The 72,089-nt window shown below is 31.9% G+C and overlaps 3 protein-coding genes and 1 non-coding gene across 7 annotated transcripts; all 4 read right to left on the reverse strand.

The window, feature by feature from the left end:
• Positions 1 to 478: 478 nt before the first annotated feature.
• LOC129920768 (E3 ubiquitin-protein ligase RBBP6) lies at positions 479 to 40,032 on the reverse strand. 3 transcript variants are annotated; one of them, XM_056002347.1, is made up of 7 exons: positions 39,877 to 40,030; positions 39,488 to 39,598; positions 24,769 to 25,150; positions 17,532 to 17,769; positions 17,264 to 17,466; positions 9,918 to 10,062; positions 479 to 2,813 (listed from the first exon to the last, which is right to left on the reverse strand). In XM_056002347.1, exons 3-7 carry the CDS (start codon positions 24,969 to 24,971, stop codon positions 879 to 881), a joined length of 2,724 nt encoding a protein of 907 aa, XP_055858322.1. In that variant the 5' UTR covers positions 24,972 to 25,150; positions 39,488 to 39,598; positions 39,877 to 40,030; the 3' UTR covers positions 479 to 878. The 3 variants fall into 3 exon arrangements, with proteins under 3 accessions (XP_055858322.1, XP_055858323.1, XP_055858321.1); XM_056002348.1 differs by lacking the exon at positions 39,488 to 39,598 and having other exon boundaries at positions 17,348 to 17,466; positions 39,877 to 40,032; XM_056002346.1 differs by lacking the exon at positions 39,488 to 39,598 and having other exon boundaries at positions 39,877 to 40,032.
• A 228-nt stretch (positions 40,033 to 40,260) lies between these two features.
• On the reverse strand, positions 40,261 to 40,332 carry Trnae-cuc (transfer RNA glutamic acid (anticodon CUC)). Its single transcript has one exon. It is a non-coding gene; the product is annotated as a tRNA-Glu (tRNA).
• A 25,180-nt stretch (positions 40,333 to 65,512) lies between these two features.
• Positions 65,513 to 66,108, reverse strand: LOC129920846 (uncharacterized). The gene is made up of 2 exons (XM_056002353.1): positions 65,824 to 66,108; positions 65,513 to 65,721 (listed from the first exon to the last, which is right to left on the reverse strand). The coding sequence occupies exons 1-2, from the start codon at positions 66,068 to 66,070 to the stop codon at positions 65,606 to 65,608; spliced, it is 363 nt and encodes a 120-aa protein (XP_055858328.1). The 5' UTR covers positions 66,071 to 66,108; the 3' UTR covers positions 65,513 to 65,605.
• A 1,765-nt stretch (positions 66,109 to 67,873) lies between these two features.
• Positions 67,874 to 71,465, reverse strand: LOC129920820 (uncharacterized). Of its 2 annotated transcripts, XM_056002352.1 has the most exons (5): positions 70,883 to 71,465; positions 69,606 to 69,752; positions 69,283 to 69,541; positions 69,058 to 69,221; positions 67,874 to 69,000 (listed from the first exon to the last, which is right to left on the reverse strand). In XM_056002352.1, exons 1-5 carry the CDS (start codon positions 71,351 to 71,353, stop codon positions 68,725 to 68,727), a joined length of 1,317 nt encoding a protein of 438 aa, XP_055858327.1. In that variant the 5' UTR covers positions 71,354 to 71,465; the 3' UTR covers positions 67,874 to 68,724. The 2 variants fall into 2 exon arrangements, with proteins under 2 accessions (XP_055858327.1, XP_055858326.1); XM_056002351.1 differs by having other exon boundaries at positions 67,874 to 69,221.
• Between the last annotated feature and the right edge of the window lie 624 nt (positions 71,466 to 72,089).

Genomic DNA, 72,089 nt, shown 5'->3' on the forward strand with positions numbered 1-72,089 from the left:
TGTTAAATGGAAATTCAGAAATAAAAAAAAGATTCTACGGCAGTTACCATTAATAGCGATTCAAAAAATATTTTAATCATAAATTTACCGTCTTATTTGCTCATTACACACATTCATTTTAATCAAAATCATTAGAGACGTTTTTGAAAAATATAAACTTTTCTATTTTTGTTACGTTTTTTTAAACTAACGATGTCTTCTAAATTTATCGTATAGAAATACTAGGTATATGATCTAAAAGATTTGTAACTGCTTTTACAGTTTGAAAGCTTAGCTTAGTATGCTGCTGGAGCGAATCAAAAATTTTCATACAAAAATAGCACAACGAAATCGTAAACATTGCGTTATGCTTTTCGTTTCGCAGTACGCAGCTCTACAAATGGAATTCTTACCTGTTCTCGATTATTTGGAGACTTATTTGTTTGCTATTCCAGAATAAATGTCAACAAACCTGAGTTTGCACTTTAAAAAGATTAAATAAGATTAAAACTTTAGGCACATAGACTTTATTAAACTTCTTAATTATCCCATTGGTTAAATTAGCCCAAGTTTACATTATCCAGACTAGCAAACCAACATTTTATATCTTCTTATTTTTGTTTAAAATTATATAAATAAAAATTATTGTAACACGTAATTTAATAAAATTATAAATTATTACTTTTCATAAGAGGATATACGAGTAATTATGTTATATAAGTTTTTTTTTGTGGCTGCCGTGGGTCCTTATACTTTTTTTGCGTTTTAATTCGGATTTTCGATACAGATTAAGCTCCTTAGGAATGAGCCTTACGAATATTGCACAAGGAATTTTTGAGGTCACATTTCAATTCATCAACATTCAACACCTATAAAATCAGTCAACACTTAACTGTTTGTTAGTTGTTTTTATTATTATTATTATTCCTTTTCACTTGAAGCTCTGGTGATAAATTCTTATTAGTTCGTTTGGGCTTCGGCAAGGGATTCCAATCAAGATTTGAGCTTGTTGGCGATGATTCCCTTGAGGCATTATTGACTTCTTTTGTTATAGTGCATTTTTTGAATACGTCTCCATTGCCATTCCCATTGCCATTTTTATCGGTTTCTTTAGCTAGCGTAGATACAATAGTATCTAGAATGCCTTGAAAATTCTCATCAGTTTTGTTAGAGAGTTTCTGTTCGTGAGCGTTTTCAAGTCCTTCAAGTTCCAAGAGCATTCTCTTCATTTCGCGTTGTGACTCGGCTAAACTTTTTAAGTTTTGTTCCATTGCATTAGTATTTGTTTCGCTTTGATTTCGTTGTGGATTATTGGCATCAATTTCAGTTTCTTCTTCTTTTTTGGCCCCGCCTAGCAGTTGTTGACTTCGATTAATGGAATCAATGATCTGTTTAACAGATCGTCGTTTCTCTGGTGGAACTGGTTCGAGGGGAGCTAGAGTCGATTGTTTCCATTGGCTCGGCCTTGGTCGATAAATATTTTCGTTTATATCTTCAGTGAAATGCTTCGCCCTCGGAGGTTTTTGAATAGGAGCTGGATGAGCGATTTCATCATTAGGAGATGTTAAAGCTACAACAGGCTTAGGAAGGCTGTCTGGTTCTTGGGGATTTTCAGTAGCTGATTCTTCAATACGTTCAGCAACTTGTTCTATTTCAGAAATAATCAACTGAAGCTCTGAAATTGTAGTTGGAAGATCTTCTTCAAGATTTGAAGCATTTTCTTGAGTTTTAATTTCTTCCTTAGATGTTGGGGAAGACTTTGCTTGCGTTTTAATTTCTTCCTTAAATGTTGCGGAAGACTTTGCTTGATTTGATACATTAGGGTCTTTTTCAATTATAGTTACTTTTCTTACGGCTGGAAGGGGTGAATTTTGTTCAGTTGATTGTTGCTTTTGTCCTCTTACTGCTGGGATGGGCGTTGAATCTAAAACAGGCTCTTGTTTTGTATCTTCATTAATAGCCAGAACATGTTGCACTTTAATAGTTACTTCGTGACGTTGAGGTGCAGGTTCTTTAAGAGGACCAACGTCAATTCCTACCTCCCTATGTGGCATCTCTGGAGAAGAAGAAGAAGCAGAAGAAGAAACTTCTTCCACGGTTTTTATCTCTTTTCTTCTCATTGCAGGAGTGTCTGGAGTTTCAGCCAGTAAAATTTCCCGACGAGAAGTTGACAACCTTGGAGAAACCGGTGGTGGAGACTTTGGAATATTGGGCTTAGCTGCAATAGGAGGTCTTGACTTTTCTGTGGTTTCTTTGATTGTTACTTCATGCACCTTAACAACGGATTCATTTGTAGTATTTATAACCTTTTCAGAGGAGCTAGGCTTGGTTTCGGAACGGAAAGTTGATACTCCTGGTGATTCTTTCCTTTCGGGTGTCGAGCGAGGGCTCTCTGTTCGAATATGGATCGTTTCTACATGCCCAATTTCTTCTACTTTATTTCTCTCAAGCTTCACAGAAGAGTCTTCTTTCTTTGAAACTTCAATATCTTGATCTTCTCTAATGAACAATGATTCTTCATTTGGGGTAATAATAATATCGACATTGGAAGTAATCGATGTGTCTGATTCGCGGGTTGATGGTGAATTATAAGTTTTTGGTATTGTACCGTTTTGTTTAAGTGAGTTTGAGGTGACAACAACAGAGGAGGAACGAGCTTCATGATTTTCAGGACTGTCCGTATTGGACGATTTGACAAAGCTTTCAATTTCAGCAGTAAGATTGTGAATTTCAAGGCGTTCCTCTTCATTGGAGTTCTTAGGCTGAGTAGTGGATGGCTTGTGACTAGGAGTGGAACCAGCACTCGAGCTTTCTTCTTTGATTATTTGATGCACCTGTAAAAGAAAGAAACAAAAAACGTTTAATACTAATTAAAAGATTAAATAATTTATCATTAGTGCATTACGTTATTAAGTGGGAACGAGATTTTTTTAAACACTAAAAAGCTCATACATATTTGCGTATCGGTGTTGTGATTAGTTTGATATTTCTGAACAACTTAATTGTTTATGTGCATTTATGTAGGATACCAAGTTTATTAATCTGCCTGGTGCCCTTTCAATTCACATATAACTATTTTGCGTCTATAAAGTTCTACAGATGCTACCTTTGCTTCTTTAAAGCTTTACAGAAACAAAATGGTTATTTGGATTTTAAACCTTTTTAGTATGGAATATTTAATTTTGGAAAAACCCTGGTTACTAGGCCCATTACGACCTAAATGAAGTCAGTTTTATTGAATCGGTTTATATTTCATTATTTTGTATTATTTTCACTTAATCATTTCTGTTCTGATAGTAAACATGTTATTCCAAACTCTACTTTCAGAAATAACGGCCGTTGCCGTATGGCAAAGCTAGGCTTAAAGGTTCTCAAATGCTTTAAAAAAGGGAACCTCTACGGTATGTATAATGGATCACAACAAAAACATAACTGTTAAAAAAAGAGCCAAGTTATCCTATGTTAAAATTATGTTGACACAAAAAGTACTGAGACATAAAAGTGTACCAAGTTTTAAGTTTGGTTTTAAATTTGTATCAATTAAATTTTGATTTTGTTATTCTAGTGCCTTTCCTAAAAAGATCTCAAGCATTCATATTTCCTAATTCTTTTAAGGCAGTTGTGTTCGAATATCTAAGGATGGATTTTTTAAATGATTCTTTTGCATACGATCCTACCAAGCCATATAAGATTCTATCTATGAAAATGGGCGGTTACCACGCCCCTTGGCTAAAATTATCAAAATTTAAATTTTTCCCTTTGTATAAACTACCAGTTCTATCATTCTACCAAGTTTCAAGATTTTACGATAGTTAGAAGTGCTCTAAAATATTTGATTAACCTTCAGTGAAAATGGGATAAAATTCTCAAATTAAAAATTTGTACCTTTTGTATAAACTACCAACTCTATTTATCTACCGAGTTTCAAGTTTCTACGATAATCAGAAGTGCTCTAAACTATTTGATGTCAATTCAGCGAAATTGGGCGGATACCACGCCCCCTTAATTGAAAGTCTCAAATTTTCGATTTTTTCCTTTTTATGCACCTCAAGACCCATCAGGGTTGGGGTCAAAATTCTGCCGGGGTCAAAATTCTTTTGTCAAAATTCTGCTTTCAAAATTCTGCCTTACAAAATTCTGCTTTCAAAATTCTGCTTTTCAAAATTCTGTTTTTCAAAATTCTGTTTTTCAAAATTCTGCTTTTCAAAATTCTGTTTTTCAAAATTCTGCAAAAAATTTAAAAAGGGTTTGGAAAATGTTAAAAAGCGCGCGCTTTTTGACATTTTCCAAACCCTTTTTTAATTTTTTGCAAAATTCTGTAAAATCATCTTCTTGAAACATTTTCTGCTTATTTGATTACTTACCTACATAATTTGTCATTCTTTGAATGCATATTAATTTTTGTTTCATAAATGAATAAATTTGAGAATATTAAGAAAAGGTTTTAATACTAAACATTTCCGAAAATAATTCAAATTTCTTTAATTTATCAAATAAAGATGAATAGTCAAAAATTTGAATAAGAAAAGGAATATTTTGTTTCAAACAACATCGGTTCCAATAAGTGATAGGTTTTATTTGAAAGAAAGTCAGTCAATGCATTTAAGAAATATTTGCGACACTTAAACAAAAAAATTTAGGAAAGTACTAATGTTGAATTACATTAATGAGGTGTATTTTTCTTTAGTCAGCGCATATGCTATAAAAAAAAAACAGAATTGGCAGAATTTTTTTGATCAAGTATAATGCTGGCAGAATTTTGAAAAGCAGAATTTTAAAAAGCAGAATTTTGAAAAGCAGAATAGAAAAAAAGCAGAATTTTGAAAAGAAGAATTTTCATTAAAAAAGCAGAATTTTGAAAAGCAGAATTTTGAAGCCAGAATTTTGACCCGATCCCGACCCATCACTGTGCCAAATTAATTCTGCTTTTTTAATGAAAATTCTGTTTTTCAAAATTCTGCTTTTTTTCTATTCTGCTTTTCAAAATTCTGCTTTTTAAAATTCTGCTTTTCAAAATTCTGCCAGCATTATACTTGATCAAAAAAATTCTGCCAATTCTGTTTTTTTTTATAGCATATGCGCTGACTAAAGAAAAATACACCTCATTAATGTAATTCAACATTAGTACTTTCCTAAATTTTTTTGTTTAAGTGTCGCAAATATTTCTTAAATGCATTGACTGACTTTCTTTCAAATAAAACCTATCACTTATTGGAACCGATGTTGTTTGAAACAAAATATTCCTTTTCTTATTCAAATTTTTGACTATTCATCTTTATTTGATAAATTAAAGAAATTTGAATTATTTTCGGAAATGTTTAGTATTAAAACCTTTTCTTAATATTCTCAAATTTATTCATTTATGAAACAAAAATTAATATGCATTCAAAGAATGACAAATTATGTAGGTAAGTAATCAAATAAGCAGAAAATGTTTCAAGAAGATGATTTTACAGAATTTTGCAAAAAATTAAAAAAGGGTTTGGAAAATGTCAAAAAGCGCGCGCTTTTTAACATTTTCCAAACCCTTTTTAAATTTTTTGCAGAATTTTGAAAAACAGAATTTTGAAAAGCAGAATTTTGAAAAACAGAATTTTGAAAAACAGAATTTTGAAAAGCAGAATTTTGAAAGCAGAATTTTGTAAGGCAGAATTTTGAAAGCAGAATTTTGACAAAAGAATTTTGACCCCGGCAGAATTTTGACCCCAACCCAAATTACAAGTTTCTACGATAACGGGAAGTTCTCCATAATTTTAATGATCTGTCAGTGAATGAGTCAGTCAGTCAGTGAGTCAGTTACGGTTTTTCCGATTTTTGAAGCCCTATATCTCAGAAACTACTCATCCTAGCTAGCTAAAGTTTTGTAAGGATTTTTTTTTTTTTTGACTAGTTCAATAAATGTATCGAGTTTGAAATTTCTGGCATATTTGGTATAGAAGTTAGAGGGGGGTCAAAATGGCCTGATGAGTTGTTTAATGTAAATAAGGGTGTAGTGCCAAAGTTGCTAGAGAACTTGCTCAAATTGCTAATAAATTTTTAAAACTTCTTACAAAAAGAGCTGTTTTCGGTAATTTTTTTGTGGTTCGGGATCGGAGAGCTCTTCCGGATTACCAAACAAAACAAGATAACTAACCCAGCGATAACATCGATTTATAATTGTATGAATTACTAATATATTTTGAAAAGACATTTTCAAATGAGTACGAAACTTTTTTTTTTTGATAAAACTTAGTTCCTGTGAACGAGAATTATCTATAAATTAAATCGCTTTTCTTAAGCAGCGAATAGTTTTGTTTAATTTACTAAACTAGCGATGCATTCATAAATCAAATCATTTATGCAAGTACTAGTCTTTCAGTTTTTAGATTTCCAATATACTTTCTTATCTAAAACAACGGCACATCGCACACCTTATTGGTTTTTTTGTTGCTTATTTCACCTACTCTATTAAAATTGTAAGATTGTATGCCCGCAGACTTTTTTAATGAACAAACAACCCTATTATTATCGATATGTAAAAGTATAAGTTCCTTTGATTAGACTAGCCACTATTATTTTTACTTCATTAAAACATTCCAATACAAATTGGGTTGAAATATTTTGCAGTACATATAAGCGAGTGCCTGTGAAAAATTTAAATACTTTTTGCAATTTTACTTATAAATAAGACCCAAATAGAACTTATCTTATCACAAAATAATTGTGATATCATAGTACATATAAAAAAATTGTGTTTTCTTTATGATAAAATGATAAATGATAACTATATTAATGAAATTAAATTAGTGAACAAATAAATTTTGCTTTATTATCACTGAACACAAAATAGCTTGATTGCACAAAACAAATAATACTGTGTTTGACGTTTGAGTAAAATAAATGTAAAATATTCAAACAAAATTACCCAATGATTCGATTGATAAAACTGCCTTCACTAGGTGTCCAGACCTTATTCTGTGAAGTGGGCATGCATTTAAACATGATAAATGTTTAAGCTATTAATGTATTTAATTCTAAAATAATGACCTTATTTTAAAGATAGCTACAAATCTCAAGCTTCGTGTGTATTATATTTGCATATATAGATAAATCCTTTACTACATAATACCACTATGACTAGTTACTGTTGTCGTATACCTACATGGTATTTCTGAGCTGAATTTGATTAAGCTTGTATTATTCGAATGACTTAGACAAGGGCTTGGTCCCCAAAAAACGCGGAATTTTCGGACTTTCAGTTTTTAGCTGTTTAAAATAATGTCAATAATAATGCGAAAAACATTTTCTTTTTTTGGAAATCTGATTGAAAAGTAATCAAAATCCAAGAAACAAGCCTGTAAAACATTGGCCACTTTGCAAAAGTACAAAAGTGAAAATATTTATTTTCTCAGTAGCGCTATTTGTTTGTAAATAAAATGCACGACTGGGTCGCACGAACTTGCTCTTAGAGTTAAAGTTGTTTAAATTTTTAAGACTTTTTATATAGAAATTTGGAAAAAAAAATAAAATTCGTTTTTTAAAAAAATAAAATAAAATCTGAAATCAAATTGCCCCCAAAACAAGTATGCAGTTTTGATTGATATATTAAGATGCATTTTTGGAAAAAAAAATTCAAAATCGTTAGAGCCGTTTTTTAAAAAAACTAATTTTTTATAAATAACTTTTTGGAGCAAGATATTGTATCTTATTGTATAAATCTATACAAATAAATATATGAAATAAGTTTTAAAATAAAATTGGTATGCCATTTTGTAGAAATCACTAATCAGCATCTAAAAACAAAATTTCAAAAAAATTCAATGTCTCGTTTTCAAAAATTTGATTTTTCAAAAAAAAAATTCAAAATCTTTTTAAAAATCCAAAAATTATTTTTTTGAAAATTTAATTTCTGGTTTATATTTAAATTATATAAATGCTTCTTCACTAAAAGTTTCGTTGGAATCGAATCAGCATTTTCGGAGATAATCGGAATAATGATTTTCAAAAAAAAATTTTTCATTCATTTTAAGATTAATTTTACTAAAATCGGTATATAACAAGTACCGTTATTTTTGGTCCAAAAAAATTTATTCCAAAAACCCCTCTGGAGAGTCGCCAAATAACGCTACATACCAAGTTTGACATCAATCGGTATATCCGTTTAGGCTGTAGCTTCGTTTACAGACAGACAGACTGACAGACTGACAGACTGACAGATTGACAGACTGACAGACTGACAGACTGACAGACTGACAGACTGACAGACTGACAGACTGACAGACTGACAGACTGACAGACTGACAGACTGACAGACTGACAGACTGACAGACTGACAGACTGACAGACTGACAGACTGACAGACTGACAGACTGACAGACTGACAGACTGACAGACTGACAGACTGACAGACTGACAGACTGACAGACTGACAGACTGACAGACTGACAGACTGGCAGACTGACAGACTGACAGACTGACAGACTGACAGACTGACAGACTGACAGACTGACAGACTGACAGACTGACAGACTGACAGACTGACAGACTGACAGACTGACAGACTGACAGACTGACAGACTGACAGACTGACAGACTGACAGACTGACAGACTGACAGACTGACAGACTGACAGACTGACAGACTGACAGACTGACAGACTGACAGACTGACAGACTGACAGACTGACAGACTGACAGACTGACAGACTGACAGACTGACAGACTGACAGACTGACAGACTGACAGACTGACAGACTGACAGACTGACAGACTGACAGACTGACAGACTGACAGACTGACAGACTGACAGACTGACAGACTGACAGACTGACAGACTGACAGACTGACAGACTGACAGACTGACAGACTGACAGACTGACAGACTGACAGACTGACAGACTGACAGACTGACAGACTGACAGACTGACAGACTGACAGACTGACAGACTGACAGACTGACAGACTGACAGACTGACAGACTGACAGACTGACAGACTGACAGACTGACAGACTGACAGACTGACAGACTGACAGACTGACAGACTGACAGACTGACAGACTGACAGACTGACAGACTGACAGACTGACAGACTGACAGACTGACAGACTGACCGACTGACCGACTGACCGACTGACAGACTGACAGACGGACTTCCGGGACCCACATTTTTGGCATTCTCTACCATCGTAATGTCATGAAAAAATGCTATCTCAACTTTTTTTTTTGTACGAATGCATAACTTGATACATATATATGTAGTACCTATTTCGCAAGTAACAAATTTTTTTTTATGCTAAAAAATAAGTTATTTCCATTATTTGTCTTAATTCTCCAGCCCGAAAAAAAAAAACTTTACAAAAATGTCAACATACTTAAAGCTATAAAGCTATATAATAAAAGCTCCAAAAGCAAGTACATTAGTACTTTAACGGTTTCAGATTATTTTAAAATTCGAATTTCGGGGTTGGGTCATTCACAAAATGTCAAACCAAGCAAGGTTTGGTCGTATTTTTTGGTCATTGCCCGCTATAGTGAAATTGCTTTTTGAAAAATATATCCGATTAATGGGTAACATTCCATTGATTAATTCTACAGGACTGGACCATTCCTTTACATTTAACCAAATTTTAATCATGAACAATTTTAATTGCTAATTGAATGGGAATTCCTGGTTTTTGCGACTCACTCAAATCTAACAAATTGCATTAAAATCTCATTTTCAAAAAAATTGAAGTTGCACACTTTGCTCGCGTCACCGACGATATCTGTAACTTAAATTATGTAGGAATGTATAAGTTATAGATATGTACAGTCAAACCCGATTAAGTGAAACGGCAAAATGTCACAATTTCTCTTTCAGCTAAGCGGGTTTTTCTCTCAAACGAACCTTTTTTAAATGACATATGATATTTAAATGATATATATGATATATGTATATCATAGAAAAGTTTAAAACTTACTGGAATTGGTGGTGGTGGAGCACGTCGCTTTTTCCGAGCTGGATGTTTAGCGGGAGTAGAAGAGGCAGAAACTCCACCCATTACAACATCGTCATCATCTTCATCATCAAAAGGATTTGTGCTGGCCACACTAATTTGTGATGATCTGTTAAATGTGAAAAAAGTAAAATCTTTTTAATGTACATACACATTTTTGATAGAAGGAACTTAAGATAAAAAAGCCACATGTAAAAAAGACTTTTACCATTATATAAACTACATACTTGTCATATGTAGGTAAGTAGGCACTCATATGAAGAAGAAGAATTTTACTCATTATACCCAACCCTATACCAAGAATTTATATATTGTATGTGATATGTTTTTTGTACACATGTAGGAATGTATGGTATGGAAAAATATTTTCATTTTTATTGCATTTTTCTACCGCAAAAGATTTTATATAAATGCTGATTTTCGTTCAATACTGTCGAATATATTATTTTATTTTGTTGTTTATATTTTTTATCGTTTTCCCATCTTAAGATCAAAGGCTCATTAAAGAGTTTTTTTTTAAACATTTTTTTATTCAATAAAAACGTAAATATGTAAGCATTGAATAATTATAGACATATTATATTCTATATAAGTAAAACCAGAAAAAGATCCGCTATGAATCAACTGTAGCGCTACAGTCGATATACGGAATTGAATAAATAGCCAAAAAATCCCTGATTAGGACTTTTTGGTTACAAAGGAAACAAAACTATAATGAAAAATGGTATCACAACAAAAACATTACTGTTAAAAAAAGAGCCAAGTTCTCCTATGTTAAAATTATGCTGGCACAAAAAGTATTGAGATGTAAAAGTGTACCAAGTTCTAAAGTTTGGGTTCAAATTCGTATCAATAAAATTTTGATTGTTCTCTTGACAATTTTTCTTTTAATGACCGATTTTTAAAGTTATTTCAAAAATTGCCAAGTAAACAATCAAAATTTTATTGATACGAATTTGAACCCAAACTTTAGAACTTGGTACACTTTTACATCTCAATACTTTTTGTGCCAGCATAATTTTAACATAGGAGAACTTGGCTCTTTTTTTAACAGTAATGTTTTTGTTGTGATTTCACTACTTTTTGCAAAGTATGGCTGTAGAATTGAAAATCTCCATATTTGATGAAACTTCAGTGGAAATGGGCGGTTGCCACGCCCCCTGGCTGAAATTCTCAAACTTTAAATTTTTTCCTTTGTATAAACTACCATCTCTACCATTCTACCAAATTCCAAGATTCTACGATAATCAGAAGTGCTCTATAATATTTGATGAAAATTCAGCACAAATGGGCGATTGCCACGCCCCCTGGCTGAAATTCTCAAATATTAAATTTTTTCCTTTGTATAAACTACCAGCTCTACCATTGTACCAAATTTCAAGATTCTACGATAATCAGAAGTGCTCTATTATATTTGATGAAAATTCAGCGGAAATGGGAGGATGCCACGCCCCCTGAATTGAAAATCTCAAATTTTCGATTTTTTCCTTTGTATTCACCACAAGTCCTATCACCGTTTAAAATTTCAAGTTTCTACGATATCGGGAAGTTCTCCATAATTTTGATGATCTGTCAGTGAGTCAGTGAGTCAGTGAATCAGTGAATCAGTGAGTCAGTTACGGTTTTTGCAATTTTTGAAGCCCTATATCTCAGAAACTACTCATCGTAGGAGGCTGAAATTTTGTGAGGTGTTTGGTTTTGACCATCTCAACAAATGTAGTGAGTTTGAAATTTCTAGCATCTTTGGTGTGGAAGTTAGAGGGGGGTCGAAAATGGCCTGAGTTGTTTCCTGTAAATAAGGGTGTAGTGCCAAAGTTGCTAGAGAACTTGGCTGGGCACTACCGTGCCCCTTGATTTATATTTTGTTAACCTATACAAGGTTTTGTTTTGTGTTAGGTTTGTATTAATTTTTTTTTTTTGTTTTTGTAGTATTTTGAAAATAAGGATAATAAACGCGGCTGTGGAAGTATTTTTTAATTTTTGATTCATATTTAAAAGGTTTTTGTTTGTTTATTAAAACTGAGGACAAGAAGATTAACATTTTGTTCAATTATTGAATGCAAGTGTTTATTTAATTTTGATTTAAGTGTGTTAGCATCTGGGCCAAAGTTGTAATTCACATTATTTGCACGTTGTCCACATATACTGTGGCGTATACGTGATCTTTTTTTTAACCACATATGCAAGAGTGCCAAGTGAATGAGAAGACGCTTGACCAAACCATCTCTGGAGAGCAAGATGAGCAATATTTATTCCAATTTTTTCTGTGAAACCTTTTTTTTAGTGTTTGATATGAGGATAAAAATGTTCACAAGGATCCTTGTGTGACTCAATGGCTGAGCAAAAATGGCTGTTTACTTAAAAGAAACAGTGTACTATTTTTTAGAATTTAAGCTTATGTCATTCATTACCTTTTATATATGTTTTCTCTATTTTTATTGTATTACATATTTACAAAATATGAATTAATTTTTTCTCAAATAAATGAGGGGCTATCTTTACTTGTCGTCCTGGTTACAAAAAAACCCAGTCTACGTTAAAAGATGCCCCATATGCGGGGTTTTTGTTGTTGGAAACTATACACTTCGCGTCACTTGAATAGAAACAACAATTTTTCTTTAGAAAATACCGATTGGCACTTCGGTGAGGTAACTTAGTAGGATTTTGGTTTTGCATTTTCAAAGAGGAACTTTTAACAAACAATGTTGTAAAAACAAAAAACCCAAAACAGAAACCGTATGGCTACTAGTTGCGTTTTTTCGCATTACTTCACAAAAAACAGTGTTTTTTTTTGCGTCACTTGAATAGAAACAAGCTCTTAAATTAGATAAAAATGATGAAAAATCATGGACAACACTAATTTTTGTAAAGCAGTCTTAAACTTTGACATTATTTGTACATTATAACCAATTATGGGCTACGAGCTACCATTAGGCATCACAGAAAATGCATAAATAGCAGCTAACATTGGAAATGCACTTGCACTATGCAAAATCGCGAAAGATATTGGAAAATTTGTATGAGAATATTTTTGAAATATCGTAAACTAGTGATTGAATAAAAAAATAAGACAGGTGAGACCCAAATCAAGAGCAGAGAAAAAAATAATTTAAAAACTAGCAGCAATTTCCTTCACTTTGCCGCTAAAATCGGTCAAAAACGTGGTGTTAGTGCGATGGTAATGTGTTGGTTTGTTCCATCATGGAAGTTATAAAAGGTGCACAACATTTAAAAAGCCTCAAAATGCAAAATAACAACATTTTAACTTCTACTAAGATTACAAAAAAGTTAACTATTTTATAGTTGCATTTGAACTGAAAAGAAGTGAGGTAAAGAGTGGTTTTTTAAAGGAAAACATACCAACTCAGATGGACCACGTTAATATTAGTCCTATTTCATTGGTTTATGAAAGAATAACTTTTATCGCATCGCCAATAAAGGGCAATAAAATGTGTTATAGTAATACGCTTTGTTTTTATGATGTGCAATAGGAAAATTGAAGCTTCACGCTTCGAAAAAAGATGCAAACTTTTACAAAGAAATAATGGAAGAAGCTCTTGGGAAGTTTAGGAACGTGGAAAAACAACCCTCTTAGAGATTGCACAAGGAGAGTTCCAGAAAAAAACAACGCAATAGAAACAAAACAGATCCATTCCGGATGAAAACGAAAGTTTATTTCACTTATTCAAACCTTAAATTGTAGAAAATGTCATTTTCTTAATTTGTAAGAAGTTACCAAACACTATAGTCACTTTCTCCAATTAGGTCCACGATTGTGTACAGTACAAGTGCATTTTAAATGTTTAATTCTATTTATGCATTTTCTGTGATGCCTAATGGTAGCTCGTAGCCCATAATTGGTTATAATGTGCAAATAATGTCAAAGTTTAAGACTGCTTTACAAAAATTGGTGTTGTCCATGATTTTTCATCATTTTTATCTAATTTAAGAGCTTGTTTCTATTCAAGTGACGCAAAAAAAAACACTGTTTTTTGTGAAGTAATGCCAAAAAACGCAACTAGTAGCCATACGGTTTCTGTTTTGGGTTTTTTGTTTTTACAACATTGTTTATTAAAAATTCCTCTTTGAAAATGCAAAACCAAAAATCTACTAAGTTACCTCACCGAAGCGCCAATCGGTATTTTCTAAAGAAAAATTGTTGTTTCTATTCAAGTGACGCGAAGTGTATCATGTTGTTAATAAGTTTTACTTATTATTTTTAACGGAGTTTCGTAGTTGAAGTACGGCTTTTTAGTTTGGAGAGGGTTTAGCGGATTTATTTTCAAAATTGAAGGCTGAGCTTCGGTTTAAGCAAAAAGCGTTACTTTAAGCCCTCGCTCTCCTTCAATCTACGTTCAAGCTACGCCACCGCGGCTCGCCATCTTGTGAGCTTTGAACGTTTCCTGTGGTCTTGCTGGGCCGGGAAATCTACGAGTCTACGATACTGCCTTCATCTTCTATTGGATTTCGATGTTAGTAAATTATAAACAAACAAAAAACTACAACAAAAAATTCACAAAAATTGATACATATGTACAATTGTACATAAATAAAATAACTGAAATAAAAAATATAATATGAATAAAGATAGAATATTAATGATATCCGAATGCATATACTTTGAGTATGGTTCATGAGTGTTTGAAGTTTAAGGTTTTTTTTTATAATTTAAGGAATCATACTTTAGGTTTATTTAGCATTCAAATTTTAAAAAGTTCAAAAAAAAAAAATTAAAAAAATTATTGCAAAAGAAAGTAGGTACAATATTACATAAAAGTAAATGTACATTATAAACTGGAATTAATATGTATAACTTCAGTCAAAGGGGCTAAGACCTAAGAGTCAGAAATATAGTGGCTAGCCTTGGGCGCAAGGGCTAACCTTGGATCAATAAGGGCTAATCTAAAAAGCGAAATCGTAGCCTTATTTAGAAGAGATGTCCATTCTTCAAAGAAGGAATCGATTTTTAAACTAGAATGAGGAAACAAACCTTTATATTTAGATGCATATTGGGGTGACCTCGTTATTAATTTGAAACTCAATAGTCCAGTAATTTTAGGTTTTATCTGCGGAAAAATTCCTACTGGGCTGAATTTTGGTATACAGCTTAATGACGGCTTTGTTATGAAGATGTGAAAAATCGACATTGATATCGTGTCCGCGTTAAGAGTTATAGGGGTCAAAAGGTCACAAAAACTGGTTTTTCACGATTTTCAGCAAAACGGTAAGTCTTATCAAAAAATATTCAATGCAAGAATTGTAGACCAGATTATTATATATAAAAAGTGGCATGATACTTTTTTTCCTAAGACCCACCGTTTCTTAGGTATAACGATTCAAAAAGTTGAAGTTTAGTTGTAATCGTCATAATCCTATTCCTGAAAAAAAAACTCCTAACTGAAAAGCTCCTGAAATTTCATTATTTTTTTAGCTTGAATTTCGTTCCTCAACTGTTAAGAATATGGGGAAACCAAAAAAAATGGAAATTTTCGCCATTTTTCCGATTGGGGCCCTTCTCCCGAAACCATTTCCCTGGGAATTTTTGTTTAGAATATGTCTGAAAATATACAGGGTGTGCAATAGAGAATAGACAACCCTAAAACGGCTTATAGCTACACTTATGATTGTTCTAAAAACAGATAGAAAAAAGTTCTATCGCAACCAGTTCATAAAATGTGGACTTTTTTTCGTTCAGTGTATTTTAAATTTTATCATCTTATGTTTTCGTTCACTACAACCACGAATGAATGAATTTTATTTATTTCTTTTTTTTATAATTTTCTACAATAATTGTATGAGTACATAAACGCTTTGAAAACTGCAAAGCTATTGCACATTTTCGTAAAAAAAATTTTGAAATCTGTTTTTTGATGCAAAATGTAAAAAAAGTATTTTATGAAAAATTTTAAACACCTGTGGTATAAAATAAATCTATAGAAACCAAAGTGGCCAACTTTCTTAAAAATACTCCCCTTAGACGAGAATATTTTTAAGTAAGTCGGCCACTTAGATTTTTTTGCTTTCCCATATTCTTAACCATTGAAAAACGAAATTCAAGCTTAAAAAATAATGAAATATCAGGAACTTTTCAGTTAGGAGTTTTTTTTTTCAAAATAGGCCTGATTATGACGATTACAACTCAACTTCAACTTTTTGAATCGTTATACCTAAGAAACGGTGGGTCTTAGGAAAAAAAGTGTCATGACACTTTTTATATATAATAATCTGGTCTACAATTCTTGCATTGAAAATTTTTTGATAAGACTTACCGTTTTGCTGAAAATCGTGAAAAACCAGTTTTTGTGACCTTTTGACCCCTATAACTCTTAACGCGGACACGATATCAATGTCGATTTTTCACATCTTCATAACAAAGCCGTCATTAAGCTGTATACCAAAATTCAGCCCAGTAGGAATTTTTCCGCAGATTGGGCTTAAAAATGACTAAAATGACTGGGCTATCAAGTTAACTTTTATCTTAGGCTACCTATCAAATTTAAAAAGGATAAACGCCACTTCTTTTTAAGAAACAGCTACACGGTATCTAAGAAGACGCTTCATTGTACTGGCAAAATAAAAAAAAAAAAACACCAAGCATGGAGATATAGCTGAAGGGTCCAGGGGAAAAACAGCTCAAGTCCATTCCAACTCATTCCAAGCAAAAAAAGAACTTAAAATTTTGTTCTCCATACAACTTAGTAGGTACGAAAGGCACATCATTTATGTATTTATTTTTTTTAGTAAGGCTTAAATTTATTTTCCAATAGTAAGGATGCTATCAGATTGTGCTCAGTAAATACTACAAGAATTCTAAGTTTATTTTTGACTAAAATTGGACATGTGTCGCTTTTTCTCTGGAACCTTCAACTAGATAGTCACATTCAGGCTATATTATACATAAATAATGAGATTAATTGCTAAAAAACATTAGGCTAGTTTTCACATCTGGTTTTCACATCCAGGTAAACCTTTTATTTTCAGTATTATTAATTTGTATGTTTAAAAAATATCGGAATCGGAATAAGCTGTCGTGTATACACCTAACCCAAGTGTAAAGCATTTTAAGTAAATAACTGAAATATTAGTAAAAAAAAATGGAATTTTATAGTACAAAATGTTTCCAAATATTGTACAATGTACATCTCAATCTCATTATGATGTTTTGTTTTCTTTTTTGTTAGTAACTCCACAGAAATATGTAACTAGGTGAAACCAACATAGAACGTAGAATAAGGACAAATTAATTGTCAGACCAACGCAACAGAGATGGAACTTCAACATTTCAACGAAACGCATACGAGTAAACTCACCCATGGCTTATCATTCCCAAAGTGTCACTATTAAATTCAAGATTACGAACTGGTTGCGGGGTTACAGACCCACGATACACGTACCTTCGGGATGTTGGTAATGTTAACGTTTGTGTTGGCGTACCGCTTGTTGTGGCCGGTTGTATTGTGCTGCGGTACCTATCGTTCCGATTGAAACCAATACCATTAGTAGGCAGATCCGACTGTTGAATTTGAAAGTTAAATAAACATCAAATATTCGAATGCAAGAGGGTTATACAAAATTTACCTGGGTATTTCTCATATCTTGAAGGGAACTTCGATATGGGACGTTTCTTTGGAACGCATTATTAGTGCCAAGAGTACCATTTGTTGCTCCAGTTGTGTAGCGCATACGGGGATCGTATGTGTTGTAACCGTTGTTGTTATTATTAAAAACATCTCGACGAAGTGGTGGTGGACTTTCGGATGTTTTGTTTATGCCTAAACTCGATGATTTCTTCTTTAAGCGAAATGATTTAAATGCCCTGGAAGAAAGAAAAATAATAAAAATAAAACAGTCAAATTGTTTACTCTCCTTTAAATTGATATTTGATTTAATGAATCTAATATGATGTAAAATGATGAATGGTGAGTGGCAATAATGCCCGGGTATCTCTTCAAAAAATAAAAAACACCTACTTGCATTATTTTTTTCCATGAAAACTGTTGGTGTATGTGGCTTCCGAACCCACAACTTCGAAGCATCTGGGTGCGATTTATTATTGTTTTTCTTTATTTTAATTAAACCCTCCGGTTGGGGTCGTTAACGCACAGCACAAAAAATCTAGAGATCTTTACATAGAAACTAATGTTACACATACGCCACAGTGTCCTATTTTACAGTGTACAGTGCGTATACTCAGGAGGTCATTGACGCAAATTTGTTCCGGAAATTTCAAAATGTCGCTATCAGTGTCAAACTTCAACCAATTTTCTTTTTTTAAATAATAGTTAAAATCTTTTAAGAAGTGCAAGTGTAGAAACACTTTTCAGCTGCTTAAAGGCGAAGACCTTCAACTTCTCTAAAAAAATTTTTCTTTAACAATGACGATTTTAATTCGCCAATATATTTAAATACTTAAACATTTATAACTTTTCAACTTACTAAAAAATTATAAATTTGTCATAGCAAATAATCGTTGATGACTTCTTATTAAGTGAAAATTGACGGAAACGTCATTGGTTGCATATGCATATTGTATGTAACTTATAAAACAAACATTGCCGGATGAGATCTCTGCTAACTAACAATTGTCAGCGCAAAGCCAAGTCAACTGAAAATATTGCACTCTTAAGTAGAAGGCAAGCAAAATATAGTATAAGACTGTGTGCTGGTTTATTGATGTGACGTAACAAATGATCAGCTTTGAAGTACTTTACACTCATGTGAATATCATTTAGCATCAATTTAAGCGCGACGCCGACGTGCTGTTTTGTTTTGCTACTTGACCTCATAACAAATGGATTTACTAGATATATTCAGCTAGACTTCAAGTTTGTGTTATATAGTATCTAGTATGTATAGAATGACTGAACAAAAGGCGGGTTGGGGGATGTTAGATGTCAGGGTTTAGCTGTGTGTTCAATGTTTGCATTGATGAAAAGTGAAGTTTGATTATCTATCACATGTGAAAATATACTAAGTGAAATTGGTTGCTATAGTTTGACACATTGTGTGATAATTTCTAGATATATGCTTATTATGTTTGTGGTTTTGGTTCAAGGTTATCATTAAAATAAGACATAAAATGCACATCGGTGTCGTACGCATTTGATCTCTAATGATTCACTTGTCGTATTTAGAATATTACGTTATATCACCCATTATATTTTCTTCATCATAACAACTGTAACGATATCAACTTACTTCGTTATCTTTGATACCATTTTAACCTTTGTTGTCAGTTGACGTCTTTTTATTTTTAAATGCTAAGGGCCTTTAAAACCGCCAAAATAATGTGTAGGAGAAAACTAGATTGATCATTTATTTTTGAATTTTTGATTCTTATTTGAAAGGATTTTGTTAGCATCTAGGCTAGATTTGTAATTCACATTATTGTCCATATGCACTGTGGCGTATACGTGTTTTTTTTAATGTTTTTTTTTTTTTAACCACATATGCAAGACTAAGGAGGGGAAGACGATTGACCAAGCTAGATAATTTAGGTTCTGGTTTTCAATGTTGTCTGATTCAATATTTTGCGAGTTGAGTTTTTTCTTAACGTTTCTTTTTTTGAATCGTTCTAAAATTGTTTAGCATTCACAATGATGGAATTTTGTATTCCACTAATGCAAAAAACAATCTCCCTTGGGATACGAACTCAACCCAGCAAAAGTAAGGGGTAAAGTAATCAATAACTTTTATGCATTTAACGTTACAAGTTTAGGATAATATACATACATATAATAACAATTTATAAATATTTTTTCAAATGCTCGTCGTAAGCAAAAATTTATATTGAGGGTTTTGAATGATCAACAACAACTTGTCATCTTACCACCAATTGGCTTTTTGAGACCAATAACAGATTCAACGGTCTCTTCCAAAAAAAACACCCTTTCATTAAAAATTTTTTTTTATCCTCGCTTTCTATCCCAAATGAAATGTTTTTACGGAATTTGATTAGGGTGACCCATCAATTTTTTGTTTCTCTATACAAAAAAAAACACTTTTAATCATGATAAATTGTTGGCCTCCACACCCTTTTCTTTTCCACGAAAAAACACCCTTCCGCCCATTTTTGTATAGACTCTTTTGATCCTTTGTCCTTATTCCAAAAGCAATCTTTTTGCCAAGTTTCAGGAGGGCAACCCTTTTTTTTATTAAATGATTTTTGGTACTATTTTACCTGTACTTTAATTTATGTACCTACATTATTTCTTTGTTTGCTTTTTACTTTGTATATAGGGCAAGTATTGGTTTCGTGTAGAAAAAAAAAATTTGAGGTTTTAATCAAATCCAACATTACGATGGTGGAGAAGATCAAAAGAGTGGTTTTCGTCATGCCGTCCGTTGGTCTGTCCGTGTAGGCTTATTGATTTTAACAAAACTGCGTTTTTAGTTTTTTCTGGAAAAATGCGTAGAACGGAAATATGGCGTTGCCGTTTTTCAAAAACTGACATACTTTTTAAGTTCATATATTTCATCAAAGCATAAGTCAATTTTATTAAAAATTTACAGACATCATTTCGAAGTATAAAATGTATAAAAAAAATATTTTTAAAAACATTTTTGAAAAAAATTTTTTTTAATTTAATTTTTAAACTTTCGATTTTTTTTTCTCGACACTAAACAAAATCTTAAATTTCCAATAGATATTTAAGATAAAGATACTGTGAACTACAAGAGCAAGTACGTGCGACCCAGTCGTGCATTTTAATTTTATTAAATGGATAAATATATGATACCTACTTATAAAAATCCATTGGCATTCTTCATGTTTTTACCATTTTGAAAATCAATACTCTATAATACTATTAACTGCATTCCTTATTTGTTTCTATGTATAACAAAAAGAAATCCTTGCCAAATTAAAAATCATTCAACCTGAATCAGCTTATTCGATTTTTTAAAATCGTGTTAGACATGACAACAAAAAATGGCACTTGTAAATGTTTGTTTTAGTGTTTTCAATGTAAATTGTAGGTAAGCAAACCATATGGTGGTTTAAAAGGTGGTGTTAGCGACAACGTGTAGTGTACTCTATTCGTCTATCAAAACCGACGAACTTATTGACTTTATTTCCCCATAGAACAGGTGCAGGCATTTTTTTATAAACACCATCTGAAGAATGAATATAAAAAAATCATCCGATAGCGAAAGAATCTAGCCATAATATTTGTGTCTGCCAAAAATGTTTGCCCTTCCGAAAATTGGACAAATGCCAATGTACAAACAAAGTGGATGACATAAATATTGATGATTAACGAGACGAATACAACTACTGTGCAAAGCAAAAAGAAAGTCAATATTGCTTTAGTCTGATATTTTCACTCTGAATAACATTATGAGGGTGTTCTGAAAGTAGCTTACAATTTCTCGTTAATGGTATCTATTATTTGAAAATTGATACTGAAAACTATTTACACAAATCCAAACGCATGAATTGTAGTGTAAACATTAGAATCAATTGACTCCAATATAAAAGCATTGAACTGATATTATTTGTAATATTATTGCAGTTGTTTTAGTTTAATCTTTAAGTTTTATTCTATTAAGTACGAACAAACAAAATATACTCAAGAGATAAGATTTCACAAGGGAGTCATATCGCCCTTCAATAATTTTTTTTAAAGTGTTGTTGCTTAACTGAGCTTTTAATGGCGCCAGACTATGTTAAGTTATTGTGTGTTTCAACATTATAGATATCCATAGACAAGTACAAAATTAAGTGAAAAAAAGAAAAACTAGTTAAAGTTTGCATTTTTTATAAATATACTCCACTCCTCGCATCATCATAAATAAGTAGGGTAAATGCGGGTGATATCTGAGATGATAAAGGTACCTTTTTTTGTTTACATTAGATATCTTCTAAATAAAAAAAATAATACATATAGGGGAAGGTGGCCTAAAATGGCCCCCCTAAGGAAAATGTCCTATATCTCGAAAAACAGTAGCATTCAAACTTAAATGCTATATTTCAAAGTTTAATATATTACTCTCACATTTTTTTCATTTGCGAGTTGAAAAAGTTCCAAAAAGTATTTATTTTTTTTAATTTTCAAGACGTCTACAAATTTCACTGATCAAATTTACCCGGGTAAAATGGCACACTGTCCAAACATACGTGATTTTAAATGCAAAATTGAATCAAAGGGCTTCTTTTCCATTTTCTTGGAACAAGTGGTGCTTAATCCCCCCAGATCTTTCATCGAGTCATTAAAAACCCAGTTCTTGTTGGTTGCTCGTCTCTTTTTTGTAGTTTTTGCAACTTTGAGTGTTTTGGAAGCCTTTTTCTAGGTTTTTGACGGAATCAAGGGCTTTTCTCAGTCCAGGACTTCCTCTCTGTACATCGTTCATAAATAGCAACTATTTTCACTTTAAAAAAATGAAAATGTGAACAAAAAATTTAAAATGACATGTGAAATAGGTATGCCATTTTACCCGAGCACTAAGTAGGCCATTTTGCCCATTTTGAGTTTTTTTCAATTTAATTTTTACACCAAAAAATTTAAAATGGTTTTAAACCAACTTATTTCAGTTAATTAATAAGAAATACTTCATGCGTACACACATTAACTTCTTTTTCCAAAATACAATGTTTTTTTCGCCCTTAGGGCGAAATTCATAGTCGTTACTCAAGTTAAGATTTTTCTCAACTTGAGCATTGCCTTGAGAAAATATTTTTCTCAATCAAACTCACATTGAAATTTGACTGATTTGAGTAAACTGTCATCTAAAATAAATATAAAAATACATTTTTAGCTGACAGTTTACGTAAATTAGTCAAATTTCTTTGTGAGTTTGATTGAGTAAAATATTTTCTCAAGTCAATGCTCAAGTTGAGAAAAATCTTAACTTGAGTAAGGACTATGAATTCCGCTCTTATACTTTTTTTTTGCAAAAAAAAATTTCACAAAATTTTAACGAGTGTACTTTTTGATGTGGATAGAGAGAGTTTGACCTGTCAAATTTCAAATAATGGCTTGAAGTTCCTGAAATTTCGTATATGTTGGTTTTGCCTGATAAACTAAAGAATCGCGTTCATAAAACTTTCTAATTATTTTCGATTCTACGATTTCTAGCAAGGGGGCCATTTTATCTTGGGGTGCCATTTAAGGCCACTTTCCCCTATGAAACTGACGATAGGATCTTTTAAAACTACCGTCCATTGAGTAGCGTACCTATACGTTATAATTTATTGGACTTGCTTGTATCAACAGTTCTGTACGTTTTTTTTTCGGTATAAATTATAATCGTCCGCCATGTGTACGATTCTTTGTAAAAATCTCAAATACCAAAAATCTCGAAAAAAAAATTTTTATCTAGAATGTTAAAATCTCGAACGAACAAAAATCTCGAAAGACTATGGCCCGTATGCATAAAAAATAGTAAATACTAGCAATATGAAATTAATAAGTTTAAACTAGGTTTGATATGCACAAAATGTGGATAAAAAACTTTCATACTTTACAATTTTTCAAGTAAAAGCATTTACTATTTTTTATGCATATGACCTTATATCTAGAAAAAAATCTCGAAAACAAAAAACGAATTCTAGATTTTGTTCAATACCTGTTTAAAGAGTTTAAACTGAAATAAAAGGCAATGCATTTTCAGTTCCATAAACAAGATATTTTTCTTTTCCATATTTTCAAATTTATATCAAAAAAATAATATTTCGTCGGTTCAATGGAAAAACTCACTTGCAAGTTATAGCATAAAGAAACTACTAATATAACAAAAACTTATGAATGCATTTTAAGACTTGAGTTGTACGCAAGACTTTAGGTATCCATATCCAACATAGCTCCTTTCTTCCTATATTTGTAACAATTTCATTAACTTTCATTATAACTATGTATAACCTATGCGCTCACGTTGTGATAACAAACGATCTCAAGGAACACTTAATTCAGGTACATGGTGTCCAAATCACGAAATTTGTGTGCGATCGCTTAATTCAACGTTTGCTCTCTATAGTACCCATCAATAGAAAAAGATGGATCTAATGATCGATTGTTAAAATATTGAGCGACCTGGGTTCTGTTTTTTAAAGTTTAATAGAATGTTTAATGCCTCTGGTAATGACTTTGGTAAATTGAAGGTCCTTCCATTCTTGCAAATCAATTCTCTTTCATGGTTTATCGACATGTTGTCCCATTAATACATTTGTTAATTAATGGTTTAAAAGAGTGCAATGCTTGCACTTTAACTTTTAAATAACTTCCAAATGTCTCCGATAAGTACTACAAGATTTGTACTTCCCATACATAAAATTGAAAGACCTTTCCAAAAATCATTTTTATGCTATATTCATATATAGGTCATCATCATGGGTGAATTCTACAAAAATTTGTCATATATCAACATTCATGGCGTTTTTAATCTTCGTTGGCAACACCTACTACAAAACATAGATATTTGTCTAAACTAAATCATTATCAGGGTTTATCTTGACATTTTTAGTGTAACTTATAGTTTTTTCACATGTTATGTATCAATAATTCGGCAAACCAACTGCTGTTTTTAACATTGTATTTTATTAAAATCTATACAAATACTTTCACAATCTTTTTCATTCGTAAGCCATCTGCTGTAGTCACAACTCACAAGACAGTAGTGACTATAGCTGTATAATTAAAAAGCAATTATTTACCCAGAATATATGAATTTATGGAAAATTTATAAATAATTTATAACAAGGTGCTACTTTAATCAAACTGAAAATTCTAAGTAAGACCAAACACGCGAAGGATATAAGTGTAACAAACTAATTTCCCTAAAAAAAAAAATAAATAAACATTTCTATCGATTCACTTACCACATGTCCTTGAGACCACCCAATGAAAAACTATTTCGTCTACCCTGGCCATCTTTTGAGCTTTTGTTAATCTGCCAAAATCTCAATCGTTTGTGATTATCGTCTTCATAAAATGGATTTAAATGCTCCGGGTAGTTGTAGACCGATACTTGACTTGTCGAACGTCCGTTTCTGACAACCATCAAGTCACCGTTAACACTCATTGTGTCCGGTGCACTTTTGTATTTTTTTTTCTTTTCTATTCAATATGAGTCTTCTCTGCCTCTGTTTTGGTTTTGTTTGTTTACTTTTGTTGAGAAAAATGCCTTTGTTGTGGAATTCGCGCTTTTTCCGTTCATATGAATGGACTGTTTTTTAATCAGCTTTTTATTCAGTTATCAACCTGCAAGTGTAAATAATGCAAAAAATGTCTATTAATGGAATGGAGTGCAATGTTGCATTAAGTAAAATACAAGCAAATCCTAACGAAACCAGAACAATTTCAAAAAAATAAATCCATTCACGTAACCAGAAACGAGGTATAACTACGAAAAAGAAGATAAATCTAAATATCTTGAAGTGGGTTATCGTAATCGTATCCGCATCGCTAAGTTTTCAGTCAATTGGCGCGAAACTAGATGAATAAGTCCAGGCAGTACAAAAAATATATTTCAATCTAAGGCCATAGCAAACAATATTTCTCGAGGGGAGTAGGGAGGGTTACTTTTACTTTATTAAGAAGAAATCACACAATAAGACATTCAATAACTGATAAACCACATAATTGACACAACACCGCCCAAAGTCTTCTATTTAAGCATCTAAAAGCTTTATATAAATAATGCACGAAATTATCTTTTTTTAAATCGTTACGATTTATTGGGTTTTGTTAACGTATGCTCTGGAAATATTAAAAGTATGTATTTTAGTCAAAATTAGGCTCAATTTTAATAATTTCATTTGGTCAAAAATTAGTTCCGTCAGAAACCGTCTAAGTTACAAATTTCTATGTGGAATAACGTATACTTTACATAAATATTCACAATAATTTTATTTAGTTAATTAACATTTGATTGAAAATATATATAACTATTTCACATTTTTTTTTTTATAAAATAAAAATATCCGAAGTCCATCTTCAATAGTTATAATTGACGACCGACTTTAACGTGTGCTACCATGCAATTGTTCAGGGTTTATTCTTCTTCTGATTGCAATTAATTTGCATTGTTGATCGCAAATTGATGCGACACAGAAATATCGTTGTTTTGCACTGCGATGACGCTTGATGGGAGACAGTATCGTTGTTACGTTTATTGTTTAACAATTTAGTTACTTCCGTAGATTTTTGTTCAATAAAGAAGCACAATGACATCAAGTGAACTTAACAAGAGTCATTTTTTGGATACTTATTTTCTTTGCAGTCTAAAGGTTTCACACTAACGGGTATTCCATAGAAAAGTAGTTTTGGTACCTATTTGAGTATTTTAAGAATTTTGTTTTTTTTTTTTTTTGTAAGTCTTTACATTCTTACTGACTCAGTTTGCAAAAGCGTTTTTAACATTTCTTCAACATTGCGTGTTCGTCTACGTCCATCTGAAACTTTTGCGAAAAGTCGCATATAATAAAATGGCGGAAAGACCTTGATTTATCTGCGGGTTAGGATAACACTTGTCCCAATCCTGCGAAAAGTGATTTGAAATATCAACAAAACCCAATTTAAAACCTTTAACTAAATCACGTGCCTTCTTTTTGTAAAACTTATTGAATGAATTCAAGACATGCTTGTTTTGAAATTAAGGGCACAAAAGTCCACTATATTTATCTGCATTTCTGTGCATAAAATCGATAAAGTAAATAAGGCAATGCGAAAGGCGTTTTTTGTTGTAATTTGAGCTTTGGGCGAACACAAGTTCAAATTTTTGATTAAATTAAATTTGAAAAAATTAAAGGAAATAAAAGCATTATATCATTATTTCCGGCAAAATTCAACATTGTTTTTAAGATTCTTTAGAGTTCACTACATTGACCTAAATAGTGAAAAAGTACAAAAGTGAAAGTTTTATTTGAAGAGCTGAAAAACAAAATAAAAGTACTTAATTGTTTATATTTTTTATTTAGGCACATATATTAAAAAAAAAATAAACAAACAAATTTTCACTCTCGTTTTATTTTTAGTTCAAGTTTCTAACTGTACCCTACAACAACGTGCCATTGCCTTTGCTCTAAATTCCATAAAACAAAACTGAATCGATGCCAATTTAATCGTAACCATTGCTAATTTCTTATTTCAAGGTTTAACCTTTGATTTGAAACACCAACGAGCAACGACACTAGAAAGTTTGATTGTTTTTTTTTTTTAATTTTATTTTAGGACAAATTTAATTTTCGTGTCAGAAATAAATTTAGCGATGTTTTAGATCAAAACCAATATGATAAAGTTGTAATATCTGTACCTAAATTGAAATACATATTGATTTTTCTTGAAATTTTTACTAGAAGTTTTGTATCCATTTCTATAGCCCATATTTGACTTAAAACTTACAAAAAATAGAAATAGACATGAATTCCATAAAATAAAACAAATTTATGAATATTTTGTACTTTGTACGTATTTGTAGTAATAATTTTCACTAGAAATGATCAATGCAGTAAACTATTTTTATTCTTTAATCAAAAGCTTATCATGTTTTTTTTTTTTAAATTATTTCCCTAAATTATGAACAATCTTATCAACTATTTGATAATATTAAGTACTGGAAGTTCAGGGATGATTATGTTTAAATAATTTCATCATTTACAATTTACTTAATTAATTTGTTTTTACTTCAACTCACATAATGTAAAGTCGTAAGTTTAATGACCTTTATAAATTGTAGCTAGATCTGAAGGAGTGACAAATTTCTTACATCTTCCGAGGAAACCTAAGCAATTCGCAGAGTTTTTGGCGAAATCGAATAAATGCTTATTCCACAAAAGGTGGCTTGTTGGAGGTTGTAAAAGATTCGTCTTTTTTAGGAACAGGTTGAAAAAATGCTGTATCAGAAATCAGAGACGAAATCAGATGAAAAAGCTAACTCAGTAATTTTGCCAGCCTAGAAGAACACCTTTTTAAAAAGATGGGAGGGATACTATCTGGGCCAGCGGATTTGTGTATGTCAAGGTCTTTCAGGACTCTTTCTACTTTACGAGTGCGAAAGTAGATTCGTCCCATAGAATCCTGTCACTCTCGTATATGGGAGGAATCATGAGTAGAGTTAGAAAAAAGCTAACAAAGGGAAGAAAACAAGCTTTTTTTTACAAAATATTTTTACTACCAGTGGTAGTGTTTTACGCCTTAATTTTCGATTCTGCAATAAATTGGTTCGTCGAATATTCGTGTTTCTGCTGTTTAAGCTTTTTCCGGTATTCCTCCAGAACCAAAGTTTACCTCTTTAACTCTAATAATCTCTTTGCATTTTGAACGAAACCATTCATTCTCTATTTTCCCAAAAGCTAGAAGGCTTCATTCTCTATTTTCCCAAAAGCTAGAAGGCTTAGAAACTTATGATTTTAAGTACCTATTTGATAAGGAATCAGTAGGGTGCAACTTATTTTTATCAGTAAGTTTTTAGTTAAGTTCTGAGTTCTGACAAAAATAATACTGGATATTAGAGATGCCGCGAACATTGATTTGGCCGAATACCGAATATTCGGCCACGCTCCTCGGTCGGATACCGAATATTCGGCCGCCGAACATTCGGCCAAGGATACTCAGAAAAAAACGTTGGTAATTTCAATTTAGATGTGGCTTAAAAAATTATTGTAACAATGAATAACTGAACTACTTTTAGGATAAATGCCTGAACACACTACCTACTACTGCAAGGCTAGACATCTAAAATCGAATTGCATATGAGGACTTTTTCGAGGCAGGAATAGTCCTACGAAGATAAAGGTAATCGTTTACTACACAACAAATGCGAAACAAATAGTTTTCATTCACCACAACTTGCCTTTAGTAGAATATAAGTACTAAAATTACAATTTTTTAATAATCCCACATTTTGGTATAATGTCTTTTTTCTTCTCCATTTGGAATACCAGAAAAATAGGCCGAATACCAAATAGTGGCCGAATGTTTGCGGCATCTCTACTGAATATGTTTTTTTACCGACTTCCAAAAAGAAGGCGGTATTCAATTCGTCTGCATTTTTTTTTTATCTTTGTTACCTCATTACTTTGGACTGAGTGAACCAATTTTGATAATTCTTTTTGTATTGGGAAGCTAGTGCCTGTAGTGTGGTCCCATTTCTGGCTATATATTTATTTTTATTTATTTAGTACAGCTAAATACTAGCTTCAATTTACATGAATTTACAAATTTTAACAAAACATTATAATAAGGTATAAATTACAAAATCGAGTAAAAATTTGATTGAAATTTAGGAGATAAATTAAGTGATAGGTCAAATAAATTATGAAATCTATTATTGAAAACATTAAATAAACTGAACATTACATATAAAGGAGAAAAACGTTCGTAATTGGTACGATAGTTTGAGATTAATATACTATTGGGGACATTTCTGAAATTGCGTTTAGGAATAGGTATAATATATATGTATGTATCAATGAGAAAACCATAAAACCCAGTTTCGATCCAGTCGGTTTTGTTTTTTTTTTTGATAAAAATGATTATTTAAGTCCAAATTTTGACTGCGAAAAGAAGTAGGTACATTTATTTCAAAAACCATTGCATCGAATAACCTCATTTAAAATAAAGTCTTTTGTATCTATTACTTTTTCCGTCATAAAAATAAGAATAAATTAATTAAACATTATTTTCAAATGAAAAATTTATAAATCTGAGCAATATAAAAAGTTATCAACATTCGCAATCTCATAAGATAACCCTTCTCCTAAAAATTTAGACTATAATTAATTTGATTAAATTAAAAATATGTACAATTTGTTTATTGATAATTATAATCTAAAATTCATCTATCAAGACAAATTTTGTAATTTTCTTGTGATTAAACACAAAAACCCCTCCTGCCGTTGCCTTTAACTTTTTACTAAGTAAAAAAGCTTGAGATCTATGATCTATTTGCGTCTGATTAGCCCACTTTACATGATTTGCGTTTTTTTGTATACATTATTTTATTATACATGTATACATAGACATACACTTGTACACAGAGTTGGGTAATCGAATCGTTAATTACATTACATGTAATTACAGGGTAATTGCATTGTAATCGAATTACTTTCCCATTACAATGGAAATGTAATTCGAAATGCAATTACAATTAAATTACCGTGTAATTTTATTGTAATTACATTATGAAATTACAAAAGTAATTGCATTGTAATTAAATATTTTGGAATTTTTAAGTAATTATATTGTAATTGAAACTCTGAAATTAATTTCTAAATTAAATTAAACATTTTATTTTAGTCAAATGAAACAAAATCATTCAATAAATTAATTAATATTAGCTGTGTTTTATTATTCCCGTGATCTAGATCAGATCATTTTATTTGTTAGCTATACAATAACAAAGCAAGATCCTGCTTTTTTTTGTAAGAGAAATGAAAACAATATGATTTGATCTGGATCACGAGAATAATAAGACACAGCAATTATCATATTACGCGAAAAGTTACAGTAAAATTACTGGTAATTTATTATTGCTTTAAGCAAAACAAACTTTTCAAAGTTTGTGTCCGATAACTTATTTCACCGCAGCGCATTTATTATGCCCGCAATTGAAGAAAATCTTTCAATGGGAGCGACGACGGTTGAAGTATTGTGTTGTACATCAGGAACAATGGCTTTGCAACTTGCTACATGCAATTTCCCACATGCAACTTGGCACATGCAACACATGGAACTTGCAACATGCAACTTGCCACATGCAACTTGCCACATGCAACTTGCCACATGCAACTTGCCACATGCAACTTGCCACATGCAACTTGCCACATGCAACTTGCCACATGCAACTTGCCACATGAAACTTGCCACATGCAACTTGCTACATGGAACTTGCAACTACATGGAACTTGCAACTTGCCACATACTATATCTCGGAATTTTGAAAAAAATGAAAAATTTTTTTTTGATGCCCAAAGGTAGCGGGGACTCCAACCTACATTTGGGTACAACTCCTATCCCTGTAGGTGCACGCGTTTTCAAACCGGGAGAACTTAAAGGTCAAACAAAAGTGAAGCCCGATTCTGAAAAAATAGGCATGATGCGGTGGTTTAAAATGGAAGATGATTTTTTAAAAATCTGACAATGTGCAAAGCGTAGGCCCATGACACAAGCTATCATTTGGCATCACTCCCAAAAATTGCTCTCAAGCGGTTAAGCTTCGCGGAGCGTTGAAAGGTTCGGGGATTTTTCGAAAAAAAATTTTACCCCAACTTTCAAACGCAGTTATCTCGGAATTTTGAACAAAAACCAAAAAACGGATTATACCACTATTGGGTAGCTGAGAATATAACCTTTCATATGGCACCACCCCCATGTCTCTAGGTCAAAGCGTTCAGCTCCCAGAAGCTTTTTCGCGCCCCCAACTTCCAACGGCTATATATCGGAATTTTGAAGAAAAAAAATGAATACAAAATTTTTGATGCCCAAAGGTAGCGGGGACTCTAACCTACATTTGGTTACAACTCCCATCCCTGTAGGTCCACCCTTTACATGTGGCATGTGGCATAGTTTTTCTTTGAAATGTTGAAGGTTTAGATTTTGGTTTTATTTTGTTTTTAAAATATAATTACTTTAAAATTACAATTTTAATTACAATGCAATTACTTTTGTAATTTCATCGTTTTAATTACAATAAAATTACACGGTAATTTAATTGTAATTGCATTTCGAATTACATTTCCATTGTAATGGGAAAGTAATTCGATTACAATGCAATTACTCCACTAGTAATTGCATTGTAATTAATTAGTAATTAATTACAAATGTAATGATTACTCCCCAACTCTGCTTGTACATTATGCCTACAGAGGCTTTTTGAATCTTTTTTAATTTTGCATGTTCATCGATTTCAAAGTAAAGCATTTGCGCTCATTTGGAACAAAACAACAAAAAAAAAAGAAATTAAAATGAAGAGAATAATTGGCAATGTGCCTCGCATAACTAATTTTCGTTTTAAACTCAGAAGCAGATAGGCATTTTTAATATGCAAATATAAACACCGACAAGATACAACAAACATACATACATGTTCAATCGAGCATGTTCGAAATGCACTTGAAAAGAGCTTTCGAATTTATTGAGAAATAAGACTACGTCTACGTACTGTCTTCGATGTTAACGATGATGTTTACTTCTGCTGACTTATGAAACTGATTCTATTTTTGGTTTGAAGTAAAATACAATTATTGTTGAGATAATTGTGTACTGTAATTATTATTTTTAGAATTAACCTAATGTTTCTATCCGTTATTCACTTCAATCAAATTGCTCGCAAATATTGGTAAACAGAATTGGAGTTAACTTAAAGGCAAGATTACGATAACTTGTCTATGATGTCTCCTATAGTTTTTGCGAAAATTGAAATTAAAAAAAGTAGTTTTTGTCAGGTTTTTATTATTTAACAGTTTTTGATAATTTTGACTGTTGGCACTAACAGTTCCACCATCACTTGGGACCTTGGGAACTTTGAGATTTTAACTATTTTTTAGATATTATGTCCCGCTCGAGCAAATTCGTTGCTCTGCTTATAAGTTAGGGTATGTTAACTGTTAAGTCGTCAAGTAGGCGTCGAAGTCCCCATTTCGAAAACCCTTTATAATATATGGGGTTTTCTTTCGGTTACATTTTCAAAAATGTAAAAAATACCCGAATTTTAAGATTTTGACAAAACAATATATTTTCTTGACTCTCTAAGGCCCAATCTATTCACTCTCCACTATATTTAAAGGCTCCATTAAAAATTATAAAACTGTCAAATCGCATACAAATTTTAAAATTTCCCTTTTTTAATGACGACTTTAAATTTAATGGAGTGTGAATAAATCAGGATACGTGAGCAAATAAAACGAAAATATTGATTTTTTTAAAACTAAAGGACAAAAAATGCAAAAAAAAATCGTGATTTTTAGTGTTAAGTGATTATAGATAAACCATTTGTTAACCTTCCAGGGTCTTTTTGCTTGACTCATCTACGATTTTGTCTAGAGTGCAATATTAGTCAACAAACCAAAAACCATAATATCTACTTAAACTATCAATACCTCAACAACGAATCACTTTACAGAAAATTTTTAATCTTACATTTGAGCTCAATTAAGAAAAGCTATCAAAATAGTCCTTTAAACGGTTATTTTACAGCTATTTTATAACCAAGGCTGATAAGATAAAAAAAGACTTAATTTATTAAACTTCGATGTGCCTGAAATAAACCTACTAATTAATAGATCTATTCATGACTTTTTCTGTGTAGAGGGATTGAACTATTGAGATGAAATAAAACACCACATTTTTGCAGTTGTAAATGCCTTACCTTACACACTTCTAATCATCACTATTTCATGCATGAAATAGTGATTAAAATTGAGCAAAACCAAATTCAATTGAGTTTATTTGAGCATTTTTGTTAATAAAATCGTTTGAATTTAATATAAATCAAAGAATCAATTAAAATTTTTCAAAATATGGTAGGTACTGGGTAGGTTTGAATTTTTTTTTGCAACAACTTTGCAGATAGGGCGTTACTATTGAACAATTTTTTTCTAAGATTATATACCCAAAATCACCCTTTTAATTTTAATTAGCTTATTACTAGACACCCTTTATAAGTAGGTACTTTGAATTACATGAACAAGTAGGTACGTGCGCAGTCGTGCATTTTATTTTATTTTTAAAATAATTTGTTAGACATATTAAAGTAAAATCTTGTTCTCATACTCATACAACTTTTATTTTTAAAAATTAACGTTTTCGGGAATAACAATTCCCATCTTCAGATTGTATAGCAAAAATTAAAAATTATTTAAATAATTTTGTCAATAAAATCTAAACATAATTTTTTTTTTTAAAGTTTCATAAAAATAATTTTATAAAGGTTATAAACAAAAAATATAATAAAATAAAATAAAATAAATGCATCTAGATTTTATTGACAAAATTATTTAAATAATTTTTAATTTTGGGAATTGTTATTCCCGAAAAAAGTTAATTGTTAAAAATAAATGTTGTATGAGTTGTTAAAGAAGATTATCTTTTTATCTTTAATATTGAAACTCATACAGTTCCTGAACGTATTTTGTACGTTTAATTAATTTTTAGACATAGTTAAAAATATTTTTTACAATTGCTTTTCGAATTCAGTAATTTAATAATTTAACAAGTTTAAATTTATCCTATAAAATTTGCTCATTCTATGCCTCTCTAATTTTGCTTAATTTAAGTTAATTATTTTGAATACAAAAATACTAGATTTGGTTTGTTTATACATTGTAGGTATCTACACTGTTGAAAAAAAAAATTTAGCAAAATATTTGTTAAATACACGTTACCTATTCATAATTGAACGTCTCTTGCCTTCTAACCTAGCTTATTTTTAATCTACCTACCGATGATAACCTAAATTATATTGTTGATTCAATGCTTCACATATACCTAAAATTTAATTGTAGGTACTCGTATGTAGGTGCAGATACAACAAAAGTATAACAAGTATAACAAGAGACGCTGTATTGTTGCCAAGTAAATTGAATAATTAATAAGTTTCAATTGCTGGTGGACAATCTTTTAATTATCGTGATGAGATACTTTTTTTTTCTTAAGGGAAATTGACATTGGCATTGGAATTCTCATTTTCTACGCCATTATTCAAATAGTTGCTAGATAATTATGAGTTAAAATGAGTTTAATAAAATATAAAAAAACATGTGAATTGTTTCTCATTTTACAATTAAATTGTACAGATCCATTAGTTTTTAAAAACTAAACAAGAAGAACTATTGGTTAAGGTACCTACATATTAATAGTAAGTAGGAAGTGTAAGCACCTGCTTAAACTTTGCTAGAATAAATATTAATAACTATAAGTGGCTGATCATGGATATGTACGAGCTAGTAAACACTATGATGCAGGAGTCACCGAAGAGTTTCCAATCTAGGTCGGGACTTAAACCACTTTCAAATATAACGACTCAAATACATATAGTAAGATAAACCAAATAGTCTAAGAGCCCACAGCAAATTTTGGCAGTGGAAGTATAACCAGAATGTGAGTATGCAGTTTTATAGCCTTATGTATTCTAATAAAGAATTCGAGAGTCTGGCAGCTTTAAATCGCGGCTTTATATTGTTTTCAGGGGGTTGAAAAATGTGAGTTTACCAATTCGTATAAGAAGGCTAAATTCACACTATTTCATTTTTTTTAATACGGAAACTGGTGCTTTGTCATTTATTTTAAGCCTGACATCAATCTTGACGATGCGATTAATAGAACTCAATATATAAGCTTTTTAAGCGGCTATGTTTTGGAGACTTTTTTGTTTAATATTTTGTTTGTTGTCCAGAATTCAAAACTCTCCAAGAAAAGAGCTGATATGGTTAGTTAAAAAAGCTTATATCTTAATTTCCATTTGTCGTATCACCGAAATTGAGGTATTGAGGCTTAAGGGAAATGACAGAGCATCATTCCTTATATTCAGAATATTAATTTTTGATTATTAGCCTACCAATTTTGTGAAGCAGTAAAGTGGGAGAGTTGTGACTAGTGGTCCCATTCGAGATAATGGAGAAGAAAAAAATTATTAAATTTTCATGAAAACTGCTCTAACAATATTGTCATTGCAAAATGCTAACAAAACTCATATGAAGACGAAACGGTTCTATATTGTGATCTAGTTTTTGTTCATTATTATAAATACACTTTTTAATCATTAGACCAGTGCCGATGCCTTCAAAAACATTAAAAAGTACAAAAAAATCATAGTAGGATGAAACCCATTGGAAAAGGAGGAGAATATGATAAGAATGAAAGGAAAAATAAATTACGGGCGAGCCGAGTTCGGGAAGTGGGTGGGTTGAGTTTTTAATGGTAAAAAATGGTATATCTCGATTTCCGGCAAAACTACAAATCCTATAGAAAAAAGTTGTATGGCAAAGTTGTAGGTAATAAAAAGATCTACAACTTTTGAATAAACAATTTTTCACATAACCTCAAAAATTATGTGAAAAATTAAAAAAAACGAGTTTTTGGTTTTTTATTTTTATCTTTTTCAAAAAACAAACATTTTTCTACGAAATCTGGTGAAAACTTACCTTATTATGTCCCAAATACACTGTAATTTATTTGATTTAAAATATTAATTTTTTCACCTTATTTTGACTTAATACCAAAAAAACACCCTAATTTTCAATCGAAAATTCACGTGTCAAAATATCAGCTTTTTTCAAAAAGTCGGTGGGCATTTCGTTCGTTAAAATGTCTATTTTCTGATGGTGTAAAAAAAATTTTACATTAGTATACTATAGAACATGTTCTAGTAAAATTCAAAAAATGAAAAAAGCTTGAATTCAAAAAAAAATTTATATCATTGTTTACAATTTTGGCCTATTTATTCAAATTTACACTTTAATTACTCAAAAAACGTAAGATTTCATGTAACATTGATTAATCTTACGTTTTTTGAGTAATTAAAGTGTAAATTTGAATAAATAGGCCAAAATTGTAAACAATGATAAAAATTTTTTTTTGAATTCAAGCTTTTTTCATTTTTTGAATTTTACTCGAACATGTTCTATAGTATACTAATGTAAAATTTTTTTTACACCATCAGAAAATAGACATTTTAACGAACGAAATGCCCACCGACTTTTTGAAAAAAGCTGATATTTTGACACGTGAATTTTCGATTGAAAATTAGGGTGTTTTTTTGGTATTAAGTCAAAATAAGGTGAAAAAATTAATATTTTAAATCAAATAAATTACAGTGTATTTGGGACATAATAAGGTAAGTTTTCACCAAATTTTGTAGAAAAAAACATTTTTTTTGAAAAAGATAAAAACAAAAAACCAAAAACACGGTTTTTTGAATTTTTCACATAATTTTTGAGGTTATGTGAAAAAATTGTTAGTATATAAGTTGTAGATCTTTTTATTACCTACAACTTTGTGATACAACTTTTTTCCATAGGACTTGTAGTTTTGCCGGAAATCGAGATATACCATTTTTTACCATTAAAAACTCAACCCACCCACTTCCCGAACTCGGCTCGCCCGTAATTTATTTTTCCTTTAATTATCATCATATTCACCTCCTTTTCCAATGGGTTTCATTCTACTATGATTTTTTTTGGTTTCAAAAATTATCGACCCTGGTCTACATATTTTGCACACAGCTAGAAAAAAAACAATCCAAACATTAAGATTTAAATTTAATATGCAGACCTTAATTTAGTTTTAAGGTTATGTATGTCAAAAAGATTAGTGCTTCATAATTTATTTGATAACAATTTGATAACTCATACTTATAGAAATATATTTTCTTAGCAATGAAAGCAGCCGCTGTCTTCATAGTTTTGTTGACGCATCATTTTTTTTAACAAAAGCAAAGCAGTATCATTATCACATTTTGTACAAATCAAACTTTTTTAGCAATACTTTAACTTGCAGAACTTATCAGGTTTGTCTTTTTTTATTGAACGAAAGCTTCAAAATTTCAATAGAAACACTAAAAATAAAATAAAATTATAGGTGCAAACAAATTTGTGACGGCATAATAGATAATATGTAGTAAGTATCAAATAATATCCCACATACACCCCCGAGCACTATGGTATTTTAATATAAGGTGTCCCGTAAAATTTAAGGAGTGATTTTTGGGTATATTCTAAGAAAAAAAAAACTCCAAATTTGGTAGGTACATCAATTTTCGATGATTTAAGAAAATACCAACTTCATTATACCATGACCCACGCTGACTGTTAATGCTTATTTTTCCTTTAATACTAATACTTTTGTAACTACGTTTAAATAATGTTGTTATCTTTTTTCATTAATTAGATATTATATATTTAAACTATTGCAAAACCTCCATTAATTAATATTCGCAATGAAATCCATGCATACATACAAAACCAAAAATACATACATATTTGTTACAGTTTCACTATAATTAAAAATTATAAAAAAAATATTCTTTGTTATGTCAGGGTTTTAAGTATGTTCCCTTCAAGTCGACTTTATAAATTATACCACTGTATTGCCAGAAATTTTGATTTCCTCCTATTCGATTCAAGGAAAAATTATCTGCAGAATTTTGCAGAATGAATTTAAAATGAGCTCTAGGTGACCATTTGTGCGCTCTTTTTCTAACAATAGTTAACTATTGTTAACTATCGTTAACTTTTGTCGTTCCTAAACTACAAAATAGTTACGATTTGTAACTATTTGACAGTAAAACTCATTTTCAATATGGCGGTGAAATTTAACTGACGGAATTATTTTAAGGCATCTTTTATGAGATTTGACATATAAGTTATCTTCATAACTCCATAACTTTAAAAGTCGAAGTTTTGTTATTTTATTTTGGACTTTTGGCCAGTTTTTTAGTGTAAATCCCCTTTTTGCTATACCTAAATATTTCCAGACCATATGATAATATTTGACAAGAATAATACTTTCGAATTTCTCGTTCCCTCTTCACTTTATTATAGAAAAAATTAAAAATAAAAAAAAAACAGGTAGGTATCTAACTGAATACACTCCATTTCAACTATTTAAATGAAAGCTTCTTTTCATATCAAGTACTGATAAGAAAAGCTATGTTCATTGCTTTACTTCACAATCAACCGGCTTATTCAAAAACCTCGGCAGTTGGCAATTTTTTTTTTTTTTTTTTAATAACTTAATTTTCATAATGCATCATCGACACCAGGTATAAATAAACATTGTTATTATAAAAGAGCTTAAATAACCCATAATCGGCTATTTTCCACCTAAAATGAATCAGTTACGAATACACACTTCAATTTATTGAAAACCAAAATCGAACAAAAAAAAAAAAACAAAAGTTCATTATAAAATCCAATAGCTACGTAAGGTATGTAGGTATGAGTGTGTTTAGTGTCGGCAGGGGGTAGCAATCGATTAGTGTCGCTGGCCTGGCATTGACCATCACACAAGTTTACTACTAGTTTCTGTTTATACTCTTTGCACAGGTGACACATTCTCACTTAAGGTAGGTAATTAAAATGAAACAACCTCTGACAATGGCAACAACAACATTTTAGCACTGGAAACTTCGCACACAACCATTTTTATGCACTTTTTTGTTTTTCAAAAACTCGATTTAGCGGTTATTTTCGTTTTCACAATTTTCTGCGAACAAAAATATACGACTTTTCTTTCCAATTCAATGAGAAAATCCCAAAAGAATGCTTAAGGCTAAAACAACAACAACAAAAAATAAATTCATTTTCTTTATTTTTTTTTGGCTATATTTAGCAAATTACGTTCCAAATGGCAAATATGTTCCGTTCACCCGTTTTATTCATTTTTTCACTGCAGACAAAAATATTTTTTTAGTAGATGAACAATTTTCGATTAGCACTTCACTTTTTTTTGTTTAAATTCAAATTGTAGGTATAGAATTTCTATCAAGGGGAAAATTATAATTATTTTCACCAACGTGTACCTTCCATTGAAAAAAAAACTTCACTTTGTTATCTATAAAAAAAATTATAACAATTAGGTTAGAATGAACTTTTATTTCACCTGTAATCTTCTATAATTTATACATTATTTTTTGTATTTTTTTTCTTTACACCCGATCACGTTCTCGACGGTGAGCGATCATTCCATAGAGAATTACCTCATTGGTGAGATCTTATGATTCGCAAAATTCCATTAGAAACCGGAAAATAAATTACTTATTTTAAAAGCAAAAAAATTAATCAAAAAATAAAAAAACAGACAAAAAGACGAGACAATTTTTTATTAAGCCAAAAACCAATTAAGACTGACGGATATACTGGTGTCCAAATACTTATTTGGTATCAGCAGCAAGTAGTATCTTACAGATAAAGAAAACAAGACACAACAGAATATAATAAGAAACACATCTCTCAAAGCAAAGGTGTGTTGTTTATTTGTTTGTTACGTACCGAGACTATTAAATAGGACTAGAAACGACGACACAGAGGTTTTTTAGTTGAACAAATTAATGATAGGCATTGATGATGACAAACTTAAATTCGCGTCCGCGAATTGTTTTTTGATTTCTTAGACAAATCACGCCCGGAGTAGAACTAATATGCCTTAGCCTGGCTAGATTGTGTCAGCAAGATGTTTGTTATTATTATTTAAGCTTTTTCTATCAAACTTGTATGAGGTCGAAGGGAGGAATGTGGGTGAGCTTATGATGAGTTCAATGCTTACAAAACAAATAAGCTAATACGTAAACCATTTTAAAATGCTTTTATTATACACAATAGTACAGTAAGGTGAAGCTTTAGGTTAAAAATGTTATTAAATAAAAAAAAAAGTATTTCCCATACCGGGAATCGAACCCGGGCCTCCCGGGTGAGAGCCGGGTATCCTAACCACTAGACAATATGGGAGTTGTGAAACTAGTGGACAAAATTATAGATGAACAGGCTTAAGTAAGTTGATGGCGAGGTGAACTGAAAATAGAAAAATTATTAATGGATTCACGCCGCGCCGCTTATAAAAAGATTATCTATTGATGTTTTTCTTTGACTGCTGGTGCAGCAAAATCATAATTGCTTAATTCATAAATTCTGAATTTGAAGGAAATTTTTTTTTTCTTTATGGAAGTAAAGGGATTTTATAGACATTAAAAAATGTTTATCGCCAGTGATAAAGTTATAGAACAAGTGTACTGGTTCACAAAGTTGCAAGCTTCCGCGAATAAAGTTTATTCTCTTAATAAATATCCATACAATGAAATTGTCAGCCTTATTTTGATTTTCTCTTTCAGTTTCGAACGATTCGAAAGTGCATTTAGTTTTTAAACCAAGCAAACTTTGACTTTTGAATCAAATGTCATTAGTCATTTACCTATTTGACGTTCAGATTTTTGTGAAGAATAGAAACAAAAGCATATACCTTTATTACCATCACAGATATTTTTGTTGAAAAATAAAGAAAATTACTTTATTGTTGGTTTTAATTAAAGGTTGTATTCAAAAAGACTTCAAAAAAGACTTCATCAGATTGATGGAAGAAAATCCCTACATTATAGAAAGGATTGAGAAAAAACTGGCGGACAATTGGATCAGGTGGAAGAGGAATCGAAGTCAAACCAAATTATCTGCAAATTGAAAGAAAAAAAAGAGCGCTTTAAAATCAAAGTTAAAACAAAAACTAGATTCTCTCTTGAATATGCAACAATTTAAAAATTTTTTTCATTTGCAGGACAGCAAAAAATTGCAACAGAATCTTTGACGGAAATTCTGACAGTTAATTAAATGTTTTCTTATTTGTTTTGTATGTAGTAGATTCTGTTAATAGATTAAATGGAAGTCTGGAGACTAGTTAGTCAAAGGGTTAAACTGTTTATTGGTAGCATTCTGTTAAAGCTCAGATTTTTTTGTTTACCTTCTAGTTAATATGTAGTCGTTATTAAGCATTGTACATAATATACTTCCGGTGAAGTGAACAAGCTTCACAACGTTTCATGTGGAGAAAATGAAATTTTGACAATAATCACTAGTACAAACTTCTTTGAACGGTTGACTTTTTAAAATATTTAAATTTCAATTCAATTTGTTTTAAATATTTATCGGGCTATACCTACATTAATTTTGATTTATATAAACGGAAAACAAAAAATAATTATTGCAGCTAATTCTACTCTGATTCTGACCACAAATTGTTTGAGGCGAAGACGAAACTTGAAATGAAAACAATTGATTTGGGTTAATCCATATTTGGTAGGACGAAATTTTTTCGGTAGAATGAAAGATGTAATCATAACTCTGTTTGCTTTAAATCATTTATCGCTGTACTCAATTCTCTCCGCAGTTTGATGATATGGTAAATTACCCACCAAGTTTTCGAAAAAATTTTCATATGGCCTATGAACAATTTAACAATTTAGGCAAAAATCAATTTTATCAATAATCAGATAGAGCTTATTCTGAAGAATAAATTGTTTATTATGAGAGTAAAGTTAGAGAAGAATAACGATTTATTCCTATGAAGTAAACATTGAAGTGTCAAAAAAAAATTAAATTTAAGAAAATTGACTTTTTTGAAATTGTTGATGATATCTACCATTATATGGGATTAAAACGAAATTGGTTTGTTTCGATCGAGAAAAAAACGGGTTGTTAGAAACAGACCCAACCATTTTTTAGAATGGTTGGGTTTAGAAGAAGATCTAGGCTTGAGAAAAAAACCGTTGAATACCTATTAGGACTGATAGAAGACAAAATCCAGCATAAAACAGAATGGTAAATATTTGTTTGTGTCCTAAAGCCCAGTATGCAGATCGCGCTAAACTAAATTTTATCTCGACAATTTTTATCTCTACACGCGTTCGCTAAAAGACAAGATAAATTTAAATTTAAAAATAACGGCTGAATCACAGTAACATTTACTTATACCTACTTACAATCAAAATTACATACATATTTTTTTGCCTCTTATTCCTTGCAGCAAACACAATGACCACAAATGTCAAAATTTATCTGTGAAAAAATGCGCTGAGCTTTATTTCGCGAGCTAAATTGAGTGGAGACTTTTTGAAAAGTAGTAGATGAGAATTCCAATTTAGCGCGTGAACTGCGTAGTGCGTACTACCTGGCTAAAAATCCTCGCTAAAATTTATCTTTGGAGGAAATTTGTATGAAAGATAAATTTTAGCGCGATCTGCGTACTTGGCTTTATATTATAAGTTGAAATTCAAATTCTACCGACAAATTTTAAAATTTCAGAAATCAGTGCGTTTCTCCCCTATCCCTTTTGTTAATAGTGCTAAGGTTATATGCGACTGGAAGTTTTTACATAAAATTGGTGACATTGCTGGAATTGATGCATCAATGTGTGATAATGCACCCACTTTTCAACAAGCATTTTATAAGGCGCGAATAATTTCGTGAAAGATAATCAATCTATGTATTTTGGAAAAAATCAAGAACATTCCTTTGCTTATTTTTATGCAGGTGGGGAAACTGCTGAAAACGTTAGGAGTAGAAAAGGCTATTTTTTGTAGGTAGTTGCAAGATGGCCTGGCTCTACACATGATAGCCTTATATTTGCAAATTCTGCGTTAAAATATCGGTTTGATAGTGGACATTTCAAAAATGGCATTTTACTTATTGACAGTGGATATGCTTTAAATAGGTATCTCATGACTCCATGAAGCGAGCCACATACAAGGGCAGGATGCTTATATAATGAGTCACACATTAGAACTAGAAATGCAATAGAAAGATGTTTCGGGGTATGGAAAAGAAGATTTCAAGTTGGAATGCGTTGTAATTTGCCGCTCGTGCAAGATGTAATAGTGGCAACCGCAATTTTGAATAATTTGGCTATCGCGGTGTTCAGTTTCGGGTTGTAATTCCAAAAACACCGGAGAAAACAATGAAAATAAATGCTCGTTCTTCACTTTTCCTAAAAGTAAATATTTGTGTGCAAAGTGGATACAATTTTGTGGGTTTAATTATATAGTACCTTAACAGTGAAAGAATTTGTGAAAAACATTATAAACGTTTCATTGAAACAAACGATTTTATGGTGCGATTTGGAATGATAACGAGAAAGCAGCTAAAATTATACTCGAACTCAAAGGTGTTTAAACAGAAAAGTAGACAAATTCTTCAAATTATAATATTTTTATTGTATATTTATTCTCTTATTTTTTTATTGCAGGTCTAAAAAAAACATCTTGGAGAAGTAAGAACTTCCGAGACAGCTGGTAATAATAATAAGAAACCATGTGAACTATCCTCCTCCTGGTAAGAAGTAGTTAAGCGGGCTATTCCGAAACTTCTGGCCCTTGGCAAGGAAGTAGTGTGGCAGCTGTTGCACAACCGCCATTTGAGGCGGACGATTCCAAACTTTTTTGCTGCTGGCAAAGTAGTGTGGCAGCTGTTGATTTATGTGAGACTGAACCCTGCTGCTCCAGGCAAGTAAATAGTGTAGCAGCTGTTGTACAACCGCCAACTGAGCCGGAAATGTCTATTAGAAGCAACGTGCTTGTAGCTTCGGAGCCTCAGATGGATATCAACTTGTCAAGCAGCAGTGTACAACACCAACCCAATGCCTTGAAACTAAATAGTGGTACTCAAACAGTTTTCGCATCCCATCATCAAGGAACCCAGACTCTACCATTCTTTCCAGGCAGCAAGTAAGTAACACAATTTCGTCCTTTACTTCTTCAGACCCGAGGTACACATATGATGCCGATAATATCGTAAAGGCCCTAACTACAAAATTTTCTCCTATCATTGAAAACTAGAGAAATAAAAAAAGGTAAAGCTTGAAATTTTCCAAAATCAACAAATAGTGGAGATACTTTGCAACATATTTACTGAGGGACAAATTAGAAAAATGGAATACCCAAAAAAGTGATTCCGGTGGTCACAAGAAGACATTTCCAATGCAATTAATATTCATTCCGCAGGTCCTCGGGCATATCGCTTGCTTTTAATAAGAGGGTATTTATTCCCAGCATTTTTAACCCTCAGAAAATGGTGTTCAAAAATACAGATTGCGCGAGGAATTTTAAAATGTGTCCTAAATGCATAAAAAAGTCGATTTGCCAAGTATTGACAAAAAATGCATACTTTACATACTTGAGTATGAAAAAAAAAAGACGAAATTCTAAAAGCGGCCAAATATGTCCAGGTGGCATTTTTGAGAAATGGAAACAACCAATTTTCTTCGATTTTGATCAAAAGATGACGAAAGAACTATTATTCGAATTGATCAACGCCATCATTAGCTTTTTATTTGTTATTGTAGGAATGGTGTGTGACTTGGGGTTCACCAATCATGGACTTTTGAAAGAGTTGAACATATCGGTGCTTCACTCTTCCTTCCCCAACCCAGCCGATCCAGAAAAAAAAAATATATGTTTTCGCCGATGTTCCACATCTGTTAAAATTGCTCCGAAATCATTTTGTAGACGAAGGATTTTTGATTGATGGGGAGCTTTTTCAAAAAGGCATCATTGAAGAACTCCTCTCTCAAACCAATCAAAAGTCCGAAATTTCTGTGGCCTACAAAATTAGTTCGGCAAGTATAAACATGCGAGTTGCCGAACGACAAAAAGTGAAATTAGCGGCAAAATTATTTTCGCACACAATTTCCCAAGCGTTAATACGAGCAGGAAGCTTGAGACTTTTAAAATATAAGGGCTGGTTGAAATGCGCCAAATTCTTTAAACAGGTTTGCCTATAAAATTCCCTACTAAACCAATTTTTGAAAATTTAAATAAATTGAAATTAGGTGAATGATTGGTTTGACGCCTTTAATGTCAGAATTCCATATAAAGATTGCCGCGAAAGGGTAAAAGGGTTTGGTATCTGCGAGACCATTCAAATGGACATTATAAACGAAATGTCTGTCTCTATGTTGACTATGAGAGTGAGAAATCGACATTATTGCCCTTCCAAAAAGGTATTTTTTGTATTTGAATAATTTTAGTATAATTAATTTTAATTCTTGATACTGTATTTATAGGAACTATGATGAGCAACAACTCACTTTCGTATACTGACTTTACATCTCAGCGTACAGACATCAAGTACATTCAAACCTATAAACTAAACCATGATGTATTAGAAAACTTTTTTGGGGTCATTCGGTCAAAAAGAGGATTATACGACTATCCAGTTAGCCTGGAATTCATGTAAAGACTTAGGTCTTACATTCTGTGTCGAAACGAAGGATGCCTTTGTGAACATGCTAATAAAATCTCATTAGAAAACATACATATACAATTTCTTTAACAAACGTTGCTCTGGGAAATACTATGCTAGAAGACACTCCTACAGTACTAAGGCTTCCAACCTTAGTACTGATCTTTTTGGGATACTGAATCCTGAGGTGGATGATAATCCACATTCCGAACCACCTGAAGAACTGGAATCCCTACCAGGGCTGCCAGAAATCATGATTTAGCATGATTTTCATGTTTTTTGAACTAAAATCATGTTTTAATGTTTTCGTGCCCAAAATCATGTTTTTTTTTAATCCAAGAGAAAAATCTTTATAATATTTTTGTAAACCAACAATCTTTTTCACTAGATGAACTGGTATTTTCAATGGGGGTTATCATGAATAAAAATTTCCCTCGAAATGTTTCCCATGTTTTAAATATGGGAGCGAAAATGATCATAAAAAGTTTCCCTCGGAATTTATTGGTATCGGCAATCAATTTTCCAGGGGAATTAAGACATCATTTCTTACGATTTTTGCTCCCTGGAAATAAATTCCGAGGGAGATTCAGGATCGCACAAAAAATTCCGAGTAAAAAAAATATTCCAAGGGAAACAAAATTCCCCTCGAGATTCACGATAGGGCCCAATAAGTCATTCAATACCTACATGATGTATGTATATATGAAATTAACCTAAAATGAGTACCTATAAATTATAAACTGATTTATGTTTTCAAGTTTTATTCCCGCCATTTTTGTAATTAAAGTTATAATTACAATAGCCACCTTTTCAAAAAAAAAAGTGGGTAAACTGCAAAAGCAAATAATTATTTTTTCCTTAAAAGGGTAATTTTTCCCGAAAAAAAAACTATAAACGTTTTGAAGCCAAGATCTAAGAATTCTCCATCATAAAATGAGTTTGATAATTTTCACTTTAAGAATTTTTGCAAAAAGTACGCTGTGTAGTTATACCTCTGATACTTTATACTACCTTAACATGAGGTTACTTTGCTCCGTTTTTTGCACTATTTTTAGAAAACCTCTTAAAAATGGTAGAGACATTTTTGTATCTATTTGTTTTTTTATTGTTAAATCATTGATAAGACATAAAACAATGCATTAATTCTACAAAATTATGATGAGCAACAACTCACTTTTGTATATTGACATTACATCTCAGCGTACAGACATCAAGAACATTTTAACCTATAGACTAAACCAAGATGTATTAGAAAACTTTTTTGGGGTCATTCGGTCAAAAAGAGGATTATACGACTATCCAGTTAGCCTGGAATTCATGTAAAGACTTAGGTCTTACATTCTGTGTCGAAACGAAGGATGCCATTGTGAACATGCTAATAAAATCTCATTAGAAAACATACATATACAATTTCTTTAACAAACGTTGCTCTGGGAAACACTTTGCTAGAAGACACTCCTACAGTACTAAGGCTTCCAACCTTAGTACTGATCTTTTTGGGATACTGAATCCTGAGGTGGATGATAATCCACATTCCGAACCACCTGAAGAACTGGAATCCCTTCAATACGATGGCTTAGAGCGCGTAGCTGGGTATATATTGGAAAAAAAAAAATAAAGGACCCAGACTTAGGCTAGGCGCACACATGCGATTTTCAGTCGTTGCTACTAAAAAATCGCAGTCGCAACATTAAATTACCGTGCACACACTTGCGACTAAAAAATCGCGCTATTATTTAGTCGCAAGAAAAAACATAGTGTTTGATCAAAATACATGACCGTTTTTTGATAAACAAAAATGCATCATCTTAAGATCAAAAGGACCAGATGTTACTTGATGTTCAAATCTACACTAAGGAGCAAAAAACAGAATCAAATAAATTATATATATTAAAAACAAAAAAATTGCAATGGATAAAATATTTTTATTCAAAGTCTCATTTTAATTCATGGTCTCATTTTAAAGCTTGCGTATTTTTTACTTTGAATTGTTGGTAAAAACATAAAAATTCATACAATAGTGTTAGCGATATCTGTCAATTTTAGTTTTTTTTTAATGTTAATGTTTTCCACTCTCTGTTTCAATTTCAATCTATTTTTCTTCACATACTTTTCATTTATATTGGTTGGATTGAACCAAAGAACTGGTTTTTAAGTTCTAAGCATTAACTTAAAGCCTTCGTTTCAAGCGTTTCAATGGTACCATTAACATTTTTATGTTAATATGTCAATTACTTCACGATCAATTATATTATTATCGTTTTTACAGAACGCAAAGTTTGATTCCATTTTTTTGCTCCTAAGTGTACTCAAATTACCGCAATTTATTTTTAAAATGTTTACCTCTGTTAACTTACAGATAAACGTTCTTCGGGCGAAATAGATTCTCTCCAATGTGTATTTTTGCACCTTATTTTCGGTTCCACAAGTACCAATATTTTATCAAAGCATTGTTTACTCATTCTATAATACTGGGTAAACTTCTGAGGATGTTCTCTTAGATTCTTATTAATTTTATGAAACTGTCCTTTCATAATCCTATCGCTTAGAAGAGGGTGAACCCAGTACTTTCTTTTACGTTTTTGCTTTGATTTTAGTCGCAACAAAAGAGCCACTAAACAACACTTTCTGGTAAAATCCATTATTAAACTGAAACTAAATTTTCCAAGGGTCGCAAATCCACGCAGGTGAATTATTTTCTATTTGATATATCTTTATGTGCGACTAAAAAGAAGCACCAAAAATAGAACCAGATCCATTTTTAAAAAAAATGCGATTTTAAAATCGCATATCTGTGCGCTCTCATTTAAAATAATGTGTTTCATTTCTTGCGTCTAAAAAATCGAGTGGTGGAAAATCGCATGTGTGCGCATGATTTGGCCTCTTTGCGACTGCTACTTTTTAGTCGTTTTCAGTTTAGTCGCAAGTGTGTGCACAACTATACTGTTCCATTTGTTCCATTTTAATTTGCGACAATCGCGTCGCCAAAAAAATGGGACAATTTTCAATTTTTAAATCGCGGCTATTTTTTAGAAGCATGTGTGTTCACCGGCATTGAAATCCGTGTGATCCATTTTTGCGACTAAATAATCGTGCGACTGAAATCGCATGTGTGCGCCTAGCCTTAATGGTTTCGTAATGGTTTCGTACTCTGTAATAAATACTTAGAAAGATTAATCATTTACTTGGACAAACCAGCTAACTGAAAACTTTTTGCATAAACCAAATGAAAAAAATATGTGCGAGATGGAAAAAATGGAAACTATTTTCAATTCATTTAACGGCGAGGACATTGTTTACTTCCCAAAATACATTCAGGGGCTAAACCGATCAGAAGACATTCAACTTGCGGATAAGGTTAAGAGGCTCCAGAATATGCTTTAGAAAAAGGAATTTAAATGACCAAAGGGTAGAAGATTCCAGAAAACGGAAAAGAAAAACGAGTAAAATAGTGACATAAGTAAATTTTTTTATTACATTTTAACATGCATTATCTATTTATTCTTTTTTGTTCAATAGCGAGCACCGCATTTATCATAGTTGAATCAGACAAATCTAGATAATTATCTAGACGCAGTAAAAATTCAGATTAAACCCATGGTATAAGAAGGCAAGGAATCAACCTACTGAAGAGACATAATATTATTTTTTTGCTTGAGGTGACATCATATTTTACACAATAACTTTATATTTATATATCTAATACTTTAGATAATTGCATTATTTTTATAAAGTAACTTGATAAAAAAATTATTTTATTTTTTTATAATTTGGAAAGGTTTGTAAAAATAAACATTTTTTCGCTGATTCAGCGAGAAATCTTTTGTTGAGTTACAACAGTCTGGTAATACTACTGCCATATGTATATGTTTAAGTATTTCTTATATATTTAACTAGCTAACCCCACCCGCTTCGCTGAGTGCATTTGAATCATTTATTTTCAAAACATGATAAGTCCACTTTTTTCAAAATTCGTTTTTTTGACTAAATTGTTACTCTAGGGATAACCACGTCTATCTTCAAAATAATGTAGTATCTACTCCATCTATATCCGATTTTACAGCTAAGCGAAATATTTTTTTAGTATCAAAAACAGGATAAGTCCCGGACTTATCATCTTTTGAAAATAAACAACAGCTTTTTTATGTGTAAATGCTATATTAAGCTACTGGCTGAAAATCTTAAGTTTAAAGATTCTTTAAAGTTAAAGAAGCACTCCGGACATTATATATACATTATATTTTTATCTCAAATACAATTTTGTGATAGACTGGAGATGAAAGCAAAATTGTGTACCCATTTTAAAAGTAATTTCACATCCGTATGATAAGTCCAAAAGCGTTTTTATTTTTTATCTTTTGGACTATCGCTCCAAAAATTAAAAACGAATCGGTATTTTGTACCTAGGCAAAAGTTCTACAAAATATATTTTTTATAAATTTTGCTACACACATCAAAAGAAAATAGAACGTTTTTTCTTCTCCTGCAAAATTTAAAATCATGGACTTATCATGTTTTGAAAATAATGATTCATTTATAAAAAAAATTTAACCTGTGTGAAAATATATTCAAACCGTCTATTTCGAAAACGGTTGATTTTACAGAAAAATGCATAAAGCAATATTTGTAGATAATTTTATGACAAATAATTTTACTACAGACCCCTATTGACCTTTGAGCAACACGTCGCGAGATATATGCGAAAAACTGATTTTCGTGACCTTTTGACCTCTATAACGCCGGCACGATATCAATGTCGATTTTTCACATCTTCATTACAACGTCGTAACGAAGGTGTATACCCAAATTCAGCCCAGCAGGAATTTTTCCGCAGATTGGGGTTAAAAATGCCTAAAATTACTGGGCTATCGCATCGTGCTAAAGTTTACTATGATTTTTAGAAACTTTTTGCTTTTATTGCTTATTCATTTAACGAACCGTGATTTTTGCAATTTTTATGTTTGGATACTCAGTTTGAATCAAATCATTCCTCGAACTTGCATTTCAAAAAAAATTCGTTCGTATTGTAGTTTGGCCTTCAGAATCAAGTGGCATTATTGTGTTGTCCAATAACCCTACTTAGAAAATTCTGCCGCTGATATATAGATACTTTATACCAGAAGAAGCCAGATCCAGTGCTTTTTATTTTTAAGATGTTTTCCCCGTACCATAAGAAACCAGGTGCATATATGAAAAACACAAACCTAAACACTGAATGACCATACCTTCTTTAATTCTTTTACCTTCTTTAATACTTTTGGTACTGGGAAAACATCTAAAAAATCAAAAGCACTGGATCGTGCTTCTTCTGGTATAATGTATCTCCCTATATATCAGCCTTCACAAATCAGTTGACACAATTAGAAGTGAAAACGATGTAGTTAATTACCCGACGGAGTTATTGAATTCCTTCGATTAACCCAGGAACTCCGCAATAGGAGCACCAATTATATTGCTCCGAAATATCAACCTACCTAAAACTTTGTAATTATACCAGGCTTCCCGTAAGGAATTTAATGGCAGCTCTGATTGAAGCTACCATTTTTTGTGGAAAATTCAAAGACAAAGATGTTTTGCTTCATCGAATTTAAATGATTCCGTCAGACTTTTCACACAGGTTAAATTTTTATTATAAATGCTTTTAACGAAGCGGGTGGGGCTAGCTTTAAACGATAATAATTATAATAATTTTGAAATCCTGTCTGAATTAATTTGTTTACAAATTAAGCTAAGTTAAATTTTTTAAAAAGCGAGAGTGTTTCATCACTCGTACAAATTGACAGCTATGTAAAGATGCGAGAAAAGGTATTATTTTTTTTGATACAAACCATCTACATATTAATACCTTTCAAACAAAAAAAAATTACCAAAATCGGACCAGCCAAACGCGAGTTTATCGGCCACACACACTAAACGAACTCATTTTTATATATAAGATAAAGTTAGAAGTTCAATTTTTAAAATATAAAATAAAAAGTTAACCATTCAAGGAAATAAGTTCTTAATATTTTTTTAAATTAATAGGTTGTTGAATTTCTCATAAAAATAAGCAGTCTTTTGAAGATGGAAAACGAAATAATTGATGCAACGTCACTATTTATAGGTGCAGTCCGCAACCTTCCCATGTTATTGGACAAGAAACACTCGGGACTCAGGGTATTTTAATTGTCTTGCGAGAGAAAAAGTTTGGGTAGAGGTTGGGATCCTCACCAATTTAACACGTAAGTACTTGCATTATTAACTGATATAATATGCCGTGCAACAGTGACGACCAGAATAAAAGAAAAATTTGAAGAGCTTATATTGCGGGTATCCAACCAGCTTCAAAGTCAAAACCATCTTTGCCTGACCGTGGACTCCTGGACTTTCCATCATAGGTCATATTTGGGAGCAACTTGAAGCGTAACAGTTGTGTCTTGTGCTGCAAGCGTGTGGAAGGATCTCACACGTTTGATGTTTTGGTCAAGGAAATCCAAAATGTCCAAAATGAAAAAATTTGGAATTAAACGCAAGGTGAAATATATTGTGACGGACAACGCTTCAAATTTTGTGAAGTTATTCCGATTGGCCACTGAAAGCACACGAGACACGAGCTATCTACGACTCTTTGATGGAAAGTGAGGATAATGAAGAGGATCTACGGGATATCAGAGGGATCTGCCGTTCCAAAGACAAAAATATTTGTGATATTTTGAGCTTAAATGATGAAGGAAGATTTATAACAATGCCCACACACATACGCTGACCCTCATAAGCTGTGCGGATTTCAACAGGGCTTTGCGGACGGATTTCAGCGAGGAACTTAAAACCATGTATTCCAATGTGGAGACAAAATGCTAAAGTATATTGAATATGCAGAACAGATCCTCCCAGAAAGCTGACGTCATTAAAAGTAAGATGGGCAAGTACTTCAAATTTGTGTGACGTAAGTATACAAACTTAAAAAAAATACATATTTTCTCTTTCTTTAGAATATATTAATAATTATGTTCCCAATTAGATATTTCAGCCTAATGCATTCGCAGTTTATATTTTGTAAAGATATTTTTGATATTTTGATATTTTTCAAATTTTCAACCGAATAATTCAAAAAAGAAATAGCTTACCTAAGATTTTAGGGTAATTATTATTCATTTTGTAATTTTTATTTTTCAAGTGAGGAAAATTTAAACCTCTGATTTAAATTCGTAAACGAAAATGACTCCAACTATCCAACTTATTCAAGCAAAATAAAGTCATTGGCGCAAAATTTTAAACGATTTATTAATATGTTAAAGCCATTTTAGCAAATTTCTAAGTTAAAAAGAAGAATTTGCTTATTTTGATCGATTTTAACAACTTACTATCTTTTAACATTTTACTAAAGTTAAAATCAGATAATGGCTGCTTAAATTTTTTAGCTGTAGATTTGTTATTGTAGGAATGGTGTGTGACTTGGAGGGGACCAACAAAGGACTTTTGAAAGAGTTAAACATATCGGTGCTTCACTCTTCCTTCCCCAACCCAGCCGATCCAGAAAAAAAAAATATGTTTTCCCCGATGTTCCACATTTATTAAAATTGCTCCGAAATCATCTTTTAGACGAAGGATTTTTAATTGATGGGGAGCTTTTTCAAAAAGGCATCACTGAAGAACTCCTCTCTCAAACCAATCAAAAGTCCGAAATTTCTGTGGCCTACAAAATTAGTTCGGCAAGTAGATAGATAGATAGATAGATAAATTGATTTTTATTGAATTATAAATTACGAACATGTTTTTACATATTTATTTATACAAAAATCATATAGCATGGCATTTGCCGTCTGCCAGATTGACAATTAACATTAATTCAATTACTGTAATTAGATATTACAATTAAGTTAAAAATGAATTTAATACTACTACTTGAAAATTATAGTGAGTTGCAGTACGAACAATCAAAAGTCTTCATTTATTATTTTTTCTCTATATCTTAACGCAATTTTGCAATATTCATACAGCTTGGCAACATCCATCTCATTTAGTCTAGAAATAACTTGTTCTTCTGATAAAAAGTCACTTCCAAGAATGCTTCTTCTAGTTTCTCTGAGAGTTGGACACCTTCCGACGAAATGTATAACGTCTTCTCTTTCCGCTAAGTTGCAAACACTACACTCCAGTGGTAAATCGGGTCTATGTGGGATAAAATTCAGGTTGAGTAATTCACTCCGAAGCTTGACCATTGTAGCTATCACATCTATCTTGTTTGAGTCACGAAAGTAGTTTCTTTCTGCCAGATTATGGTTCAGCCTACTGTAAGTTGTCCTGAATAAGGAACCGGAAGCTTCAGCTGCAAAATCTGCTCTACACTTTTCATCTACTTTTGCTATAACGTCGTACAGGATAGCTTTACTGGTCAATATGTTTTCCACGTTTAAATTAAAATTTGTATTGCATCCTTCGGCAAGACATGACCACTCACTGTACCAGCTATTTTGATCTTGTACCGCTTTCAGAACTACTTTTCTGACCAGCCGGTGTTCAGGCATCTTGAAAACGTTCAGAAGATAGTCCGCTTGAAGCTTCAATGTTTTTATGAACAGCGGGGATAGTCCTGTTTCTAACATAAGAACGTAGTTTGGCGTGTTTGTTGGAAGGCGAAATATTCTCTTCAAGTAGTGTGTTAACAGCTTCTCCACCATGTGAAACTTTTTACATCCCCATACTTGCGCGCCATACAAAAGGATACTCTCGGCAACTGCTTCGAATACCTTGTGTTTGCTGCTATGAGCTATGTTTACGTTCATAAAACATCTTTTCCAAGAAATATTTATAGCAGTTTTCGCTTTTTGCAGTTTTTCGTTAAAATGTTTCTCCATATTCAGGTTTCTTGAAAAAATTACGCCAAGGTACTTAAATTCACTGACACACTCTATATCTTCTCCGTTAAAAGTCCATTTCTCATTCGCTGCGTTCCGCCCACCACCTTTTTTAAATATCATCACCTTGGATTTCTGTATGTTGACTGTTAAGTTCCACAGACGACAGTAATCGTATACTCTGTTTATCATGAGTTGTAACGTTTCTGGGGAATAGGCAAACATGACTATATCATCTGCAAATAGCAGCGCCCTCATACGCACTCCTGCAAAATCCACACCACCCGGAAGGTAGTCAATGAGATCATCTATAAAAAGCGAAAATAAGGTGGGACTCAATGTGCAACCCTGCCTCACTCCCGATGTGGTTGTGAACCAATCTGAAAGTTCCGCTCCGTTCCACACAGCAGCCTGAGTGTCTCTGTACAACATTTCGAGAATACGTCCGAACTTCAGCGACAATCCAAGACCATATAATTTATAGAATAAAGCTTCTCGATTGATTGAGTCGAAAGCAGCTTTGAAGTCAATAAAGAATACGTACAATTTTTTACCCTGCCTACTAAAGCTCTCCGCTAGACTCCTGAGAATGAAAATGTTATCTATTGTAGAGTAACCGGATCTAAAACCAGCTTGAAACTCTTTTAACATGTTCTGTGATTCAATCCACGCTGTAAGTCGTTTATGTAACATTGTTGTGAAAATCTTATATGTTCCATTAAGAAAGGAAATTCCTCGATAATTTGTTGCGTCCTCCAAGGATCCTTTTTTATGAATTGGGAGTATGATCGCATCCCGGAATTCATTCGGCAAGTATAAACATGCGAGTTGCCGAACGACAAAAAGTGAAATTAGCGGCAAAATTATTTTCGCACACAATTTCCCAAGCGTTAATACGAGCAGGAAGCTTGAGACTTTTAAAATATAAGGGCTGGTTGAAATGCGCCAAATTCTTTAAACAGGTTTGCCTATAAAATTCCCTACTAAACCAATTTTTGAAAATTTAAATAAATTGAAATTAGGTGAATGATTGGTTTGACGCCTTTAATGTCAGAATTCCATATAAAGATTGCCGCGAAAGGGTAAAAGGGTTTGGTATCTGCGAGACCATTCAAATGGACATTATAAACGAAATGTCTGTCTCTATGTTGACTATGAGAGTGAGAAATCGACATTATTGCCCTTCCAAAAAGGTATTTTTTGTATTTGAATAATTTTAGTATAATTAATTTTAATTCTTGATACTGTATTTATAGGAACTATGATGAGCAACAACTCACTTTCGTATACTGACTTTACATCTCAGCGTACAGACATCAAGTACATTCAAACCTATAAACTAAACCATGATGTATTAGAAAACTTTTTTGGGGTCATTCGGTCAAAAAGAGGATTATACGACTATCCAGTTAGCCTGGAATTCATGTAAAGACTTAGGTCTTACATTCTGTGTCGAAACGAAGGATGCCTTTGTGAACATGCTAATAAAATCTCATTAGAAAACATACATATACAATTTCTTTAACAAACGTTGCTCTGGGAAATACTATGCTAGAAGACACTCCTACAGTACTAAGGCTTCCAACCTTAGTACTGATCTTTTTGGGATACTGAATCCTGAGGTGGATGATAATCCACATTCCGAACCACCTGAAGAACTGGAATCCCTAGTCCCTACGTGCTTAGAGCACGTAGCTGGGTATATATTGAAAAAAAAAAAAATAAAGGACCCGGACTTAATGGTTTCGTACTCTGTAATAAATACTTAGAAAGATTAATCATTTACTTGGACAAACCAGCTAACTGAAAACTTTTTGCATAAACCAAATGAAAAAAATATGTGCGAGATGGAAAAAATGGAAACTATTTATTGTTTACTTCCCAAAATACATTCAGGGGCTAAACCGATCAGAAGACATTCAACTTGCGGATAAGGTTAAGAGGCTCCAGAATATGCTTTAGAATAAGGAATGTAAATGACCAAACGGAGGAAGATTCCAGAAAACGGAAAAGAAAAACGAGTAAAATAGTGACATAAGTAGGTACCTAAATTTTGTTATTACATTTTAACATGCATTTTCTATTTATTCTTTTTTGTTCAATAGAGAGCAACGCATTTATCATAGTTGAATCAGACAAATCTAGATAATTATCTAGACGCAGTAAAAATTCAGATTAAACCCATGATATAAGAAGACAAGGAATCAACCTACTCAGGAAACATAATATCATTTTTTTAGCTTGAGTTGACATCATATTTTACACAATAACTTTATATTTATATATCTAATATAAATTAGTTAGTTACCTAATTGCATTATTTTTATAAAGTAACTTGATAAAAAATTATTTTATTTTTTTATAATTTGGAAAAGTTTGTTAAAATAAACATTTTTTTGCTGATTCAGCGAGAAATCTTTTGTTGAGTTATAACAGTCTGGTAATACGAGTGCCATATGTATATGTTTACGTATTTCTTATATATTTAATAAAGTTAGAAGTTCAATTTTTAAAATATAAAATAAAAAGTTAACCATTCAAGGATATAAGTTCTTAATATTTTTTTAAATTAATAGGTTGTTGAATTTCTCATAAAAATAAGCAGTCTTTTGGAAATGGAAAACGAAATAATTGATGCAACGTCATTATTTATAGGTGCAGTCCGCAACCATCCCATGTTATGGGACAAGAAACACTCGGGACTCATGGTATTTTAATTGTCTTGCGAGAGTAAAAGTTTGGGTAGAGGTTGGGATCCTCACCAATTTAACACGTAAGTACTTGCATTATTAATTGATATAATATGCTGTGCAACAGTGACGACCAGAATAAAAGAAAAATTTGAAGATCTTATATATTGCGGGTATCCAACCAGCTTCAAAGCCAAAACCATCTTTGCCTGACCGTGGACTCCTGGACTTCCCATCATAAGTCATATTTGGGAGCAACTTGAAGCGTAACAGTTGTGTCTTGTGCTGCAAGCGTGTGAAAGGATCTCACACGTTTGATGTTTTGGTCAAGGAAATCCAAAATTTTATGAAAAAATTTGGAATTGAACGCAAGGTGAAATATAATGTGACGGACAACGCTTCAAATTTTGTGAAGTTATTCCGATTGGCCACTGAAAGCACACGAGACACGAGCTATCTACGACGCTTTGATGGAAAGTGAGGAGAATGAAGAGGATCTACGGGATATCAGAGGGATCTGCCGGGCCAAAGACAAAAATATTTGTGATATTTTGAGCTTAAATGATGAAGGAAAGATTTCAACAGGGCTTTGCGGACGGATTTCAGCGAGGAACTTAAAACCATGTATTCCAATGTGGAGACAAACTGCTAAAGTATATTGAATATGCAGAACAGATCCTCCCAGAAAGCTGACGTCATTAAAAGTAAGTTGGGCAAGTACTTCAAAACGCCAGGAATGACTAGATGGAATTCACTATACGATTCGTTCCAGGACATGAACTTAGGCTTGAAAAAGAAATCCAACGAATTTAAGGTAATGTGTGAGAATATTAAAGTAGATGCCTTTTCCGAAAAAGAGATTGCTTTCCTAGCAAATTTGTGTGACGTAAGTATACAAACTTAAAAAAAAAATACATTTTTTCTCTTTCTTTAGAATATATTAATAATTATGTTCCCAATTAGATATTTCAGCCTAATGCATTCGCAGTTTATATTTTGTAAGGATATTTTTGATATTTTTCAAATTTTCAACCGAATAATTCAAAAAAGAAATAGCTTACCTAAGATTTAAGGGTAATTATTATTCATTTTGTAATTTTTATTTTTTAAGTGAGGAAAATTTAAACCTCTGATTTAAATTCGTAAACGAAAATGACTCCATAATTATCCAACTTATTCAAGCAAAATAAAGTCATTGGCACAAAATTTTAAACGATTTATTAATATGTTAAAGCCATTTTAGCAAATTTCTAAGTTAAAAAGAAGAATTTTCTCCTATCATTGAAAACTAGAGAAATAAAAAAAGGTAAAGCTTGAAATTTTCCAAAATCAACAAATAGTGGAGATACTTGGCAACATATTTACTGAGGGACAAATTAGAAAAATGGAATACCCAAAAAAGTGATTGCGGTGGTCACAAGAAGACATTTCCAATGCAATTAATATTCATTCCGCAGGTCCTCGGGCATATCGCTTGCTTTTAAAAAGAGGGTATTTATTCCCAGCATTTGTAACCCTTAGAAAATGGTGTTCAAAAATACAGATTGCGCGAGGAATTTTAAAATGTGTCCTAAATGTCATAAAAAAAGTCGATTTGCAAAGTATTGACAAAAAATGCATACTTGACATACTTGAGTATGAAAAAAAAAGACGAAATTCTAAAAGCGGCCAAATATGTCCAGGTGTCATTTTTGAGAAATGGAAACAACCAATTTTCTTCGATTTTGATCAAAAGATGACGAAAGAACTATTATTCGAATTGATCAACGCCATCATTAGCTTTTTATTTGTTATTGTAGGAATGGTGTGTGACTTGGGGTTCACCAACCATGGACTTTTGAAAGAGTTGAACATATCGGTGCTTCACTCTTCCTTCCCCAACCCAGCCGATCCAGAAAAAAAAATATGTTTTCTCCGATGTTCCACATTTATTAAAATTGCTCCGAAATCATTTTGTAGACGAAGGATTTTTGATTGATGGGGAGCTTTTTCAAAAAGGCTTATTGAAGAAATCCTCTCACAAACCAATGAAAAGTCCGACCTTTCTGTGGCCTACAAGTTTAGTTCGGCAAGTATAAACGTGCAAGGTGCCGCACGACAAAAAGTGAAATTAGCGGCAAAATTATTTTCGCCCACAATTTCCCAAGCGTTAATACGTTCAGGAAGCTTGGGACTTTTAAAATGTTTGTCTTTTGAACTGAACGAAAAGGAGAAGAACAGCGATCGCAACCGCACTCGACGGAAGCAAACTTATCAAATAGACCAGGGTCGATAAAAAATGGTATATCTCAATTTGAAAGAAATTTGTATGTACTATAACATGTACTATAGTATACTTATGTAATTTTTTTTTTGCACCATCTGAAAGTAGACATTTTAACGAACGAAATGCCCAGCGACTTTTTGAAAAAAGCTGATATTTTGACACGTGAATTTTCGATTGAAAATTAATGTGTTTTTTTGATATTAAGTGAATATAAGGTGAAAAAATTAATATTTTAAATCAAATAAATTACAGTGTATTTGGGACATAATAAGGTAAGTTTTCACAAAATTTCGTAGAAAAAAAAATTTTTTTTTGAAAAAAGATAAAAATAAAAAACCAAAAACTCGGTTATTTAAATTTTTCACAAATTTTTGAGGTTATGTGAAAAAGTTGTCGATACAAAAATTGTAGACCTTTTTATTACCTATAACTTTGCTACACAATTTGTTTCCATAGGACTTGTAATTTTGCCGTAAATCGAGATATACCATTTTTACCATTAAAAACTCAAACCACCCACTTCCCGAACTCGGATCGCCCGTAATTTATTTTTCCTCTAATTCTTATCATATTCAATTTATTTCCAATGGGTTTCATCCTACTATGATTTTCTTTTACTTTTTAATGTTTTTGAAGGCTTCGGCACTGGTCTAAGTGTCCAATTAAATTAAAAAAAAAAAAAAAAAAACAAACAAAAAATCAACAAACAAGTAAATAATTTTTTACCATTTTTTAAATTAATAAGTTGTAAGTTGAATTTCTCATAAAAGTAAGTAAAAATAAAATATAACAAATTATTAAACATTATTGAAATTATTTTTTTTATTTTTTACAGTCTTTTGGAAATGGAAAACGAAATAATTGATGCAAAGTCATTATTTATAGGTGCAGTCCGCAACTATCCCATGTTATGCGACAAGAAAGAAACGAACGAAATTGTTTTTTACTTGTCCTATACGCTGAGTAACCACCAACATACTTATAATTTATTATTTTTGTTCCAAAACAAATTTTAAATTATTTTGAGCGGAAGCTTATACATATATTTTTTTAAATAAAATTACAAATGACGTTTGTAAATCAAAGTGGAACGCGCTGAGAGACAAGTTTGTGAAGGTGCTCAAAAAGTGGATAGCCCATCCAGGAGGGGAGCCTGCATGGATCCAAAATGGGTTTTTTTTTTGAGGAATTTATGTTCCTAAATTACTCAATGAAACCACGAAAGTATGTATTGTATATTGTTTACTGTTCTTCTTTTTTAATCTAAATGGGCTGTTTAATTTTCTTCGCAGAATTATAAGCAATGAGACCAAAGAGAAGGAGAAGCCCCCAAAAACTTCGGAGGAGGAAATGACCCCTCCAACGAAAAAAAAACAAAGGGGTCTTTCGATGTGCTTTGCGAGGAAGCGAGGAGCGGCTATAACTAAATTTGTGGACCGGTTGGTAAGCCAACAAAAGGAAACAAGCGATTCCTTATTTCTCAAAACGACCTTCTCAATAATGGAGGTTTTACCATCCCCTGTAAAAGACAAGTTAAAAGGTGAAATTTTCATATTCAAAAAAGAAATAGCTTAAGATTTAAATTCAATTAAAAAGTTTAAGTTTAAAATAATTTTCATTATTTTTTCTCCTTTTGTTTAAGATTTAAATGTTAATTATTATTCTTTTTGTAATTTTTATTTTTTAAGTGAGGAAAATTTAAACCTCTCTTCTCATTTTCTAATTCGTAAATGAAAATGACCAACAAAATTCAAAGTCTGGTCTTTCGACGATGTCCTAGGAACAGAATACAGAACCGGAAAGGATGGAAAATTCTTTCTTCGGCCGTGTGCGAATTGCGTTAAAATGTTGGTTAGATTTTCTACCACGATTAAATTTGACGTTTGGTTAAAAAATGGATCAAATTTATTTTTTTGCTGTGCGAATTGGGTTAAAAAGTATTAAATGGGATTTTTTCACACTACTTTGATTTAAATTCCTTCAAGATAAAATAAAATTACCCTCAAAAATGTTTTTTTTTATATTCAATTAATTATTTTTTTTTGCAAAACCCAGCAGAAAATATATAAAGTTAAATATTCTAGTATGAAAATGTAGAATTTCACATACATTTGCGACACCTAATAAGGCATTATCAATCCCAAAACTACCAGGATATCAGCTCCAGATTCTGACGACGGTCCAGAATTAACATCTTTGACCACGCCATTGGAGCTATAGATGGAACCCACATCAGGATACTTCGCCCCGTAAGGAAACACGACGAGTACCTTAACTACAAGCGGTTTTATTCGATCCAGTGCCAAGCTGTTGTTGACAGCAAATTGATGTTCAACGACATTTTTGTAGAATTTCCTGGTTCAGTGCACGACAAGCGAGTGAGTGAAATCTATATATGTAGTTTTAATAACGAAGAAAAATAATAAAAAAATATTAAAATTATTTTTATTTTAAGTGCAGCGATTGAATATAATTCAATTTATAAGTTCAAGTGACCTCAACTGAAAAAAAAAAAAATTTTTGTGGTACCTGGGCGAAACGCTTTATAAATTTTTGGAGTTGAGGTCACTTGAACTTATAAATATGTAGTTTTTATTAAACAAATAATAAATAACCCGTTTTAGGTTTTGAAAAACAGTAATATCTTTAAAACTGGTAATCATCCGACACAACCCTATTACCTCCTCGGTGACAGTGGTTATGCATGTCGCTTGCACTTGCACCCTATTCCAATAATTACTCCTTTCAAAACGCCCAATGCCATCGAAAGAAGACATGGTATAAAAAGACAAGGTATGATCATTAGAGCCGCCATCTTATAAAATGGGGTAATAAGGTTTTGACGTTTGGCATTTGGCAAAGTCAAAAGCAACAACAAATTTGTTTACAACAACAATTTCAATGGACTGGGCTGTCAAAACCATAAGTAGCCATAAGTTTTGACAGTTCTCGATACTGAGTTTTTTCTAATGATCATACCTTCTCTTTTTATACCATGGAAAGAAGATTCAATACTGCTCATAGCAAAGCACGAAACGTCTTTGAATGTGTGTTCAGAATCATGAAGAGTAGGTGGTGGAATGTTTTCAATAAAGGATTGGAGCTGAAAATCGAAAACAGCATTAAAACTATTTTCGCAGCATGCGTTTTGCACAATCTATGCATTGAAAGTGAAGGTTTAGGTAAGTTTATGCAATAAACGAATTCTTAATAATTAACTTACTGTTTTTTTTTTTGTTTTTTTTTTTTTATTCTCGTAAAGTTCCACCAATAGAAGAACCGATGGATTATTAAAATTGTATGCAGGTACATAAATAGTTTTAAGTTCTAACGTTCTAACAATTAACGGATTAAATAAATAAATAAGCCCCTGCAGATGATCTCGTCGAAGAAAACGACTCTAAGGGCATATTGCCGAAAAAACTTCAAAAATTGGAGAATCTCTTATTTCATTACGCGTTGATGAAGCATCATCTCTGGCCCCATCTCCAGTCCGCTGCTCCGGCAACAACTAAATGGTTGAGAATGAATTTTAAACAAATTGACTTTAAAACTTATAAAATATTTACTTACCTTGTGCTTTTGTGCAACATTTTTCCACATTTGTCTGCAGCTTTTAAAGTCTCTCATCGGATCTCCTAAACGATCCGCTACACGTCTTAAATTTAAATGAATAAATAAAGAAATAAATAAAATAGTAATTTTAAAACTTACCGCCATCCTTTGTTCATATTCGCATTCTTGGATGTGAACATATCATCCAACTCAATCCGTAGTTTCATCTTAATTAATTTTTCTCCTTCCGTCCCTACAAAATTAAAAAAAAAACACATAGCGTACATAGGTATGTACAATATACAATTTTAAAAGTCAATTTAATTTGTTCAAACTTACATTTTTTATTGTGTGGTTTTCCACAAGTTCTTTGTTTTTTTTTTTTTTGCAGACGACCGATCCATTTCGCTTTCAAATATAATTTCAAATGTGTCTTGATCTTTCTTTCTTGAGAAACGTGAAATTTTAACCACTTGTGTCAAATTTTACCCTGCTCCGCAGCTGGTTAAATTTTAACCCATTTTATTCACTACGCTAGTGTCAAATTTTAGCCAAACGTCAAATTTAAACCAACATTTTAACGCAATTCGCACACGGCCTTCAAAAGCTACAATTGAGCCAAGAAAGAAGCTTCGGTGACGTGAAATAATGCCAAACGCAATCATCCAAAAAAAAATAATGGGAATAAAGTATATTAGAATTTGGACCTATTAATTACGACGAAATAATAGAAATTTGGATTTTGGGTTCACCCATGTTCCAGGTTCAACACAAAATGTTTGTAACCAAGCAGAGCTTAAAGCATTTACACGAAGTCATACTTATTGGAAATGATGTTGATATAAATGTTTTCTTGAACAAATGTCGACATAATTTAATTCAGTCAATCATGATAGGACTATTCAATAATCGCACCATACATTATAGAAATTAACCACGAGGAAAGAAAAAAATAAAATAATATTTTGCATTTATATATATTTTTTTTTAATTTTAATGCTTATTTTTATAATCAAATGCACATAATTATCGTGGCAGTAGGCGGAAGCAGCATTTTCCCTGTTAAGCACAAGACAATTGTGAAGCACCAAACAAGCCAACACCACTTTTTCGGAGTTTTCGGGGAACATGTGGATTAGGGTGGGTCAAAAAAATCGAAATTCTTTTTTTTTGAATTGGTACTCCGAAAAATCGATTGCTAGACCCCTCTAGAATATACACACCAAATATGAGCTCTTTATATTAATGGGAAGGTCCTCCGCTTTGCAATTTTCCATTTTTACATTAAGCTTCTACTAAAAAAAAATAGTTTTTTTATTAATTGACTTTTTAGCAAATTTCTTTTCATATTCTTGTAGGAAATTGAACGCTCTACAAAAAAGGCCTTATACACTTTTTTCGTTTATCTAACCGTTGAATAGATATTTGAGGTCCAAAAATCGAGAAAATCTTTAAAAATTCGTTTTTTGTTCTTAATTTTGTAACAAATTGAAAAATTATAATGATCAAACGCGCAAGACATATTCTTGTTGGAAATTGATTGCTCCACAAAAAAGGTCTTATTAACTTTTTTCATTAATTTAACCATTCTAAAGATATTCGAGGTCAAAGTTTAAAAAAAATATAAAAACATTTTATATTTTTAAAAAAGTTCTAATTAACTGAAACTTCATTATTTTCAAATTAGCAAGATATATTCTTGTAGAGGCTTAAACGTTCTACAAAAAATTCTTTGGAATGAAATTGATTGCTTTAACCGCTTAGAAGATATTCGTATCCAAATCGCAATGTATACGGGTCATAAGAAAACTATTGAAATCAGTGAGCATTGGTTTGGATACGAATATCTTCTAAACGGTTAAAGCAATCAATTTCATTCCAAAGAATTTTTTGTAGAACGTTTAAGCCCCTACAAGAATATATCTTGCTAATTTTAAAATAATGAAGTTTCAGTGAATTGGAATTTTTTTAAAAATATAAAAAGTTTTTATATTTTTTTTTTAACTTTGACCTCGAATATCTTTAGAATGGTTAGATTAATGAAAAAAGTTAATAAGACCTTTTTTGTGGAGCAATCAATTTCCAACAAGAATATGTCTTGCGCGTTTGATCATTATAATTTTTCAATTTGTTACAAAATTAAGAACAAAAAACGAATTTTTAAAGATTTTCTTGATTTTTGGACCTCAAATATCTATTCAACGGTTAGATAAACGAAAAAAGTGTATAACGCCTTTTTTGTAGAGCGTTTAATTTCCTACAAGAATATGAAAAGAAATTTGCTAAAAAGTCAATTAATAAAAAAAATTATTTTTTTTAAGTAGAAGCTTGATGTAAAAATGGAAAATTGCAAAGCGGAGGACCTTCCCATTAATATAAAGAGCTCATATTTGGTGTGTATATTCTAGAGGGGTCTAGCAATCGATTTTTCGGAGTACCAAATCAAAAAAAAAAAATTCGATTTTTTTGACCCACCCTAATGTGGATGGTTGTCAGCAATATGCGCCAACGAGCAACTAGAATGCCAAAACTATTTTCAATAGTTCGACGAGCTCTTGACAACCTTTTATTAAAATTTTCCTTCTTCCAAGGAAAAAGGGTTCCGGAATACGGCCGCATCAAATAGGGTCCCAAGGGGAAAGCTGCGTCGCCTACAAAATAGCGGGGTATAGTTGTTTGGGTGTTGGGTAGATTTTTAGGAGGCAGGATCGGAAGAAGGTTTTGGAAAAGCCTTTTGCCAGAGCTGCTGGCTTGTATAATGCCTGGCCTGAAATAATAGGTTGGAATATATTGAATATTATATGGATTATTTAATCAAGAAAGTAATGTTTTGCATTTGTTTAGAGAAAATGAATATAATATTTTTTACCTCCATCGCTCTGGTTTCCGTATGCTCCAACGTCTGCATACGTAATTTTGTACATCAATCTGAAACAGCCATCAACACAATGTTTCTTATAATTGAAAAAATTACTGCTGGAGTTTGGTGGGCATTGAATGGCAATATGTTTGCCATCGATGGCACCACAACAGTTTATCATGTTCCACATGATCCAAAACTCAGTGCAAATCTGATGGTATTCTGTATCATTTAGTTCACTCAAATATATAGGCATAAGTGCTTTATATATTATTTCGGTCGTTTCCAAAACAATGGATCGCACCGTTTATTTTCCGAACTCAAAATCTCAGGCTAGGGATTGAATCGGTGTACCCTCAGATAAATACCTGAAAGCCATAAAAAACAAATTTTTTGAGAACCCCGTCAAAAAGGCAATATCATACAACGTTCTAACACGAAGTAAGAAGAAAGCTAGACCTAAAAACTCCTGGTACAGGGCAATGCAAAAACACCAGCATTCAGTTGGCCTCATAAATGGAACAAAACAAAACCGGGGATTCTTGAGGACAACCTGGCGAACAAATATATTATGTTCGAGGTACAAGAAATAAAATAAAGTAACAAAATTACTACTGATGCAAATATACTTACTGAAACACAACAGCAAGGCGACATTCTGGGCTGATGGGTTCTCGTATCGATGATAGGGTGTCAGGGTCACAAGCAACACATTTTAGTGCTCTGGGTCATGCGGGTATAAATAAAAAACTAGTCAGCGCCATATCTTTTATTTTAAGGAATTTCGCCTGGAAGAAACCATTCCTTTTTCGCTCGATTTCTCTTCGATCAATGAAAGCACCATTTTGCCATTATTAATTGTTTCAAGTTTCATTATATGAACTATTTGAATACTTATATTAATAAGCTTTCAAAAAAGCTTATTGGGTTTCGATTTATAAAATATGTAGGATGTAGGTATTTGTTTCTATTACAAAACAAAAAAACATTTACACTTAAATGCGCGTGAATAGTGGTTTAGTATTTTTATTGAGATTTTCTTTTTTTAGATTGATTGTTTCACTAACCATTTATTGTTGATATTGCTGACTACACAGTTATTGTTTTTAATGTTTATTTTTTAATTATTTCAACAATATTCAGATTAATGTACAATTTTAGGAATGTTTTGTGTAGTTGTTGTACTAGATTTCTAATCACGAGTAAACTACCACCTCTAATGAAACAGGGCTATTGAGAAAATAGTTTTGCAGGCAATTACCCAGACTTGGAGTTTCGGTTTGTTTGGGTCCCTCATGGATGAAGAACAAGAGCTTTCCAATGACTTGGAGCTAGTCAATGAGTTGGAGTCGCTCCAATACAATTTGTTTGAGCATTTGCAAAAAGGTCCGAAGTCGCGAGTTGGAGTTTGAACCACCCATCATTAATACAGAAAAAGACTCGTTATTTACTTGGTTTAATCAGCTCACAGAGGGATTCTTACATAAACCGAATTCCAAAATGATGAAGGAAATGGAAGCAATGGAAAAAATGTTTAATGATTTAAATTTTTAAATTAAAAGAATAACGCTGCAAAACGTTAAAACAACAACAAATGCAATTGCGGCAGGTTTTTTGTTTGTTTTTAATTGATTGTTGGTGTTCCTCCTTCTTCTACCCTTCATCTTCATTCTTACCGGAATCACTCTCTGGGGTGAATTTCTCATCGGCACTCATTTTCATTTTGGGCCACGATGAAGCAAAGTGGATCAATTCGGATCGCAACTAGTCAGAAGAAACTTTGCAAAACTTGCTTATTAATATGGAAACATTTTCCAGAGCCTTCTCTGGAATCCCTTCTTCCAAAATATGCCCAAAATTTTTGGGGTCGTAAAAAGAGCAATCTGTGCTGCTATTTTTTTTTTTGCATTAGTTATAGGCTCGTCTGTAGCCAACTCACCAGGCATTTTCTTTTTACTCCTTATTTTTGCCAAAGCAGTAAAGATTCTATTAGAAGATCCGTGTTTTTTGCTTCTAGGAGCTGTTCCCCAGTTGACAAATTTTTCGGAAACATCAAATATCTGATAATTAAAATTTTTATTTATATGAAACAGTTTAATATAATATAATTATTTTTAATATTAAATTTCAAATAACATAGGCTCACAGCAAATTTTGAGAGTGGAGCCTGGTACGCTGCTCGCGCTAAATTTTAGCTCCCATACAAATTATCGAAAAATTTTATCTGGGCTAAAATGGATCCCATACAAATTATCGATAACTTGTATGGGAATTTTATCTTGGCTAAAATTTAATGCGGCTTGGAGGTATAATTGATCTATTTACAAACTATACAAAATAAAACAAATAACAATTGTTAGTTATTATTGTTAAAATAATTAAAATCCAAGAAAATCCGTGCACCCTTTAAGCTTAGGAAATGTGTACCTATGGATGCAGATACGGACGAAGCACGGACGGCAGAATTAGGAAAACCACTGATTTGGAACTCATCGTAATATTGATTTTAATTTAAAACCTCGGGTTTTTTTGATGAAACTAATATTTTGCCTACCAAGTAAAAATACATTTAGCCAATCATTACCTTAAAAAAATATGCAGGTATCATTCGTGTTTATTAGTATGTAAGTAAAATAATAACAATAATAAAAGAACAAATAAACATTCATAGATGAAATAGATGAAATCACTATGCACTTGGATTAAGTTTTCAGCGTTACCAATTCGAATGGAAGGGTAAATTTGTCAACACATGCACCCATAAAAGTCCAATATGTCATAAAATATAATTAAAATATGAGGGAAGTCAGAAGATTATTCCTGTACTTCTTACGTTATTGATATTTACATTCACTTTGTGAAATAAACAAATATTTACAGTCTTTAAGAAAAGGAAATCACAATACTATCTTAAAGATAAATAAATGGTACAATAAGAAACGCAAATGCTATCATAAAACTTCCATAATTTAGTCTAACCATAACTCCTCTGTTTTTAAAAATATTTTGAATTGGTGGTTTTGAACTTGGGTGTCTTATGTTTGTATCAGGAGGGGAACCGTATCCTGGCACCCGGACTGTTGAAGCTACGTTGTTGTATGTTATTGGTTTTAATGTATTATTCCTAACAGGAATACTTGTTGATGTTGTGTTCCATTTTGTTGAATTTGTCGATAGAGGGTTTGGTGTTGCATAGTTTAAAACATCCGTTGAGTTAACAAATGTCAAATTGAAATTGGTTAATGTTGAGTTTACAACAGTCGAATTCATCGTAAGATTCGTAAATGGAAAGGTGGAGATTGTAGAGTTTAGCAACAATGTTGAGTTTGTTATCGATGTTGAGTTCGTTATCGATGTTGAATTCGTAGTCGATGTTGAGTTGAATGAGTTTGAAAAATCTGTTGAAGCTGAAAAATAATTTTATTTAGAAAAATATTCAAAGGCCATGTAAAAATGTATTAAACTTACGAATAGGATTCAGAACAAGTGGATTTAGTGATGCATCGTAGGGAGTTGAGATATATTCGGATTCCATTTTTGACATTACCGAATAGATCCACATCAAATGTGGATTAATGTAAGTATAAAAAGCCTTCAACACTACATCTGAACAATTGTTAGCTGGATTTGGTCGCGTTACCACTGACGAAAGCAAGCCTACTAGAAAACTTTTGCACACTAGCCCAGTTCCACGATCGTTGTTTAGAGACAAAAATGAATTTGCTTTCTATACAAAAAAATATATATATTAAGGCTTTTCCAATAAGCGGTTTTGAAAAATTTGAACTTACTTCACAATCGAATCGATGAGGAAGAATATAATTAGAGCAAATATCATGTTTTCGAGCAGCAGGATATTTTGTAGAATTCCGGCATATTGCGTTGTTTATCATATAAAGCTCCTCGGTTTGATAAAAATCAGGAATAGCATCTTTTTTCTGAAATATAGAAGTTATTATGTGAATAAGTGGCTTTGCATAAAAGACAATTGAAAAAAAAAGACAACGAGGCATGATGGCAAAGCGGAATCAAATGCGACCTCAAACACAGCGATTGTTCTTCCCATACATACCTACCATTCTATCGTATGGTGGTGGAAATCTATTGGAAAAGCAAGCTATCTCAAGAATCTGATACAAAAATTATTCTGTATAGGAATAACATCAGCACAGAGGTCTAAAGCACATCACAGAATTGGTAATGGTTTTAGATTCGGATTCAGCTTTCGGCTGAATCGAGTTCATTTTTTTGCACGGTAGCTAAAAATGCACTTCAGTTAAAAGATCTGGGCTTTTGGAAGTGCAGCATCTATGGTCTGCCTGACCATGGGTCATGGGTCTATCATGCAAATGTGCGACATAGTTTCCGAACTGAAGGCGACATTTATTTAAAGAAAAATCGCTGAGATACAAGATTGTAAGTCAAAGGAGTAGGTACCTATTGTAAATCGTAGAACAAGAATTGTAAATAATTGTGAGCGTGTTAATATTTGAAATGTTTATACATAAAACTTGATTTGTTTTGTTTGGTGAGCAGAATGATTGTCTGATGAATAAACACAATATAAAAAAAAATAAATATTTTAAATAAATCAACGTCACGTGATGGTAAATTTTGTTAATGAGATACTGCCAGTGATTATTCATCAAAAATAATATTATAATTATTGTTATTTAATAATCCACCCATTTCATTGTTTGTACATAATTGTAATTGTATATATTGTGAGTTCTTCGGTAATTCGTTTGTTTGAAGATTGTGTAATTGTTTCCTTAGCATTTTTAGATCTTTTGCGAATCGGGTTAAATATTTAGCATTGATTCATTTTTGGTACCTAGATCTGAAAAGTTAAATTTTCCTCTGCTAAAAATTTAACTTTGCCTTTAGAGATTTGAGAAACCATTTTTGACAGAGTTTATAAAAAAAAAAAAAATTGAAAGTCCGTAGGCGTCTGTTGATTCGTTAACAATATAAAATTTCTGAATCATCGTTAGGTTTAAATGTTTGAACATTCGATGAAAATTGCTTAAACTTATGTCAACTTGCTTTTGTTAAAAAAATAACTTACATTTCTCGAAAAGAAGTTCACTAAACACGAACGATTCATATGACTATTGTCATCAAGCATTATCCATCTGATATCCGATCGTGTTCCTAACGGTAAAGGGTGCTCCAGTGTCAACAAAGCTAAATCATTCTCTAACGTAGTTGAATTGAAATTTTTCTCAAATTCAATTGAAGAAACATTCATTTGAAGGGCACGTGTTTGGCCATTTGTACTCCCGGCAAACACACTTAATACCGAAGGATCCAGTTGGGTCGGCTTTGCATTTGGACCAAACTTGAAGTGTAGACAATCCGCTGTTGTTAATATCAGTCTCTCGTCAAGTATAACACCGTTACCAAGATGAATAAGATCTCCGTAGTTTCCTGGCAATTTGACAACAAGTGAAACCTGGTATTCTGGTTGTTGACTATAACCAGCCAAAGAGAAGTGTAATATTGAAAGTAAGCAACATATGGTGAGGATTTTTTCCATTTCAAACTTTGGTATTCACTTTTAATTCACGGATAAGCACTTAACAACCTTTTTTTTACCCCGAATACCTTGACTTTTAAAAACCAACTGACTTTCCAGAAGCTTAAGTAATTTTTATCTATCTAAAATCTTCTCTTGTCGACATGTATTGTATGAATTTTCTTGGGAAATATAAATTTATCTCAGAGACAATTTATTCATATCTGTGAGATATGACTTTATCATTTAGATAAAACAAAAATATTTTCTGGATGAGGTGAAACTTAACAAAAAAAAACAATTAAAATTGTGAGAAGTATCTATATAAGCAAGTAGAATGTTGCAGATGTTTTTGCAGTGGTATTATTCGTTTTGATAATAAGTTTACGAGGTCTTATAACTATGTTTACACAGAAAAGTTTGATAAAATTAAGATAAGAGTTGATGATGTACTTGCTTCAAAGTAGGTATTTTCACTGAAAAATCTTACGATAAGATTTTGATTTATAAACCATTTTAAGAAGAAAATAATTGTTTCAGGAAGCGAGATCTTGTAATAAAAAACACACTTCTAAATGGTTTTATATATTATGGTTTATAGAGAATATTGCCTATTTAAAAATTCAATAGTTTAGTCGATATGAGAGATATTTCCATTTACACATTTACGCCTTAAGGTTTACTTACTCGTAAAATGGTACAGATTTTGTAATACCCAACAATTCAACTTTTTTTTATGAGCAATCGTTTAGAAGAT

Source organism: Episyrphus balteatus, chromosome 1 (genome assembly GCF_945859705.1).
Source record: "Episyrphus balteatus chromosome 1, idEpiBalt1.1, whole genome shotgun sequence".
Lineage (NCBI taxonomy): Eukaryota > Metazoa > Arthropoda > Insecta > Diptera > Syrphidae > Episyrphus > Episyrphus balteatus.

What these genes read in the sequence shown, in the direction of transcription:
- LOC129920768 (XM_056002346.1), bottom strand. Translation starts at nt 24,971, where the DNA reads ATGAGTGTTAACGGTGACTTGATGGTTGTCAGAAACGGACGTTCGACA. An exon ending in GGTGGTCTCAAGGACATGTG is followed by an intron (nt 17,770 to 24,768) that starts GTAAGTGAATCG and finishes TCTTTCTTCCAG; the next exon opens with GGCATTTAAATCATTTCGCT. An exon ending in TTGGGAATGATAAGCCATGG is followed by an intron (nt 10,063 to 17,263) that starts GTGAGTTTACTC and finishes CACATTTAACAG; the next exon opens with ATCATCACAAATTAGTGTGG.
- LOC129920820 (XM_056002351.1), bottom strand. Translation starts at nt 71,353, where the DNA reads ATGGAAAAAATCCTCACCATATGTTGCTTACTTTCAATATTACACTTC. An exon ending in TGAACTTCTTTTCGAGAAAT is followed by an intron (nt 69,753 to 70,882) that starts GTAAGTTATTTT and finishes TCTATATTTCAG; the next exon opens with AAAAAAGATGCTATTCCTGA. An exon ending in CTCATCGATTCGATTGTGAA is followed by an intron (nt 69,542 to 69,605) that starts GTAAGTTCAAAT and finishes TTTTTTGTATAG; the next exon opens with AAAGCAAATTCATTTTTGTC.
- LOC129920846 (XM_056002353.1), bottom strand. Translation starts at nt 66,070, where the DNA reads ATGCCTATATATTTGAGTGAACTAAATGATACAGAATACCATCAGATT. An exon ending in CGGAAACCAGAGCGATGGAG is followed by an intron (nt 65,722 to 65,823) that starts GTAAAAAATATT and finishes CTATTATTTCAG; the next exon opens with GCCAGGCATTATACAAGCCA.